This window comes from Mytilus galloprovincialis, chromosome 14, assembly GCF_965363235.1.
Source record: "Mytilus galloprovincialis chromosome 14, xbMytGall1.hap1.1, whole genome shotgun sequence".
NCBI lineage: Eukaryota > Metazoa > Mollusca > Bivalvia > Mytilida > Mytilidae > Mytilus > Mytilus galloprovincialis.
The window spans coordinates 47,895,055-47,967,143 of record NC_134851.1 but is presented as its reverse complement, the minus strand read 5'-3'; the positions used below and the strand labels follow the sequence as shown (position 1 = coordinate 47,967,143).

The following is a 72,089-nucleotide window of genomic DNA, read 5'->3' as shown; positions in this document are numbered from 1 at the left end:
GAAAATAAAAACCTGACACACTCTGGTTAAACAAGAAGGCAGACAAACAGAAAAAAATGAAAATAAAACAATAAACAACAGCACACAAAACACAACATAGAAATCCAAAAACTGACCAATACGAACGAAAACTTGGGATGAACTCAGGTGTTCTGGTACGTGATTAAACATTTATGATTTAATCCAATTTCAACATTGACAATATAAATTGATATTTGATTATCAAAAGCTCATCTATTCTTTTAAATATCTAAAATCCTAACAATTCGTACGTTAATAAAAAAGATAAAAACACAAAGTTCTTATTGTATTAAAACCAATAACGGAATAGGAACATATAATAACAGCACAAGTAAAAGAAAAATGGCAAACAATAGACTACAAAGAATATTCATGTAATTTTCCAAGTAACAAAACACATACCTATGTCACTTGAATTGTATGCGACTATCATACAAGTGAGAGGTTTGGAAAGCTATCAAACCTGGTTTAATCCACCAATTTCTACATAAGAAATAAACGTACAAGGTCAGTATTATTACCGTTGTTTCCCATTCGTTTCATGTGTTTGAGCTTTTAGTTTTGTCATTTGATAACGGGCTTTCCGATTTAATTTTTTTTTTATTTTGGCATGCTTGATATTTTACCATTTTTACCTATAAATTGATATTGGTATTTGAGTTATACGGCAACCATGCATACACATTTGAGGAAAATAAAAACACGAGAACGCTAACCAGAATAACGCATTTGATCATTGTTATAGTAATATTAATATTAGTTGTAACTAACACAACAGTACTACAATAGAATATCGGACTCTTCAAACGAAATAATGCTAACATATTTAATCTTCTATCAATGATAGAACTTTATGATCAAGTGGTTAAGAAGTTCCGGTCGCCATTTATATACATCATGACTTTTAAACGAACATTTCAGAAAGTTTTTGCAAAAGTTATTTTTAGAAAAGAAGATGTGGTATGATTGCCAATGAGACAAATGTTCACAAGAGACCATATGACAAAAAATAAACAATTTAAGGTTACTGTACAGCCTTCAACAATGACCAAAGTCCGTACCGCATAGTCAGCAACAACAGGCTTCGAAATAACAATGTAAAACAACTCAAACAAGAAAACTAATGGCCTAATTTATGTAAAAGAAGGAACAACAAACAAATATGTATCACATAAACAAACGGCAACCCTGACTTGGGACAGGTACTTACATACAGAATGCGGCGGGGTTAGGCATGTTTAGCTTACTGTTGTCTGGTTCGATATCATACCACATCTTCTAATTTTATGTATGAAATTTCACATCTATAAGATTAGTATTCACAAAATCGAATTATCAAGGAACTCAAACCACAATTTGCCCTATAGGTCGCAATGATTTGTCTATCATTGTTATAAATCCGCGTGTCATGAGAATTTATTTTCGAATAGTAGGAAATCTATCGGTTGTTCCTGATGCTTTGGTATAAACGCCACTCAGAAATAATTGAAACTACATAATTCTTCTTATTTTATGCATTTTCATAATTGTATGAATTACGAAATCTACTAGTATAACCATAAAATAGTAAGAACTTTGTTTGACTAATTAATGTTAGATTTTATAATAATTAGATACATTAGGATGTTTCGCAATATTATGCTATTTCCTATTTGCCTCGATGTTGTAATAAAATGAGCAACACGACGGATGTCACATGTGGAGCCGAATATCCTTACCGTTCCGGAGCACCAGTTTCGGTGGGGGTTAGCTTTGCTTAGTCTTTAGTTTTATTTGATAATTGTGTTTGGTGTACTGTGCGTTATCGGTTTATTTTAGACTTGTTAGGTTGAATGCCCTTTGGCATCCTTCACCTCTATTTTAAATTGCCCTATTTTTTTATTTTCCTCTAATTTGTAATAAGCACTCAATTTCATATCAGTCGGATTTGAAATCACATACAGTAAAGGCTCCAACAGTAAAAAAGTAAGTTTAAAGAAATACAGTTATTTCCTTAAAAAAAAAAGGTGCAACAAACTGTGAATATATTATGTAAACATGGTTTTTCGTATGGATTATTCATGAACACAGAAATCTCATTTAATGATTTAAAAGTTTTAAACAACTTTGTATAAAAATATTGTTCCATCTTGATTGCATATGAGTAGTGTTCTTTTCTCTTTGTCATAGTACACATCACGTGGATTAAACAGTCCATCTGATTCTGTCAGTAGAGTCCTACTATTTTTCCCATCATGTTGTATAATTGACAGATTATTTGAACCAAAACCCACAACGTAAACGTTATTGTGATTGTCTACTGCTAAACCTCGAGGTCTACGAATATTTTTACTTCCAAACTGCCAAAACTCTTCTCCATTGTTAAGACTACAGTGCACATTGCCTGTGGCGTAGTCTGTGTAGAATATTCTGTCTCTGCTAGTGGTGATATTGAGTACATTATCAGATGCTAGTTTCAATGTTTCCCATTGACCTCTTAATATATCAAATACTTGAACTGTAGCGTTTCCAGTTACTACATAAAGTCTATCATTATTTTGAGATACGCCCCAGGCGTCATCATGATAACGGATGTTCATTTCGGCTTTGAAAGTATTGCTATTCATTATTTCTACGCAGTTTGCGGTAGCATAAGTCACAACAATACGAGTCAAATCTATCACTTCAACACCAAACGGCAAACCAGAAACTGGAATGTCACAGATATGTTTACCTGCATCGCTATACTTGATTAAATATTTTTCTGCGCAATTTGCGATCAATATATCCCCCTTAGGCAACATGATGCATCCTGTAATATCCATGTCGACATTTTCTTCTTTCATTGATATTCTGAATGTTTTGATTAACTGAAGCTGTGTGTTTGATATGTTTCTAGAATTTGAAGAAATGATCCCAATCTGAGCTTGATCTATTTTGGGATCTCTGAAATATAACTTGGCGGTATTTTCTGTGACCGTAATTTGTCCAAAATCTTGAACTTCTTTTTTCAGTTTTCCTATTAGACTATTGAGATTAACGTTTAATTCATAATCTTTTGAATTTGCGATGGCATCCTTAATGTATTTTATTTCACTAATGACCCCCTTATTACCCTGATACGTTCCAAGAAACACATTTTTATCAGACGAAAACTGTTTAATGTGCAATATTTCTTCTCTAAGTTTGGTTAGCTTTCCCTCTGCTAATTTAAGCTTCCGAAGAATTTTAGTACTTTCTGATTTACAAGAACCAGAAATTGATCCTAGCTCCTGCAGCAATTTTTCTTCTAACTTGTCTAGGTGAGCGTTTATTTCTGTCCGTGTTTGAAGTAGTTTCTTTTTCATTTCTATTTCTTGATTTTCAATCTTCTTCGTAGCGGAATAACGGTTTGTAATGCACTCGTGAAGGTTGTTAAGTGTTCCATTAATTGACTCTACAAGGTCAGACAGAGATGCTGATTGACTGGCATTTTTTGAGGCAATATTCATTGGTATAACATCCGAACATGACTTGTGATTTGATGTGACACAAACCATGCAGAGGACCTTGTCGTGAGTTTTACAGAACCATTCAAGATTTTTGCCATGATGCTCACAAACCTCAGAGATAGAAAGGTATTCAATCTTGTGGTAATCTTCAATCGAAATTACCTTATGGTTTCTCATTTTTTTATTTTTTGTGTGAACCATTTCACAGTCTTCACATAATGCCTCCTCACAATGAGTACACCACCTTCCCGCTTTCTTAGTTACATCATAGCATCCGCATTGACCACAGCAGGGTAACTGATGAACTGTCAATGCCATTTGATTTCCTGAAAGGTTCAATAGTAATTTTTTAAAACATTATCCAAATCGTTGCTTTAGTCATTTTCCTGAAATTTAATTCGCAAATGTTAAAATAAATCTTAAAATAATCAGGAATTGAAAGAATCAGTTTCTGGTGATTATATATATCAGGATTCATTTGACTTGAAACAATAACGTATTTGTTAATACTTGTTTACAATAAGAAACGTTATAAATGAAATTACAAGTTCTTCTATTATCGACTATAATCAAACAGATTAGGCAAACATTCGTTTGTCTTATCTATTGTAACATGAACAAAATAAAAAATTCTTTAGTAGTTTTCAACCACTTGTAAAATGCATTGAATTGTATAATTGTATGTTCCTTTTGCATTCAATCTTGCATGCATAGAACAAATGTACTATCATACTTGCATGTACCTATATTACTCTGCACTGTCACACCACTAATCTCCTATCATTGTGTGTACGCACGACCAAATAATTTATCAGAGACGTCACATTGTGTAACGAAAAGTTATGATATGAGGGCAAGGCTCATTACGCTTTCGTTTACTAAGCCTACCACACTATCGGGGTGTCGGCGTATAGATGTAGTAAAATATCAATTAAATCGCTTTATATCATAACAAAAAACTATGTTATATATTCGCCTTCGTTTTTTTTTCTAACTTTACCTCTACAAATATATATTTTATTTCCTTTTAATAAAAATTGCTGAGGTCATTCTTTACTTTTGAGCAAGATCTCATTTTTAAAATTTAGCTACAATGGCATAACTCGGCTATCGATAACACACAGATATATTATAGAATAAATTTAGCAAGTATTTGTTCTTATCTTATTTATTTCATCTCTACTTGAACATACTGTCCAACTCAAAACTCCAAAATCGCACCCTTCCCTAATGACCCCATCGTTAATTAGCTTACATTTTAATTGAAGATAAAACTCCTTTTGCGATGTTTGTTTTGTTCAGTTTTTCCTGCCGTTTCAATAAGTAAATTTAAATTTTAATTTACATCGCTTGGCGTTATAAGCCCTTTTTCTGGATTTACCCTCAACACATCAAGGAACATATACCTTTAGTGTGAACCCAAGTGTTTTAAAGTAAATTGCCGGATTCTAAATTTCTAATAGTTTCATGTGATTAAACGCAAATTCTTGTTACTGTATGTAAGTAGGCAAAACTAAAGTCTAAAAAAAATTTTGTCCCTAGAAAGTTTGAAGCCCACCTTATGTTTTGTACATTTGATAAAAAGATTAACGATCAGCTGTACCTGAATATTGTTTTTTATTAAATGAACGTCACTTAGAAGTATGCATATGCGATTGATGATTCCTGTGTCTACACACTCAAAACATATAGACTGAACACAGTGCAATTTATCATTATTTGATTACATAAATGAGCATATGTTCTTTTAAACGCAATATAAAATCGTTGCAGTTTCGACTATGTCCATCAGTCCTACAGCTCGTTGAAATTTTACTCCGTTTGAAAGGTATGAACATTATTGAAATTGATGTAAATTGGATTCGAAAATTAGTAAGGTATGTGAACGTATGACGACTGATCGCATGAAACGTATTTCAAAGTGTGGAAAGTTGACTTGACAGCAATGACGAGGATGAACAAAAAAAAAACAAAAAAAAACATGGCGCCTTTTTCTAAGGCGGTTATTGGTAAAAATCAACATGAACAGCGAGGATAGATTGTGTTTTTTTTTGTGACAGGGCTACACCTGAGTGGAAAGTGGGTACCACCTGTACTCGCAAAATCATGTTAAGCTGCAATACATATTATTCGAATTAAGGTGAACACAAATTACACAATGTACCTATTTTCTCTGATAATATACAATCCACAGAGTTTTAATCATACAAGGGTGTGACATTCAAGGACTTTTCCGATAATGTTTTTAGAGTCAATGGAAAATTAACTATGATTGGTTGTGACATAGCATGGTAATTAGTAAAAAGGTGTAAGATAGATGAATGTATGGCTAGGGTTTTCGATGCTGGACAATCAGAGTTAAAAAGAAGCATCAATTATAAAATCTTGTCAACTAGGTCACTTAATAGCTTAATGCCCAAATGACTGTGTTTGTTAAAAGTGCAACAAAAGTGTTCATAAAATAATGGGCTACCGTACTGACTTTGAAAGGGAAAATGTAAATGCGGAAAACATTAATCTTTATATCCTTGAAAATGAAAGTGAAGATGTAAATCTAGTCAAATGTAACTCAGACTGAGGAATGTTATAAGGAACACATATTTTTGAAAACATCTTATGCATTCAGTACTGAAACCATAACAACTACAAACATATCCAACATAAATAATAAAACAAACAGGTTCAGCTTAAAGAATGCAACTACCAAATGTGAGTATCACAGGCCATGTCAAATTACTACAAGCAATTGAAAATTGTCTAAAAGAAATAATCCACAATACTTTTCAATATAAAAATGACAGCGTGTGCTATAAATTTATGGCTTTGGATACTATACGGCATATTTTTTTAAGGTCAACAAAAGAGTTAAACATCTTCCACAGAGGCGAAACTAAACTGACAAAGCCATATCTAAAAAAGACAAACAGACAAACAACAGTGCACAAAGACACATCATAGAAAATTAAAGACTCGTGACACAAACCTATAAAAATAGCACCTGGAGGTGAACTCAGGTGCTGCGGAAGTGTAAGCAGATCATGCTCTAAATGTGACACCCGTCTTGTTGCTGATGTTTGTACAAACCCTTTCGTAAGTATAATTTGGTAGGTCACATTTGGGAAAATAGGACTTGATTGTTGATAAGGAACAAGTGACCAGTATGCTGGAGTTTCTCATTGACAACATATTTGTTGAATTTGGAGGTAGATTTGTTCAGCTAGTTTTTGGTATTCCTATTAAACAAAATGTGCATTTCTCCTTAACGATCTTTTTGTATTTTCACATAAGTCGGGTTTCTTTCAGACTATTTTCAAAAACAAAACAAAAAATCAAAAAAGCATAGTCATCGTTAGATGAGTTTGAACTTTGGATTTCGCTTTTTTATGATTATAAAGATAAGATATAAGAAAAGTTAATATTGTGTTAAAAATAATATTGACATGCATGTATACATTCATTAAACCACAATGATTTGTCGTTATAAAATGTCAGTAGACGTTATTTGAAACAGATAAAAGTTGATATATATATATTTAAAGTCATGTATAATCTGAGCTTACATAAACAGTTGCTTAACAATGATTATTGTATACCAAAAAAAGTAAATCAGCCGTTTAAAAAAATATGGTTCCCCTATGCTATTTCAGAAACATCATATTGCATTGAAAACTTATCGAAAAATTATGGTCATTCATTGACTGTGAACCATAGTAGTTTATAAGACAGCTCCTTCTTTGCTTTGGAAATATATACAGATGCTAATACTACTTCGATAACATTATGAACACGGGCATGGAGTACTATCTTTCTGTTATTAGCCAAATGTAACTTAATTAAAGAGGTAGGGCCAATATGCCGAGGATTTTTTTCACAGAAGGGCCAATTTCAAAAAGTGCCAACAGAGTAAAATTTCCTTTAAAAATCAAAAATAAAAATGCTTTTTGATCAATATCTCGATTTACATATAGTATGATATGTGTGATCAATAGTTAATTTAACCCGAAAAAAGGATGAAAGTCCAATATCCGGATTTTCGGGTGTTTTTATGTGGAAAAAACAGGGAATTCCCCAAGAAGGACATTTCAAACCAAAGAAAAGTTATGCTTTTTATGACTGTTGTTATTCATACTACTTTTTACTTCAAAAATAAAATTGGTTTAGTGTGTCCTTATTACATAAAAAACAACTTTTTAAAGAAAAAATTGTAACATCGATAAATTGTACCAATATAGTTTCTAAATAAGAGTCATAATGATAAGAATCGCCGTAGCTCCACCAGTAGAGCACAGAACTACTAATAAATGACGGTTTTGAAGAAAGGGTTCGAACCTCGCTCAGAACTTTTGCATTTTTTTGTGTTGTTATATTAAATTTTAAAGTTTCTATCATATTTTTTCGGTTGTTTGCTTGATTCATAGAGTCATTTTGGTTCATTTTGACTATTCAGTTAGTGTACTTGTAAATAATTTTACGTGTATCAAAGAAAAAACAATGTATCGCTTATTGTGTGCAATCCTATGACTGTCCATACTCTTGAATTACTTTCTATTCATGTGTTTACGTTATTACATATATCCAAGGGACAACTGCCGTCAAACTGATGTAGGTGCCTGTACATAACCAATAACACGAGAATTAATTCTATAGAAATTAAGCCGTCATGTTGCGGGTGTAATATACACATAACTTAAAATAAGGCCATTGTATACAATTTTCATAACAACAAAACACATTTCGTCGAAACCTTTTTTGAACATGGTATTATATGTAACAAATGCAGTCAACAACAATTTTGTCGCCAAATCACAAACTGTAAAGATACTAGTACTGAAATTTTTACCACCGTCTAAACACGGGTACATAACTCATCAGAAAAATAAAACAACATAACAGAACAAATCAATTACACTACAAATCGTGATTGTAGGTAAAACATCAAGAAGCTGTTGCATCTGTATCACAACGAAGGGCCGATTTGTTAAAATTACAGAAAAGGCAATACAACATGAAGTAGTAACACAGGGCGATCTATGACCAACTGATGTAAGATGTTCTGCGGTTAAAATATATACATGCACATGTATTTTCTTGTCTAATCTTATAGACGATAAAACCTTAAAAGACCAGGACAAATACTGTGTAACAGGTATACATATTCAGAATGAGAAAATCACGATTTGAATTAGTTCGATATCATTTGGCTCCTTGAGAAGTTACATGGTATGGCACCTTGCATAAAGGATGTTAATAATAAAATAAAATCAATATTAAAAAATCAATAGTCATGGCCTTGTTTTTGTAGGAATACCTGTTCAAGGTATGAAAATAAATGATGTGACGTATTTTTATGTACTATAAATAGCATCTATCGGGCTATTTAAAACATTATTTACCTATCTTATCGAATGAAACAAATTGCCGACAAATTGTCCCTACCTCTTTGCCTCAAATTGCATGTAGGGGGTGAAATTACACTGTAAAAAATTTTGGTCCAGAATTTTAAAGGAAAGTAGTGATTTGGTCCAGCTGAAAAAGGTTAACAATTAGCACTTCGGAAGCTGTCAAAAGATTTCAAGACGCTCTAAACATAGAATTGTCCATATTGTGAAAGAGGGACGAAAGATACCAAAGGGAGAGTCAAACTCATAAATCTAAAACAAACTGACAACGTCATGGCTAAAAATGAAAAAGACAAACAGAAAAACAATAGTACACATGACACAACATAGAAAACAAAAGAATAAACAACACGAACCCCACCAAAAACTAGGAGTGATCTCAGGTTCTCCGGAAGGGTAAGCAGATCCTGCTCCACATGTGGCACCCGTCGTGTTGCTTATGTGATTACAAATCCGGTAAATAGTATAATTCGGTAGGTCACATTCATGAAAGGGAAGGGGATTGTAGTTACGACGTAAGGAACATATCCGATATCATTTGTGAAACGGTTATTCCATAACGGTCAACCAACTCGTGATGGCGTCCGTAAAATTTACGAAGGGATGATTTCAACTTCACCATTTGGAACTCTTGGTTTAATAGCTTCCTTGTGAGCAGTAACCCTCTGTCAAGAAAAGCATGATAGGAAATGCAAGCACGGGAATATCGTATCAATTGGGAGATAAATACCCCGTACGCAGGTGCTGCTGGAATGTTGCTACTTAGAAATGGAAAGTTCACAATTGGAAAGCTGAAATCATCTCTTTTGTCGTAAAGTTTTGTTTTCAACCAACCCTCATTGTCAATTTCTAGACGTAAGTCAAGATATGAAGCCGACTTAACTGTATCTGTAGTATCCTTTATCTCCAACTCTATGGGATAGATGCGTTCCACATAGTCACCAAATTTTGAATTGTTTAGTGAAAGAACGTCATCTATATAACGGAAAGTAGAGTTAAAGGATATTGCTTACCTCTTATCTTTCTTCCTAAGAAGTTCCTGTGAGTTAGAGCCAATGAAGTTTTTTATAATTTTGATATAATTTGTCCCAAAAGTAGAACAACGCACTGTAAAAATTTCATTGAGAAAGCGCAGGAGGGATTTTTTTAATTTTCATTTATGTTCTAAAAGCAATGCACTACATAATAATTGTGGTCTCGGACCTAAATTACACCGATTATATGTTGGTTACTCTAACTTGACCGAGTACCAGGATGTCCTATCACACAAAAGGTAATTTGTCGAAAGATTATATAATACGGAGTCAAAGATCGGTAATATTACAATAGTCTATTACATGTACACATGTACAATGTCGAAGACGTTGTATAATCATTTTTGTGCGACATTGGTTTTTCCCATGACATTTTTAGAGTATTAAAATGTTTAAACTACCTTTAAACAAAAAAAAATAATGTAGGATGAGTCATGTAATATTCATTTTGTTCAAAACCGGTAAACGCATGTTTGTGAGGCAGTTATTTCTTACATTGATATAGGAAGATGTGGTGTAAGTGCGAATGAGACAACAACTCTCCATCCAAATAAAAATTATAAAAGTAAACCACTATAGGTCAATGTACGGTCTTCAACAAGGAGCCTTTCCTCACACCGAACAAAAAGCTATAAAGGGCCCCAAAAGAACTAGTGTAAAACCATTCAAACGGGAAAACCAACGGTCTAATTTATACAAAAAACGAGAAACGAGAAACATATATATATGTAAACGAGTTTTAATTGAAAACTACGTTCAAACCTATGATTGCGTTGGATAAAAACCACAATTTTTATACGTGTGCATGTAAAACAAATTTCGTTGTAGAAGGGTCTAAAAACAGCACAAACAACATTTTCCAAAAGACCAAAAAAGTGAAAAAAGTATATTTAAACAAAATGCATTTGACTAAAAGGTCGAACAACTGATATTCTTTAACCCTGCTGACTGCCATTGGCGATTGCCAAATAAAATTGATTACAAGATGTAACAAAATGGATCTAAATATAAATTTAATACTAAACAGAATTTTTTTTTAACTTGTGGCCATGATGTTATGCCACAAACATACGGTGTCAATATTTGTTAAGTACACCAGATCCGGATTTCGACAATAAATGTTTCTTCAGTGATGTTAGGGATCGAAACGGTATATGGAAGGCCATATAAAAAGTACTCCATTTTTAGATAGACTCTTGAATTTTAAGAGTCAATATAGGATGAACGGATCATATAAACCGGAGGGAAAATATAATACAAGCCCAAACGAAAAAAATATAAACGAGTCTTAATTGAGAACTACGTTCAAACCTATGATTGCGTTGGATAGAAACCGCAATTTTTATACGTGTGCATGTAAAGCAAATTTCCTTGTAGAAGGGTCTAAAAACAGCACAAACAACATTTTCCAAAAGACCAAAAAAGTGAAAAAGTATATTTAAACAAAACGCATTTGACTAACAGGTCGAACAACTGATGTTCTTTAACCCTGCTGACTGCCATTGGCGATTGCCAAATAAAATTGATCACAAGATGCAACAAAACGGATCTTAATATAAATTTAATACTAAACAGAAATTGTTTTTAACTTGTGGCCATGATGTTATGCCACAAACATACGGTGTCAATATTTTTTTAGTACACCAGATCCGGATTTCGACAATAAATGTCTCTTCAGTGATGTTAGGGATCGAAACGGTATTTGGAAGGCCATATAAAAAGTATCCTCATTTTTAGAAAAAGTACCCTCATTTTTAGATGGACTTGAATTTTAAGAGTCAATATAGGATGAGCCGATCATATCAACCGGAGGGAAAATATGATATACAAGCCCAAACGAAAAAATATAAACGAGTCTTAATTGAAAACTACGTTCAAACCTATGATTGCGTTGGATAAAAACCGCGATTTTTATACGTGTGCATGTAAAACAAATTTCGTTGTAGAAGGGTCTAAAAACAGCACAAACAACATTTTCCAAAAGACCAAAAAAGTGAAAAACTATATTTAAATAAAACGCATTTGACCAACAGGTCGAACAACTGATGTTCTTTAACCCTGCTGACTGCCATTGGCGATTGCCAAATAAAATTGATCACAAGATGTAACAAAATGGATCTTAATATGAATTTAATACTAAACAGATTTGTTTTTAACTTGTGGCCATGATGTTATGCCACAAACATACGGTGTCAATATTTTTTTAGTACACCAGATCCGGATTTCGACAATAAATGTCTCTTCAGTGATGGTAGGGATCGAAACGGTATATGGAAGGCCATATAAAAAGTACTCCATTTTTAGATAGACTCTTGAATTTTAAGAGTCAATATAGGATGAACGGATCATATAAACCGGAGGGAAAATATAATACAAGCCCAAACGAAAAAATATTAACGAGTCTTAATTGAGAACTACGTTCAAACCTATGATTGCGTTGGATAAAAACTGCAATTTTTATACGTCTGCATGTAAAGCAAATTTCGTTGTAGAAGGGTCTAAAAACAGCACAAACAACATTTTCCAAAAGACCAAAAAAGTGAAAAACTATATTTAAACAAAACGCATTTGACCAACAGGTCGAACAACTGATGTTCTTTAACCCTGCTGACTGCCATTGGCGATTGCCAAATAAAATTGATCACAAGATGTAACAAAATGGATCTTAATATGAATTTAATACTAAACAGAATTTTTTTTTAACTTGAGGCCATGATGTTATGCCACAAACATACGGTGTCAATATTTTTTTGGTACACCAGATCCGGATTTCGACAATAAATGTCTCTTCAGTGATGTTAGGGATCGAAACGGTATTTGGAAGGCCATATAAAAAGTATCCTCATTTTTAGAAAAAAGTACCCTCATTTTTAGATAGACTTGAATTTTAAGAGTCAATATAGGATGAACCGATCATATCAACCGGAGGGAAAATATGATATACAAGCCCAAACGAAAAAATATAAACGAGTCTTAATTGAAAACTACGTTCAAACCTATGATTGCGTTGGATAAAAACCGCAATTTTTATACGTGTGCATGTAAAACAAATTTCGTTGTAGAAGGGTCTAAAAACAGCACAAACAACATTTTCCAAAAGACCAAAAAAGTGAAAAAGTATATTTAAACAAAACGCATTTGACCAACAGGTCGAACAACTGATGTTCTTTAACCCTGCTGACTGCCATTGGCGATTGCCAAATAAAATTGATCACAAGATGTAACAAAATGGATCTTAATATGAATTTAATACTAAACAGATTTTTGTTTAACTTGTGGCCATGATGTTATGCCACAAACATACGGTGTCAATATTTTGTTAGTACACCAGATCCGGATTTCGACAATAAATGTCTCTTCAGTGATGTTAGGGATCGAAACGGTATTTGAAAGGCAATATAAAAAGTACCCTCTTTTTTAGAATAAAGTACCCTCATTTTTAGATAGACTCTTGAATTTTAAGAGTCAATATAGGATGAACGGATCATATAAACCGGAGGGAAAATATAATACAAGCCCAAACGAAAAAATATTAACGAGTCTTAATTGAGAACTACGTTCAAACCTATGATTGCGTTGGATAAAAACTGCAATTTTTATACGTCTGCATGTAAAGCAAATTTCGTTGTAGAAGGGTCTAAAAACAGCACAAACAACATTTTCCAAAAGACCAAAAAAGTGAAAAACTATATTTAAACAAAACGCATTTGACCAACAGGTCGAACAACTGATGTTCTTTAACCCTGCTGACTGCCATTGGCGATTGCCAAATAAAATTGATCACAAGATGTAACAAAATGGATCTTAATATGAATTTAATACTAAACAGAATTTTTTTTTAACTTGAGGCCATGATGTTATGCCACAAACATACGGTGTCAATATTTTTTTGGTACACCAGATCCGGATTTCGACAATAAATGTCTCTTCAGTGATGTTAGGGATCGAAACGGTATTTGGAAGGCCATATAAAAAGTATCCTCATTTTTAGAAAAAAGTATCCTCATTTTTAGATAGACTTGAATTTTAAGAGTCAATATAGGATGAACCGATCATATCAACCGGAGGGAAAATATGATATACAAGCCCAAACGAAAAAATATAAACGAGTCTTAATTGAAAACTACGTTCAAACCTATGATTGCGTTGGATAAAAACCGCAATTTTTATACGTGTGCATGTAAAACAAATTTCGTTGTAGAAGGGTCTAAAAACAGCACAAACAACATTTTCCAAAAGACCAAAAAAGTGAAAAAGTATATTTAAACAAAACGCATTTGACCAACAGGTCGAACAACTGATGTTCTTTAACCCTGCTGACTGCCATTGGCGATTGCCAAATAAAATTGATCACAAGATGTAACAAAATGGATCTTAATATGAATTTAATACTAAACAGATTTTTGTTTAACTTGTGGCCATGATGTTATGCCACAAACATACGGTGTCAATATTTTGTTAGTACACCAGATCCGGATTTCGACAATAAATGTCTCTTCAGTGATGTTAGGGATCGAAACGGTATTTGAAAGGCAATATAAAAAGTACCCTCTTTTTTAGAATAAAGTACCCTCATTTTTAGATAGACTCTTGAATTTTAAGAGTCAATATAGGATGAACGGATCATATAAACCGGAGGGAAAATATGATACAAGCCCAAACGAAATAATATAAACGAGTCTTAATTGAAAACTACGTTCAAACCTATGATTGCGTTGGATAAAAACCGCGATTTTTATACGTGTGCATGTAAAACAAATTTCGTTGTAGAAGGGCCTAAAAACAGCACAAACAACATTTTCCAAAAGACCAAAAAAGTGAAAAAGTATATTTAAACAAAACGCATTTGACTTACAGGTCGAACAATTGATGTTCTTTAACCCTGCTGACTGCCATTGGCGATTGCCAAATAAAATTGATAACAAGATGTAACAAAATGGATCTTAATATAAATTTAATACTAAACAGAAATTTGTTTTAACTTTTGGCCATGATGTTATGCCACAAACATACGGTGTGAATATTTTTTTAGTATTTTTATATAGGGGTTGTGCGTGAATAAGATCCAAATATCATGTACAACATAAGGGCGATGCCCTTTGGAACTAACTGTTAGTTGAAATAAAAAACAAATCACTTTTAAAACTCACAAAGTAAAGTATAAACAAAAATGTAAAAACGATATTGTGGAGATATCCGAAACTACTTACCTTATTGGAAATGTAATCTTCTTCATAAAATAGTCGTTTCAAAGTTGTCAAACAATTACAAAAAGTAATTTAACATGTAAACGTATTAGTTCTATATTAGTAGTTCAATCATTTCTATATTCAAACTCGACTACAGTCTCTCACATAATTATACAAAACACTTTTAAATTTCTATTTAAATTTTCCAATTCAAACAGTATTTTGTTCAACCTTTTTTTTCAGTGAACGGTAAATCTCACTAAATCGATATCGGTAGATCTATTTATCCAAAATTAAATGGTTTATACACAATGTTACATGCAATGAATTAAATTATTTGTTACTGGGTACGCCGTACTACATAAAAATAGACATGGAGATAAATAACGTCACACTTGTTTAACCTATTATCGATTGAAAATTTGTATTTATTATAATATATTATATAGTTAAGTCAACGAAATCGAATTACCCTTTGAACGTTCTACCGTTATTATGACAAATATCAACTTATATACACCTTAGGTTAATAGTGCTACATACTATAGATATGTAGTTTTATGGAAATAAATATTTGTATTGAATTGCATTAATTGTTAATGGTATCCAAAGTGAAGAAAACAAAATTAAGAGTTGTAGAGTAGGTTAAACGTAATAAGTGTTCCATTACCCTTTTACAAGAAACACATCTAAATGAAGACGCCAAGGTAAGTTTTGTTAAGGACACTGGTTTCATTATCTACTCTAGTAATGGACAACAGATAGTAGGATGTATGCTTAGAAATCCACTTGCAATATATGATAAGAAGTATTAATATGAAAAGAAATTTGACAAGGGTTTAAAACTGACTGTAAACCAACTAGTCGTTTGAGTCATAAAATGCTATAATTCATAAAAGGTTTGCATACATAAAATGCCTTTAACTTTCATATGATATATTGATTATTTTTGGTGTTTAACCTCACTTTCATCATTCTAAGGTTTATCGTGGCGAGCAATTTTATTGACGAAAATCGCCGGATTCCATAGAAATAATTCATGCATGCCATATCCTATGCTCATTTTACCATGAGTAAGCATTACATTTATCTTTGTATCGATCGTTAGCGAGATCTAAAATGTAGACAAATATGATAGATATAGGAAGATGTGGTATGAGTGCCAACCAGACAACACTCCATCCAAATAATCATTTATAAAAGTAAACCATTAAAGGTCAATGTACGGCCTTCAACACGGAGCATTGACTCACACCGAACAACAAGCTATAAAGGTCCCCAAAATTAATAGTGTAAAACCATTCAAACGGGAAAACAAACTATCTAATCTATATAAAAAACGAGAAACGAGTAAAACACGTATAAATTACATAAACTACTGTACATCAGATTCCTGACCTAGGACAGGTGCAAACATTTGCAGCGGGATTTAATGTTTTAATGGTACCAAACCTTCTCCTTTTTCTGAAACAATAGTATAACATAACAACATAGATAAACACACCAAAAAATATCAATTGGAAGGCTTAACTCAATCTAAAAACGTAAATTAACACACTATGAACGAATAAATTTGATCTGCAATACCTGAATGCAAATACATAATAGTTAATAAAACTATTCGGGACAAACATTCACGGCCAAATGCAAACAAACAAGTCCAGACAAAGCCATGGCAAGACACCACCGCAAAATATTTAATAACCCTCAGAAAATCATCACTTTTGATATACAGGTAAATGAAAAATAACTTTGTCGTTTTAGGGATACTACTTCTATGTATATAAAATTACCAAGAAAGTTCTGTTATATAAATTAACCTTATTTAACACTTGATACATTTGGGGTGAATCAGGAGCCTGTAATTAAGTGGTTGTCGTTTGTTTATGTGTTACATATTTGTTTTTCGTTCATTATTTATTTATATATAAATATATATATAAGGCCGTTCGAGTTCTCGTTTGAATTGTTTTTATATTTTCATATCGGAGCCTTTTATAACTGACTATGCGGTATGGGCTTTGCTCATTGCTGAAGGCGTACGGTGACCTATAGTTATTAATGTCTGTGTCATTTTGGTCTCTTGTGGACAGTTGTCTCATTGACAATCATACCACATCTTCTTTTTTATATGAATATCAACAATAAAACTATACAATTATTGCTAGATCATACTTCCTGTACAGTTTTGAGGAGAATGATAGAATGCATATCAATGTTGGATCTATTGCAATAAGAACATGGCTTTGTTTCCAATGCGAAAAAGGAAACGTCATATTAGAATTATGAGATCTGGATATCCTAAAGTTAAGCATGCTAAGTTAATACAGAACAGAAATTTAAATTAAGTTATTAAAAAATACAGAGCACCAAGTGGTACGTATACAATAGCAGTTAGTAGAGAAACAGTAAGAACAGTGTGTCATATTTACCACAAAGGGACGGTTCGATATGAATAGACGAATAAGGAATTATATTTGTATGCCTCAAGCACCATTTGCCGACTCAAATAGTATAGGCAAAACTCTATTAACCTTAGCTAATGGCAAAACTCTATTAACCTTAGCTAATGTTTACCAATCGATAAATTCGGAACTAAAAGATGTTGATTACGTCATAACAAGTTCTTTTTCTTCAATCAAAATGAGTTGTTAACTAGTTTAAAGTACAATTCAATAACTGAATAGTTGTAGTAAGAAATTTAAAAAAAACTAAAAAACTAACAATGAGTCGGACATGGTCGTACGTGAAAATTTACCTTTTAATTGTAAAGAACTATTTGTCTAGACATATATTCAGGTTTGGTATCGTATATAGTTCGTAGTCATGGGTACACATGAAACAGTGACTCGATAAGTAAAAGATTTTTAAAAGCACGATGTGTTTCAATCATTTCAATTATGTCACTGAACACAAACAATGCATGAGGATCTTGATGGGGGTATAAAAAATAATGACCAAATAATATAATGAATAAAAAATAATGACCAAATAATATAATGAATAAAAAACAATGAGCAAAAGGTATAAAGAATAGAGAATAGAGAAAATTACTATTAAAATAATTATAACAGAAATGAATGATGTTATTGCAGAAAAAAATAATGGTAAAATTATTTCATGAGAACTAAACTGAATAAGAGTGATTTTAAAGATAAATAAAAGTCCCTTATAACTTTTTTTTATAAAGGACCCCGCGCCCATAAGACTCTCATGTAATGTAACTATATTAAATTATTATTGGAATTGTTTGATGCTGGTATATGTTGTATATTTATTATTGTCGACAGACTGCCACAAGTCTTCCGCATATAAACTATAAAAGCTTTAGGGAGGGAACTTTATATTTAACCATCTGATATATTTACGACAAATTATCTTTCAAGTGATGTATAACATGCATAAGGCCTAAAACAAACTACTTAAGCTTGAAATAGACTACAAGAATCCAAAAAAAACGTAGAAGCAAACGCAATAAGAAGGCTTATGTGTTTCACGCTATTAACAAATCAATGTACCTAATGATTTACCAGATTTAAGTGAATTTAAGTATATTTAGGGTTGAACATCGTTCAAGTCAGATAACAAAAGTAGCAAAAAAAAAAAAAAAAAAACAAGCCTTATAGTATTTCTGCAAGAGTAGTCAAGCCAGGTCCCCCGCTTTCGCCTCAGACATTTAGCTGTCTACACGTGCAGAAACACTATACGGTCACGGTCATTTGAGGCTCGTTGTTTTATTGTTACTTTTGTTCTGTATCTGGTATATGGACATTTGAAGAACAATCGATATCACGGCAACAATATGGGATTTAGATTGTGTAAATGAGTGGACAGTATCAAATCAAATTCAGTTGTCTCTTTGTTTACCATCTTCAACAGACTTTGAACATAGGAATCACACAATTCATGTAGGATTTAATTGTTTCTGACACATTTTCTGCATTTAACTTGCATTGATCAAGTTCATGCCATGCCTTAATACATTTCCAGGAACACATGTTTTTGTTTCTTTCTGCGCTGGGATCAAATCTACAATCTATCGCACTAGCGTCCAGCACGCTACCACCAAACAACAGAATCGGTAAGGGATGGATAGAGGAGCGTTGAGCATATGAGATTTCACAATAAATTTGGAAACCTTTTTTTTTTTAGCTTACATGTAACTGGCGAGTTCCAACGTATTATTAACATGCAAAAAATACTGTTTATATGTGTTGATGTGATTGCGACAAGACAATTTACAATTATTGTATTTTAGACATTGAATGGCTAGTATAACTTCAATGTATTTTACATAGTATATATTTTTTTATTTGTACCTTAATCAATATTAATGTTTTATTTCATAATCACTCTGTATGACTCTTAAAGTTTAATTTCGTTTCAGAAGCTAAAAAGAAACAGAAGGCTAAATTCAAAGGACTTTCTCCCACAGCAGGACCATTTATATTATTTAAGAGTATCAAAGCTTAATGCGGGTCTTGATCTAATGATTTCTTTATTTCTTTATTGATTGTTTGATTGATTGTTTAGCGTCTTGCAACAAATATTCTATGCATCATCAGGATGACAGGATGAATCCAAAAGATGGGTTTTTCAAAAGTTAAAGAAACTGCCAGTGAACAATGAGGGAATGTTTCAAATGGACAGAAATCATTTCATATCAACGATATTATTATAGATTATTTCTAAACAAATGATTTAACTATAAATGCGTAAATAAATCCAAAAATTGCTTGTTTCATAATGTTTAGCAAAAATGTAGCATTGACAAAAAATCATTTACTAGGAATATTTTACAATTTCCAACATCATATAGGAGGCAAAAGATCAACATAAATATCAGGTTGATAATTTATTACGCCAAAAGCATGTTTCATCTAACTAGGACTCAATACTCAAATATAGTATATATCACTGTATCAAAATATATTTCAACAACAATCATGAGTAGCGCTATTCTTCTGTCAACAATTCATATACTGTGGATTCATTATTATTCGTTGGATACCAATTTTCGTGGGTTTTGTGGGTACAGGGGAACCACAAATTCAAATGTTCAACGAAAAACATATTTTCAATAGGCTTTTTATACAAACTCACGAAATCAAATAACCACGAATATGCAAGTTTTCAGCATTCCACGAAAATTGATACCTACGAAAATAAATGAATCCACAGTATACGAAACCTGACGTTCCTACATTCCGTTGTCGTCAGCATTGTCGTCAACATTTGAGATTTAGTCTGTGGTACATTTTCTTAATCTTCAATAACTTTATAAAAGCTTTGTGGGATTTTATGTTATTTGAATAGAAGCTTTTTCCATGATCAAGTGACAGCATTTAGAGCTTAATGTTGAAAATAGATATTTTCCAAGATAACATTTAGACACAGTCTTAGTACCATTGTTTTAAACATTAAAATGTATGTCAAACCTTCGTGAAATTTATAAATCTAAGAAAGAGGCTTTTTCATGATCTAGAGATAGCATCTAAAGCAATAAGGTTTTGTTTCCCTCCGGGTTATGAATTTTGACTTTTCCTTGTAATCTTCCGCATATTTTTTATACAAAATATTAATAGTTTAATATAAGTACATGAGGTAATCCCTTTCTTAAAAAGTGCGTAAGAATTTAAAAGTAATTTCAATCAAAATTTTATTAAATGGAAGTACAAATGTCATAATGTTCTCCAACTAAAACTCCCCTCACGTAATAAGAAAACCAGTTTTAAAATCAAAGGAATCACAATATGTACAAATTTTTACCAAAGAACTTAAAACGATGCGCCAAACACTAAACGGTAACTGAAAGCAAGTTCGAACTATGTGTTGCTTCAGACAAAATTTTTAACTAATTTTTGCACACAAAATAAGTCGTTTGGAATATTGTTCTACCAATAAAATCCCAGACACTGCTTGTACACATGTATATGACACTATCCTAATCACATACTATTTCTGCATCAAAACAAGATGGATCTTTTGATATCAAAATATCCGATATATCTTAATTAGACATGATATATCAAATTTTCTTCAACGTACGAACCTTATGCTATTTGAAGTAAAACGTTTGAATCCAATCTGTACAAAGCAGCCGTTCCTCCTTTATTGCATATGAGTAAAGTTCTTTTCTCATTGTTATAGTACAACGCCTGTGGCCTATTCAGTCCATCCGATTCTTTCAGTAATGTCTTACTCTCTTTTCCGTTATGTTGTATTATTGTTAGATTATGTGCAGTAGAACTTACGACGTAGACGTTATCGCTATTGTCTACTGTCGCATTGAAAGGATATATGATGTTTTTACTTTCAAACTGCCACAACTCATCCCCATTCATAAGGCAACAATGTACTTTGTTACTATTGCAGTTTGTGTAGAATATCATGTTTTTGCTAGAAGTGAGGTTGATTACTCTATTAGATGCTATTTTCAATGTTTCCAGTTGTCTCCCTGATAGATCCAGGACTTGTATTGTAGCGATTCCACTCACTACATAAAGTCTCCCATTCTGGTGAGATACTCCCCAACAACTTTTTGGAAAACTGATTTTCTTTTCGACTTGGAAGGTATCGTTATTCATTATTTCTAAGAAGCTTGCAGAACCGTACGTCACAACAATACGACAAGAATCTATCACTGCAATACTACACGGAAACTGTGAGACCGGAATATCATTAATATGTTCACCTGTGTTGCTGTACTCGATTAAAGATTTACTTGCGCTGTTCGCCATTAATAAATGACCATTAGACAACATGACGCAGCCTGTTATATTCATTTCGACATTTTTTTCTTTCATTGATATTCTAAATGTTTTAATTAACTGAAGCTGTATGTTGGATATGTTTCCTGATGTAGGGACTGTGATACTTATTTGAGCTTGTTCGATTTTGGTGTCTCTGAAATCTAGATTAGGGGTATTTTCTGTGACCTTGATTTGGCCAAAAGCTTGAACTTCTTTTGACAGTTTTGTGATTCGTCTATTGATATCTACTTTTAATTCATAATCTTTAGAAGAATCTATGGAATCCGTGATGGATTTGGTCTCGCTAACGATCGATCTAATACCCTGATACATTCCAAGAAACACCTGTATATCAGAAGAATATTGTTTGATGTGCAATGTTTGTTCCCTAAGTTTAGTAAGCTTTTCCTCTGCTGATTTTAGTTTCTGAACGATTTTTGCATATTCTGATTTACAAGAACGAGAAATTGATCCTAGTTCCAGGAGCAATTTTACTTCTAACTCGTCTAAGTGAGTGTTTACTTTTTTTCGCATTTCATGTATCATCTTTTTTATTTCTAACTCTTGTTTTTCAATTTCCTTTGTAGCGCAGTCACGGTTTGTTATGCACTTTTCAATGCTGCTAAGCGTTCTGTCAATTGACTCTACAAGATCAGACAATGCTGTTGATTGTCTGGCATTTTTTGATGCAACACTTATTGATATAACATCAGCACAAGACTTGTGATTTGTCGGGACACAAACCATACATAGTGCTTTGTCGTGATTTTTACAGAACCACTCTAAGTTTTCTCCATGATGTTCACAGACCTGAGAGATCGAAACGTGTTCAATCTTGCGGTAATCTGCTATCGAAATGAACTTATGATTTCTTGTTATTTTGTTTTTTCTGTGAGCATTTTCGCAGTCTTCACATAACCCTTCTTCACAATTAGAACACCAACTTCTCGCCCCCTTTGTGATGTCATCATACCCACATGGACTACACAGTATACGTAATTGAACTGATGAAGACATCGGAATTTACTGAAAGTTCAAAATAATATCTTATTATCATTATTTATATTTTTGTTTATGATATGTAAATGTTTTACCTTTAAAATATTTCCGGAAAAATATCGTACTCCAAGACAATGAAGAAAGGGGTAGTCTATAAAAAGTGATAGAATCAAACGTATCAACAGACGGAACGAGTGGAAAACAACTGTCAAAGTCATGACTTTATACAAGATATTTTCCCAATAAAATGGTAGATTAAACCATGACCCATAGGTAAAAACCGACAACCACATGGGTGAAGCAAATATGTGAGGGATGCAGTATTTTTTCTGCTTTCTTTCTATCACGGCCTTACGTTTGAAATTTATCCTGGATATTTGATCTTTCTCATGACTTTTAATTTTTTTTCATAAGGTCTATTTAAATCTTTACCATATAACTAGCTAGAGCTTCTCTTTGTATGACAGTTGTGTATATTTCCGTTATGTTGACAAAAGTGGGTAAGAAAACCAAATTGACATACAAGGTTAATGTCATTACAACTGGAATTCTGTCGCAAAATCGTACATTTTAATAGAAATAACCGAACCAGATTCTGATCATAATTAAATGCTCTATATGACAAATGCAATTGTTGACGTTTTTACCTTTTATGCCTGTTTGTTTTGCTCTCACATTGATGTCAATATAAGGGAATTCTAGGTGACTGTAAAACAAGTGAGAGGTTAAGCTAGCTATAAAATCAGGTTTCTACATAAGCAAATGCCTGTGCAAAGATAGTAATATGACAGTTGTTTTCCATTCGTTAGTTGTGTTTAAGCTTTTAATTTTGACATATTATAAAGGAATTTTCGTTTTGAATTTCCCTTGTAGTTCGGTATTTTTATTACTTTACCTTTTAACTAGACTTGAATTTCGTAGATGAAAGTGTTTCATTAAGGGAAATTGTGCAAATTACTGAAACTGAACTTTGAAAGTCTTCGTTATTTTTTTTTTTAAATTACAAAATAAATTAAAGAAAGTAACTATGAGAATGTACAATTAAAGTTTACCTGTTATGTATTTGTAACCTGTTATTTGTAGAGAAACACCCTCTTAATAATGTTCATTATCACAGTACAAAGTTGTACAGGTAAAGTTACTTGATTAGATTTGACTTTTAAACCAAGATATCTTACATCGTTTAAGAAGTGTCAAAACACGGACAATGATAATGTAATGACTTTAATTCATTATTGAAGTTTTCGGTTTTCCTGTGTGGGTATATTTTAAAATGCAATCTGTTGACAGTGGTTTTCCTCCATATTGCAAATGTAAAATCCTAACTGATAAACAGTGTTGATTTATATATTTTCAATTATAATCTCTTTTGTGATACTCGATGCTGAAGCGTTTTCAAATTCCGAAACATGAAACTAACGACGGAGGTTTGTAGAAATCGTATAGGACCCATAACACAAGCTAATCATACAACGAGACGAGAGGCATGTATGATAAAGATGATCCTTGATCGTCCAAAAGAATTCTCTAATTGTGTTACTGCAAAATTTCATACCTCCATATGAGTCAAGTGAAGTTATGAAGCTATATGGGGAAGTTAAATTCGACACCTCGTGTTGGGAATATAACACGCTTACTTTTTAGGCAAATAGTCCATCCTTATTCAATATTCTCTGATTTTCCAGTAAAAAGTAAAATCACAAAAATACAGAACTCCGAGGAAAATTCAAAACAGAAAGTCCCTAATCAAATGGCAAAACCAAAAGCTCAAATACATGTCAAACGAATGGATAACAACCGTCCTACTCCTGACTTGGTACAGATATTTTATGATGTAGAAAATGGTGGATTAAACCTGGTTTTATAGCTAGCTAAACCTCTCCCCTTTTCAAACAGTCGCATAAAATTCAATTATATTGACAACGATGTGTGAACAAAACAGACAGACACAATAGGTAAAAATGTAAAAAATTGGGGTACAGCAGTCAACATTGTGTTATAATCTTAATTACTATAAAACAAACAAATATGTAACAAAGAAACACAAAAAGTCATATAGACAAAGCTTATTAGCAAAAATGAAAGACAAGAATACACAAATTTTACCATAGCACAATAGCACAATGACGGGATGAATAAGTACAGAGCCACGTCATGTGTAACAAAGAAACACAAAAAGGCGTATAGACAAAGCACATTAGCAAAAATGAAAGACAAGAATATTTTTTTTACCATAGCGCAATAACACTATGACGGGATGTATAAGTACAGAGCCACGTCAAATGGATATCACAAAAAATAAAATAAACATTAAAAGTAATATCAAAAAGACCTTCGTGTATTATTTGTGAAGTTGATACGGAATATTTATCAACAAGGTCTTGATATATTCCGATGAACCTTTTTAGAGATGTTCATTGACATACCCCTGGTTCATCAACTTTCTGCTCAGCAACTGGTGACATTTCTATCTAAATCTATCAAACAGATCGAATCACTTTGCACGGCCTTCCTTAAAGATTTATAGTCAAATTATTCCCGTCCATAATATGCATGATATATTTACCACTGGGAGTTAGTAAGTAACAACATTTTGCCAATCAATAAATGTCATGCAAGCGCCAATTTACTATTGTACTGTGTTGTTAATATCTATATATTTTATAGCTAAGATAAATAATTAACGTTTAAATCATTTCACCAAATAAAAAGTTAATCCTTTTAAAAGAGGGGCGAAAGATACCTGAGGGACGTTCAAACTCATACATCGAAAATAAACTGACAATGCCATGGCTAAAAAAGAAAGACGCACAGACAAACAATAGTACACAAAACAAAACATAGACTAAGCAACACGAATCCCACTTGTAAGATGGGACAAATGAAAAGTATGTATAAAAAACGAGCTTATTGTCATTTTTGGCCTCTATGAAAATTATAAACTGAATTTTATTAAAAATAGAGTTATCTTACTGACAAAGTACTTCATTTACAGATGTAAGATGCAAGATATAAAACATCATATAAAAGGTCTTCAAAATTACATAAAAGAAAACTTGATTTTAGAGAAACATATTTCTTCAAAATATTTAAGTGTGGAAGGACACACCTTGTACTGGAACCCCTGGGCTAAGGTCATTAATCAACTTTAAATGAGGTAAATGTATATACATGTGTGTGTATGAGTATTTGAAATTATTTGTATACTGTTATACCATACCATATGTATGCTCATATATTTCTTGCACTACTATTACTATTATTACTATATTAATGAAAATGTTATTACTATACTTAATCCATAGATTTCTAAGTGTTAGTTCATAGAATGTTTATTATGCTTATTTGTTTCACTTGCTTGATTATTGTGCCACAAGATAAATATAAATTATGTTGATACCTGTAAATTCATGAAGAAAAAAATAAATTAAAAAAAAAACACGAGCTTACATCCCAACTCCTTTGTTTTAACACAGATCACCCTACCAAATGACCCTACCTTGGGTTTCTTTGTGCTGCATGCTTTCTTTTGTACTGAAACATTTTGGCCCGAATGACAAACACACAATTTAAAAAAAAACTTTTTAAATATTTATGTGGAATAAAGACTACCTTTCAAAATTTATGCAGAAAAAATCCACTAATTTTCCAGTGTTTATGCGGGGAATCGAACTCAAGACCTTAAGCATATGAAGCCGCGATTCATACTTCTACACCAGGACGACTGGATACAAACTCACTGTTAATTTAACATATTTAAACATTGATCTGGGCTCATAAAGGGTATATGCTATATTTTAATATATAAAGTATATCATATTTATTGTATGGCATTCTGAACTAGATGTTATGAAGCGTAAATGTTTTCTCATATAGTTTAGAAGAGTTGGGATGCGAAATGGTTATCCAACTCGGACTTGGTGTGTCAGTGTAAATCACCCTCTGGCCTCCGGCAAACGGGGTGATCTTACACTAACACACTGCTTCCTCATAGGATAACTAACACAGACATATGCATGTTTTAAAGATTCTCTGATTATATGAAATCCTCCTGATGGTAAATGGCTATTTTATAAATATAATTCTTGATTTCTCTCTCTCTCTCTCTCTCTCTCTCTCTCTCTCTCTCTCTCTCTCTCTCTTTCTTCTTACAAGTTTGCAAGTTGCGAATACATAAACAGGTTAAAAAGACCTGTCTTAGATTATTGATTGATTGTTTTGTTATAGCTAATGAAATTAATTTATTGCTGTTAGGACATATTTTGTATATTTTGTGCAAGCATAAAATCAGATCGTTAAAAAACAATGTCCAGAAAATAAATTCGTGAATTTATTCATTTGTGCTCTGTAAAACTGTAAATTCGGATTAAATTTTTTAATGTTTTATGCAAAATATTTTACAAATGAGGTTTTTTAAAATACCGTGAGCTATAAGCATCATAAAAATTTTAGAATAGTCGGATGTTTTTCTTTCATTTAAAAAAAAATAACCAATATAATTGCATCGTTTTGTACACCTTTAATCTTTTATATGACATTTAAAAGGCAGGTATTTTAGTTGAATGTAAAATTTAAGGCTTTTATCACGAGGTTTAGATAACAGGTGTCATTACTTAAACTTTTATCCATGAAGTGTTTGTTTACATATTTTACTAAATTTAACCGAGATTGTTTTGATATATCGAATACTTACGGTGGGTATGGTTGTCCTGCGAGACAACGTTCTGTGCTGGTGATTCGGTCCTGACGGGTGCTGGTGATCAATGAAAAAATGTAAACAAAGACGAAAATGATGATTGTGACGTTTTCACTAAAAAAATGGAAGAAAACAGTTGAGACTTTTCAATTTTGTTTCTTATGGGTTCATATGTAAACCATTAAAAAGTTGACCCTCTAAACTGTTTCAGTAAGCGTAACACAAAAATGCTCATTTTCAGAAAATCTAGAACTGAAAAAATAAAACAAAAATGCTCATAGAGTCCGCTTTATATACCGCAATCCACACGACAAAACTATTTTGTGAAAAAAAACATTGCAATTTATTAAAATTTAGCATTTTCTCAATTTATTCATGTCCTGATACTGTGCTGGTGGGTCCTGTCATTGTGTTGGTGGATACGGTGCTGGTGATTTTGGATAAGAAGTTGGTCATATTTGAAACAAATATTACAAAATCAATAAAAAAAAAAAAAAAAAAAAAAAAAAAAAAAAAAAAAATTGGGCAGATAATTGTTGTCAATAGGATCTATGACTCCTATTTTAGCTCTTGTGCATCCATTTGGCTGTTTAATATGTGTTTTCAAATGATCGTAACTTGTATTACATAATTACATAAAAGGGCAACATCTTTCGTCCAATATCAGATAACAATATATAGTATCTAAAATAAGAATAGTTTTATTAAGATATTAAATGCCCCTTACATTGATGCTACAATAATGATCAAAGCATATGCCGCATAGACATGTTTGTTAGCGCTCTGCATATATTTATAGAAGAGCTGTAAATTCTAAAAAAAAAATTTTGTTGTCGTAGATGGTTAAAATGAATCCTCAACAAAATCTCAATAACTTTGTTGGAACGAATAAAGGCTTTAAATCAAATTTTCGTGGACTTTTTAGCTTCCACCCTGACGAGGTATGTTAGCTGTTCGTATGCTGTTGTACCTGACACACGGAAACTTTCACATTTCCATCTTCTTTTCTGAAATATTTTTCCCAGCTCATACTTGACAGGATTGTTATGCTAGTAAAAGGTGTAACCAATGAATTAAACACAAGTTAAAAATTCCACAATACTATATAATTCATTTTATGTGTCAATTTGTTCGAAAAAAGTCGAAAAGAAGAGAGTTTTTTTAATGTCATGATTATCTGTCGCTTTCTAGATCTATGCTTAGCATTTATTTCAGATGACATGGACTCCTCACCCTGGTGACCCTGCTGCCTTTCATAGCTTAATCCGTATACATATATTAATAGATAAACAAAAGGCTGCAACTGGTATTTTTGTATTTAAAATGATTCGTTGTAACGAAATATTTGAGGTGAATGGAAACTGTGAGGGTCAAAATCTTAAATTGCTTTTAAATGTTGATGGACCCAGTTTCGTTATCTGGTCTGAATTTTCTGAAATGTGCAAGGTCGATAGACATTGGCCTTTTCTTTTGATTTTTGTTACTCGGTAGGTTTTGCCCTAATTGCTTGAACTTTTGCAATATTAAAGCCGATTTCAATGAGTGTGTAGACAAAGGGAATATCTTTTGTTATCTTGCTTGCTGAACAGAAAAGTCATTGTTAGGTTATGTAAACTTTACGAGTAGACTAGTCCGACAAAGGACACATCTTTCTGTATGTAGGACCAGGCTACTTCGAACGGAGGGTAGTATACCTTACCTAACAATGAATTCACGGTTTAGATAACAAGCAAGCTAACCAAAGATATTACCTTTGCCTACATACTCAATTGAATCGGCTGTAACTAAAAACTCGAATACATTTTAACAGACAGTGGTCATATTTGTTGATGAATATTGTTTTTCCTAGATTCACTCTTGAAAAATCATTTGGTAACATTTGGTCAAGTAATTTCAGAAAAGATCTTTTTGTAATTGCGGACGCCAAGACAATACATGAACCTCACACGACCCCTCGACACAGGTGAGCTTATATATGATATAGAGCGATTCGGGTTGATAACCATTTGAAAGTAAGCCAGTTTTTTGTGTGTAGATTTGTATTGTTTTAAACTGTTATGACCTTTTAAAGTTGAATGTAGGTGTTTAATCTAAGAATTTCTTTTTTTTAAACTTATATACTTGTTTTATACTCAATTGGTAGTATGAAGCTACGAGATATTTGAAATATTTGAAATTGAAGGCACAATTAACAAAGCAAACGGTAGTTTCAAATACTTTTAAATAGATCTTTATATGTACCCTTGTGTTGATCCCATGCTCAACATAACAAAAATCTCTGTACAAAGGTTATCTCGTCTTCATTCTCTGACATATTCTAGTCTGCCCTTTCATAAAAAAGTGTTTTTTTTTTAGTGTTCTATCGAACTTTCGAAAAAAAATACCTGATAACCGTTCAGACAAAAAAATTATGTTGAAAAAATCTTACAGATACAGCAAGTGATTCTTAATAGCTATAAGATACATTTTTCTTTTAAAATACAACTTTTAAATCTTACGAGAAACTATTCCAAGCTTAAAACTTTCACTGTAACCTCGCTATAACTTATCCCCCATCCCCTCCAAAAAAAAACACAAACAAACAAACCCGCAATACTATTGTCATTCTTATAGTCAGCACTAAATTGTTCACAAACAAATGTGTTTTAAGCTGATAAAGACATATGATTCAAACGCTCAGAAAGTCCTTTATATTTTTGCTCTCCATTTTTATGCAAAACCTTTTACATTTTTATTTTATGGGTTATTGTTGAAGGTCGTACGATGACGTATGGTTGTTAACACATACTTCCTTTGGTTTATTATGGAAATTTGTCCATTGACAACAAACATACCACATCATCTACTTTATATAAGTATTGTATAAATTACAACGTATTTTGGTGATCTTGCAAAATGATCGTAATCCCGAAAATCGTAAACATATTTTCTTATCTTAAAAGGGGGCAAGAAGGGTTCCATTAACAGGCCAATAAATAAGATACAGTTAATTTAAAAAAAAATAAAAAAAGGGCTATTTTTTCTCTCATAATAACAGTAAAAAGATTCACAACAATGTCAATTTCAAGAAAGCAGACAACAGTTAATTAGTCAATAACAGTATCAATGATCTTGAATATTTGTCATTTTTAACTAAAATATAAAGGCACAGAACCAGGACATAGGAGCACAGAACCAGGACCGTTTTTCTTATCACCAGCACAACGTCAGGACAATTCCGTTTAAGGAACTTGCACGACTTTTGCAATATAATATTGTTGTAATATACTTTGCATGGTACTTATGACGAATCAGAGAAAAATTAAGCAACAAAACAGTCGTTTTATTGCCGTCCTGATACAATGTAAACAAACCCACCAGCACAGAATCAGGACCCACCAGCACATGACAGGACCAAATCACCAGCACAGAACGTTCTCTCGCAGGACAACCATACCCACCGTGTACTTATTGACAGCATTCCTGCTATTCATCAAACAATAATTTGACTGAATGACTAAAACAATGTAGCGAATACTTTTTACAATTTATTGTATGACCAATACTGGCGATCAACACTACATTTTTCATGTTAACAAGACTTTCACCATGAATCATATTGTTCTTTATAAGGGGACGACCATTTGATATTCTGGGGGGGGGGGGGGGGGGGGGGGCGCAGGAGGATTTTAAAAATAAATAACTCAGCCTTGATAATCACAAAAATGAATGGATTGTTCTGTGGTAATTTGAAAATAAATAACCTGACTTACAATGTATTGAAAATAAATAATTCGGCAGGTCTTTTAAGCCATTTTATAAATGCTATTCGAAAGTATGATATGGCACCAGATTCTTCATAAAATTCATCTTTTTTTTCAAGAAGAATTTCTGGAACCACTTTCCAAATCTTTTAATAATAAAAGTATAAATATTATTGAACATGTTTAAATATATTTGAAATGTCTGAAAATGGGTTTCTTTTAACTTGAGGTATATTGTCTCAGGAACACTACTCTCACTTTTATTACTGGGCCGTAAATACATTAAGGCAAATACCTCATGTAGGACATTTCAAAACTAAAAGCTTGTCTTCATATCAAATTGTGTTCATGGCGAGTGTTGCAAGAAGCAAGTGCTGTTCTCTCTCGGACATAGTCCCTGTTTTTCGGGTTCCATGTTTCTTATTTATTTTTAGTTTTCAGTGTTATTTGCCTTATTGTTTGTCGTTTTGTGTTTTATCTTCTCCGGGTTTGTCTTTTGTTCATTGATTGCCCTTCTGTATTCTCTTAGTGTTGCTTTCTTTTGTAATTTAGTAATTTTGTTTTAAACTTGATCATGTGAGTTTTTTTTTTTTTATTTTAAGGAATTTTTAGCTAATTTTACAACTTAACTACTTCATGTACTTTAAATTGTATCCCATTTAGGAGCTACATCAAGTTGTAATTAAAAGATAGGAAAAATTACAGTTATAAAGTCTTTAGCATTGCCAAATCCCTCTTTTGAAAATTTTAAGAAAATTGAAATTATTTTTTTTCAGTTTCTATGAAATGTTTAACCAGATAAAGTTAAAAGAAATATTCTAATTGGATCATATGATACTGGTGGACTAAAGATGCCACATATTGAATCCTTCTGTTACATGTATGCACTGAAAATGACATGGATCTATAAATTATTAGACCCTTACAATCTTCCTTGGAAAATTCTTTTCAATGATGAATATAGAACATATATTAAAAAAACTAGTTGATACATTACATTCAGATTGCAATTATGAGCTTCTGATATCAAAACAAAACATCCTCTTGGGATCAGATATTATAGATATCTCTGGATGAAGTACTATATTAATTCTTGCATATTGAGCTCACTGTTACCTTTTGTTAAGATTGCACTAAAGTAATTGAAAAATTATCATATTATTGAAAAACTATATTCCACCTTTCACAGTTCTCCTGCAATAGTTGAAAAAATAGAAAAAAATGTGAACCATTTCAACAATTAATTTTATGATACAAGAAATATAACTCATACTTAACTAAAAATAAATGTGTAACACAACTGGATGCACATCACAATTGGACAGTAGTTAGTGTGCATCCTATAGATATTATATATATGTATGTAAGAATTAAATGTGTGTTACAATGTTATGATGATAGGAGTTAAAATATTGTTTTTTATATGATTTCCAGATATTGTCAGGAAGAGAAATTAACAACAGAAAATGTATGTCACTATATATATATAATTTTCTTTATAAGTACATGTACAAATAGAAAACCTATGTTGAATCAATAATAATAATAATTTATTAATATCAATTAAATCGTATATGAATATAAGATAATTGTTTTTTTTTTTTGTTTTTTTTTGTATTTTTTTTTGTTGTTTTGTTTTGTTTTGTTTTGTTTTGTTTTTTGTTTTGTTTTGTTTTGTTTGTTTTGGATGGCTTTTTTTTGTATGAGGAGGGGGATGTTAATATAAGCGCTGACACTGACAGGTCAAAATGAATAAATATGTATTGTATTCTTCTTTGATAGAAAAATGCATAATATGTGTATGAGATGAAGAAATACAAAATAAAGAATTATAAAAAAAAGTTGTATCCCTGATAATCAACCCCCTCTTAACTTAATATGAAAAAAAAAAAAAACACAAAATTTACAGGTATAAAAGATTAAGATTCTGCAAGCCGAACACCAAAATAAAAAATAAAACAACAAAAAAAACAGCAGCTACATACTTAACTATGTGAATTACATTTTTGCCTTTTACATCATACATATTGGTCTTTTGATGTTGTCCCTAAAAACATAAGTCTTACACTGAATCTATACATTTTCTTTGAGACTAAAATATTGTCAAAAAATGATTAACAGAACTTGCGTTTTCAGATTAAGAAAGGGTCTAGGAAATACCAGAAAGAACGATTTTGCATCATTTGTTCTATAGCTGATTGGGGTCTTCATCTGATCCCAAACCCTTCGTTAATTTTATCAGCCTCGCTCCGCTCGGTCAAAAAATGTTTGGCAATACTTTTAAAAGAGGCTATTTACAGCCCAACTTTAATACCGTGTATGTATGCAATACATGTATATGCAGTTTGGAATTCAGAAGATTCATTTCGGCAGAGGATGATGATTAATTCTGATTAAATGGTACATAATGACTTGACTATACATGTATTATTTTATTTTATTTAAGAATGAAAAAATAAATTTTAAAATTGTATGTTTTCAAATATTATGAATATAGTTGCGAAAAAAAACAATCAGTCTCTTGTTTTAATGAAATGAAATATCATGCTTCAACAGTGCAGAAAATATATAATCTGTCCTTTTAGTCTACAAAAATAAATAACCGATCCAAAAAAAATCCTCCTGACACCCCCCCCCCCCCCCAGAATATTAAATGGTCGTCCCCTAACACGAAATAAGTCAGATCCTTTCAGATGGTTGGATTCGACAAGTTAAACAAATGTACAAATTATCCATAAACAACTATCCCTCTACGTAACTTTCCAAAAAGCACATTTTTATATCTAACTGTTCTTATTTGAATTTAGTGTGAATACCTCTAACAATACGGAAATCAGTATTTTGTTAAACATATATAAAGTGAAACAGAATGTTTTCACGCGAGACATTGTAGAACGCACGCGTTGATCATTAATGAATATTCCAAAATGATATTAACTCAAAGATATGCAAAGTATCATTCCTTTTAACTAACACGATTAAGGTGTGAAATCACGTTTTTTACTCAACTGCACGATCATGTCCTTGAGAATGCTATAAATAGAAACTATTTGTTTGTTACAATCTCTATGTTAGCCTGTTCTAAAAAGAATACGGAAAGCTTTAATTTACAGTCAATCAAATTAGGCTTTTTGAATAGCATCACTAATACATGCCCAAGGTTTGGCTAGCCATAAAACCAGGTTCAACCCACTTCAAAAATGTCATTAACTCAAAGAAATTAAAAGTATAAAAATAAGTACTTATCATTCCAACTTGCACGATTAAGGCCTGACATCAACTAATTTACTATTGACCCGATTGCCCGATCATATCAAGATATAGCATATGAGTCATACTTGTTTTCTTTTGCTTGGCCAAAATGGTTGATGATTGCTTGCTCCCATTATTCAGAACGTAATGGATTAAAATATACAATGTTTGTTTTCCAATCGCAAATGGGTTAATATCACGTTATAGCTGTAAAACTGTAGGACGAGTTAGCCAAACAAATTATATACCCTTTCTGCATAATTTATTATACTAAACAAAGTTGAACATCCTGTCATTCGTGAGAAATAAAAATGATCTCACTAATCTGTAAGTATATGTACTAGCAGCCATCATACTATCAAAATTATAGATCGAAAACTATAGGAGTGAGTCGGGACAAACTATGTACTTCATGCATATTTTTTTCAAAAACAAAACTGAGGTCAACTTTTTTACTTTTGATGGGCCAAAATGGTTGATGATTGCTTGCTCCCTTTATTCAGAACGTAATGGCTTAAAATAGACAATGTTTGTTTTCCAATCACAAAGATTTGTACAAATCTTCCGAAAAAGATAAAAACAAAAATGACTTCATGCAAACCTGGACTGTTATGTACTCCCATGCATAATATCACCCACAAAAATGACACCATTCAATAGTCTGTCTTGGTTGGAAATTAAAAGAGAATACAAATCCTTATATGTACATCTGTTGTATATTTACTTACACTATATATATAAAACTTTTAGCTTGAAAACGGAAGGAGCTACTTGGACAAATCATACCAAAAATGTGACGGAAGAAAAAGACAGATGGAAAAACATATACACGGCCAGACAGATGGACGAACATATATCATCTTGTATGGAGTATATACATGCATCTGTATTTGATGAAGACTGTATGCCCTCTACATGTCGGTCGGTTGTTGTTAAACTGACGAATGTTCCATATCTCAATTTGTTCGTATTAAAACCACATACCGATTACAATTATAAGCTAATTCGGGATATTGTTAACGTAAACGAAAGGCTTGATAAATTTTAGATCGTGCTCGTTACTTAAAGAACATCATAATGGATTCCGGTCAAGATCCAACCTATCGATAATCTCCAATCTTCAATCCCAAATCTACATATTTTGCATTCGTATTAGTTATTTTAACATCTACACGATTGGCTACAAGGTCAAGGGAAATATCATGACTAAGTCCTTGCTTTATTGCAGTTGCCTTTGGAAGTATTCAAATTTCCTTTTCTGGAAAAAAAGTACAACAAGCATATGATTTTTTTTTAATTTTAAAAATATAAACCTTGTAATAAAAGATTTTTTTACCAAAAAACTTATTCTCTCGTTTAAAGATTTTTTCAAGCAATTTTTTTTCGCAATGTTTATGTTTGTCAAGTACAATCATGGACAATAGTGTTTGACAAAAAAAGATCAATCATATAAATGACACGTTATTTTAATAAAAACACATCACGACAAATTGTTCAATATTTCATTTCTAAAAAAATCATCAGTGAAATAAAGATGAAACCCATCAAAATTGCTTTAAGTTCTTGTTTTTTTGCTAAAAAAAGAAAACAAAACAAAACTATCTTCAGAATGAAATGACATGTATATATAATTTATTACTTTTAGGGTTAATCTTCTTTCCAATTACCAACTAATTTCTGTCTGTCAATAACATGCATAAAGTTTGGTTGAAGAATTTCGTCTTTGACACTTTGTGCCGTTAAATTATCCGTAACATGTACAAATTCCATTTTACGGTGATAAGAGATAGCAACCCACATCATGACAATTACTCCTACGACGCTGTCCACTTCTTTGACACTCGAGGAAGCACCGCGTTCATTCAGGTCCCAGTAGACACGAGTTCTTCCATACTTTTCTTAAACATAAAACGGGACACATCATTGAACCGAATTCTGCGCCAGTTGCAGGATAATTAGCCCCTCAATCTGTTGCACCATGCTGTGACAACACTATGTTGTGACATGTGTACTATTGTTTGTCTGTTTGTCTTTTTCATTTTTTGCCATGGCGTTGTCAGTTTATTTTAGATTTATGAGTTTGATTGTCCCTTTGGTATCTTTTGTCCCTCTGTTAGCAATATGTATATTTAGTGATGTTTTAAATTTTCATAACAAAAAATCATAGTTAGCTATAATGCCAATAAAAACAATACTTAAATATTGTATTACTGTGCTACATTTATTACCAAGTTTCACTGAAAGTATCATTAAAAGATTTACATGCGTTATTCGCTATTAATAAATTACCATTAGGCAAGATAATGCAGCCTGTTATACATGGTACATGTATTTTTGACGACATTCTGTTTTTCATTGATTTTCTAAATGAAGTTAGTGTAGATGTTGTGATTAACTGAAGCTGTATGTTGGATACATTTCTTGATGTAGGGACTGAGATACCTATCTGAGCTTGTTGAATTTTGTGGTGTCTGAAATGTAACTTAGAAGAATTGTCGGATATCTTAATTTGGCCAAATTCTTGAACTTCTGCTGACAGTTTTGTGATTTGACTGTTGAGATCTACTCTCAATTCATAATCTTTACAAGTATCTATGGCATCCTTGATGGATTTGGTCTCGCTAACGAGCGACTTATTACCCTGATACGTTCCAAGAAAAACCTGGATATCGGAAGAAAATTGTTTGATGTGCAATGTTTGTTCCCTAAGTTTGGTAATCTTTTCCTCTCTTGATTTTAACCTTCGAAGGATTTTTGCATATTCTGATTTACAAGAACGAGAAATTGATTCTAGTTCCAATACCAATTTTTCTTCAATCTTGTCTAAATGGGAGTTAACTTTTTTCCGTATTTGAATAATCATCTCTTTAATTTCTAAGTGTTCCATCTATTGACCCTACAAAGTCAGACAATACTGCTGATTCACTGGCATTTCTTAAGGCAATATTTATTGATATAACATCGGAACATTACTTGTGATTTGATGTGACACAAACCATGCAGAGAGATTTGTCGTGAGTTTTACAGAACCACTCAAGATTTTCTCCGTGATTCACACAAACCTCAGAGATAGAAACATTTTCAATTTTGCGGTAATCTTCAATCGAGATAATCTTATGGTTTCTCGATATTTTGTTTTTTATGTGAGCCTTTTCACAGTCTCCACACAATCCTTCATAACAATTAGTACACCATCTTCTCGCTTCCTTAGTTGCGTCATCATACCCACATGGACCACAGCAGAGTAATTGAATCCCCGATGCCATAGTAGTTCCTGTAAGGTAAATCAAAATGTGTATCATTTTTTTTCGTTCAGTGTATTTTCATTTGTGTTGCTACGTCTTTTGATTGATTTAAGCCATACCAATTGATATTTTATGGTTTGTATTTCTATGTTGTGATGTTACACTATTGTTTCAGATAAGGGTGAAGGTTTGGTACCATTAAACCACCTGCAATTGTTTGCACTTGTACTAAGTTAAAATTCTGATGTTCAGTAGTTGTCATTTGTTGATGTGGTTCATAAGTGTCTATGTTTCTCTTTTTCATATAGATTAGACAGTTGGTTTTCCCGTTTGAATGGTGTTACACTAGTATTTGTTGGAGCCCTTTATAGCCTGCTGTTAGTTGTGAGCCAAGGCTCCGTGTTGAAGGCCGGACATTGACCTATAATGGTTTACTTTTATAAATTATGACTTGGATGGAAAGTTGTCTCATTGGCACTCACACCACATATCTATTTAACATCATTATTCATTTGACCAATCCTTCATCCGGTTCATAATTTATAAATGTTAAGTTATACCTTTAAATAATCAAGATCTGAATAAATTTTGTCGAACAAGTGTCTGGAGATGAATAAATGTGAAGATACATTAGGCTGGGAGTAATTTCAACAATTCAAAAAAAAAAAAAAAATCCGTGAGAATGTTAAAAAATATGATACAATTTATTAGTACTGATATAATATAACACAACAGTATGATGAATGGATATTAACAGTTCTAGTATCATTGCTTTTAAGAAATAAAAAGTAGTTTTTGTTATAGTGTCACACAAATAACTCACGTTTTTCTTAGAAGTTTTCATCTATATATAAAATACATTTAATTAATTCACTGTATTTTCCTTTTTATTTGATCTTTCTTGTTAATAGAATTTAGTGTATATTTCATATCGTGCTACTCGCTTGAGATAGAAAATTATCGTTAGAAACAAAGGGCACCCGTGCCGTTGACATTGTTAATATCATCAACGTCATAGACAAAAGAACAGATAATCAATGGTCTTTTTACATTTGATATTTGACATTTTATACATTTTAACATTAGTTAAACACATTGTAAGTTTGTATTTTATTTTGTATTTTCAGCTTTTTGACATTTGTTAGATTGACTGTTGATTAAAGTAGCAGCACCTGTTAAGTCTGTTATTTTTTAGCCCAATCGTCGGTGATACTAAATGGTCAGGCCATTACAACATATATAACCCTTATTTATCAGATATGTCACACTATGTGAGGAGAAGTTATCAGCAACAAAGCAATGTGATAGTTTCTCTTACCAAGCTTACATTTGTAAGGACAGCCAAGCGTAAAATTTAATAAAGGGTAGAACAAAGCAGAAATATGAAGATAAACATATTACGAGGTTTTCTCCGTATAAATAGTAAAATATCAGTCGCTCGACATAATTTGTTGGTTTTATTTCGTGCAGTGCGCTCTTGTCTATTTGGGCAGCACATTCAAATTTGTTTCAATATAACAGAACTATGAACAACTGTCATATAAGGTAAGGGAGCTTTAAAATAAGGTTTAGCCTTCCATTGTCTTCGGAACATTGTCTGTACATACTGTGGAATACGGCAGCTGTTTTCAATTGTCTTTCGGTTAATTGCGTTTGATTTTGTCAGTTTTTATGGATTTCCACTTTTACATTCTGCCTTTGAAATCGGTATTTTCTTTACTATTTGCACACACCAAAGATTCATATTCTGACTTGTGACTATTTTAATAAGTTTCCGTATTATCAAATATAACAAAAGTATGTCGTTATTAATAATTGATTTTTCAAGAAAAAAACAAGTTTCCGTATTATCAAATATAACAAAATTATTTCGTTATTAATAATTGATTTTTCAAGGAAGAAACAAGTTTCCGTATTATCAAATATAACAAAAGTATGTCGTTATTGATAATTGATTTTTCAAGGAAAACACACGGAAATATTTTCCATTTTTTTCCAGGTATTGTTATGACTATATGTTTTAAGCATTGTGAAATGGGGAGTAACTTGTATTCTATGCTGTCACTGTAGACGTCAGTATATATCTAATCTGTGTTTCCTAAACAAGGAAGTCGTTTTGTATGCCACATGCACCTTTTAATAAACCTACCAATATATACAAATGAATAGAATATGAAAACAATGATAAGCCTTGAATTAAGCATGGATCGGGCACACCTTTTTAGCATTAAAAAGTAAAATTACAACACTACTGAACTCAAAGGAAAACTAAAAACGGAAAGGTCCGCATCAAATGGCAAAGTCAAACGTTCCCACTCATCAAACGAATGGAAAACAACTAACTGTCACATTCCTGAATTGGTACAGACAGTGCCGTATGTAGACAGTGGCGAACTTAACCTGGTATTACAGCTAGATCAACCTCTTCTGCGCTTCCTACACGCTATACTCCGGATAACACTTTTATATCCAAATTAAAGTACCAGAAAACATATTCATAGTCATATTCATCAAAGTAGGAAGAGAAATACTTGATTACAAGAAAAGAAACACACAACTTTCTTTAATTTTTCAATAAATTATGAACTCACAATGTTTGAAGTAAATTTTAATTGATGATAAAGTTATAGAATTTTAGAAAAGAACAGTAACGATGTGAGAAAGTTTACCTGATAATTGTTAAACTTTTTGTCCAGACACATATTCTAAGCGATGTTCAGTTTCATAAATAGTTAGGAGACCCGCCTCCATCTACTTGACCAGAATAAGACTTTAAAGCGCGCTATGATAAAAGATTATCAATTTCCGTCCTTTTATATATTTTAGTCAAGAACTGTTGACAGTTTTAATAAACTGAGTTCAACCCATAGAAAGATGAGAAGTTTATACTTGATGATGATATACATTGAAATTTCACAATTTTGATAAACCTTTTTGATTAATTAGATATTAGATATTATGCCATCCTTGTTGAATTTACGTGCTTTAATATGCGTGATAGTCAAACTGATACAGTTTCAATAACTCGACTAAATTAGTGAAAATAAAATTCTATGCATAACTTATAAAGTCTTCGCAAAACCGGTTTTTACAGAATCATAATAGACCATAATATATATTTAATTTACTTAACTACTCTAGTAGGGTTTTTTCAAAACGAAAGCATATGACTATCTTATTTCCTATTATAAATATTGTTGGTCAAGAGAGATTGTAAATCTACACACGTTTTCAGAATACATTTTGAACAAAAATATTGATTAGAATATCTGTATTTACATTACATTGAAAATAAATCTTATTTCCTTTTTTCGGAGATTTTATGATAAAAATCTTAGTTTTCGACCAAGAATATTATTTGGTCATGAAATTTTGTCAGTTTCCTTTCAAAATGATGATCGAGGTGTTTTAAATAAAGTTAACCTTGAAAAAACTTCCGGTTTCCTTTTTTTTTTAGTTTTTTCCATTAAAATCTTAAGTTACCTCAAGAACCTAATTTCCGGTCATAATTTAGTCAGTTTCCTTTTATCATCATCATTTGATCAAATATATGATGTTCCAAAACTTAGCTGAACTAGCAATATAATGCTTAATTGAGAACATAAAAACTTTTATTTCCCAATTTTAATTGATTTGTCTCTGCCGGTGTATTTGATATTAAGGAATTCCATGTGGATGGGAAATATGTCTACAAATAACTCGTTTCACGAGTAACAAATTAGGCGAAATGAAAATGGTTGTATTTTTAAACCAAAAAAAAAAAATAGCACCTTAGAGATACAAATATATTTTCTTTAGATCAAAATTCGAATTCAACTGACAGGCGATTGCAAAAAAGAACTGTCAGTGTATCCGTCTGATTTTCAGTCCATCTGTCCGTCATAAAATTGTCTAAAACAACAACTGCATTCGTATTTGGGTTGATTTACAAAATGATAAGTTATAGTAAGAAATTTGTATAAATAAACTGATTTAATGATAAAGAAAAGTTTTCAAACTTTTCTACTCTCTAAGTCTGATTGATATTTGTTGCCTGTGGTATAAATAAATTGAGATCAAACATATCTTCGAAATGATAGCCAATGACAAAACCGTTAAGAATGTTTTTCTAAAATGGGTTTAGTTCCGGGTTAACAATTACGAATACAGCTTTGGGTTTTGATCAATTTACAAAAAAACCCAAAGAATCATGATTCATTTGATTGAATTTCTTTAAAACAAACACTGCTTTCACATATGTATTTCGACCTTGGCTAGGAAGCTACCTCTAACATGCAAATACCTGAAAATGGAAAATCAAGTGGTTGCCTCCTATTTTACAGGTTGGTTGTTGTGTTATCTTTTGGAAATTATTACTTTAAAAGTGTATGCCGAACACTGAACAGCATTCTCATTAATAATCCATGGCATTTACATCATATATAAAACATATGAGAAAACATCATCGTCGGATTGTATATTAATATTTATCTGATCTTTCAAACCAAAGAGGCATGTAGGTTCAGGGTTTTATTTCTTGTTGCAACTTCTTTAATTATTGTTCATTTATAAAAAAAAAATATCTGATGTTATATTCAAACTCGGTTTTTTGTATCCCGGTGCTTATTGAAGCTTATTGATGCTTATTGAAGCGGCAAAGAAAATCAATATTCACTCATGAATCATAAACACATGTATAATGTGTTAAAGGTTTATGGATTTTTGAATTTTTGTTATCTGAGCAGGATCAAGAGCAATCCCGGATCCAGAAAACAACGGCCATTCGTTTTGTGTGAATGATATTTTTTTTCAAAACCAATTACTTGATTCAAAATTTCTGAAAAAAAACATTATACTTTAACACGTGTTTCACCATCAGATTGATTAATTGTTTTCTCAACATACTGTACAATCAGTACAATATCATATTCACAATACATCTCATTTTATTGATAGTCACCCTTCCTTCCCATGTCATGATATTCCTAAGGTGTTGAAGAATAAGTTTAAATCTCATGATATTTTCGATAGTACAAATACGATGGGGTTAATCTTCTGCAAATCTTCACCTAAAATATACCTTAAAAAATGTAAGACGTGTTCCATTGTGTTTTCATGGTAGAATGGTGTATAAAACAAAACGAGGAAGATATAATAGGGCATTCAAAACTTAAAAATCGCACATGATGTGTGCATAATACTACTATCTCAATCACTTAAATTATATGTTGGGTATATATCATATGGATAACTGATTATAACGTTAAACTTACAAAAGCACCTCGGACATAAGACCTAAATATTGCATATTAATAAAAAAAGACACTTCGTCCGATGATTATAAAAGGTTCCAATGATTTAGTAAATACCCGTTTGACGTCCTAGTAGTTATTTTTATTTGTTTTTACAATAGTTTTCGGTTGTTGTCTCAATAACGTACACTCCTCATAATTCCTTGATAATCAAGCCTTATTTTGATACATTATTAATCCATTGTGCATGACACAACCAGCATGCAATGGGGTTATGATATTCAAATGTTTATCTGAAATTTGTATACACGAGAGCGTTGTCGTTATTTTCGAAAACTCTTATGAATTTACTTACTTTTCCGGATCAGATTTACATACAAACAAACTTTAAATGTGTAATGAGGAACCAACCACCGTTATTTGTATTAATACAAAATCAAAAACATATTCGGAATTTAGTATTTGATTTTAAATCATTTCAGCATAATAATACGTCAAATATTCATTCATTCTATGGATCATGAGAAGCACGATATTTGTGCAGTAAAGTGTACTTCTTTATTTCTATTATTTAAACGCATTACATTATTCTGGTCAAAATCTCAAATGAAGATATTATTTGAAAGAAGTCCATTTCTTTTATTTTTATTTTTTGAAAATATGTTAGTAAGCTGTAGCGGCATCAAAGTGTGTTTGCAAAATTAAAGTGTTCTGATTATAGTTGCTTTGTTGAATAAACGTCTTTAATGGATAACCAATTTTTATATTGGATCGTCTTTTAACAGGTTTTAGCAAAATTATACAATAATAATACAGTAAATCAGCAGATTGGAATGTAGCAAATAACGTTTAGCATATTTTACATGCTTTTCTGGCTTAGTTACACGTTTACAACGAAATCCTTAAGTTTATACATTATTGTCAAAGAGAGATGAAAGATACCAAAGGAATCAGTAGACGAAAAAATGATAATGACATGGAAAAAGTATTGAAATTGGTATAGTTAAATAAAGGCAACAGTAGTATACCGATGTTCAAAACTCATAAATCGATAGAAAAAAAACAAATCCGGGTCACAAACCAAAACAGAGGGAAATGCATTAAATAGAAGAGGAGAATGACGAGACAACATTAAAATCTAACACACACAGAAACGAACTAAGCATTAGACAAAATCCGATGAGAATAACAAATATAACATCAAAACTAAATTCATAAAATTGGGATAGAAAAGTACCGTGATACGTCTTATAATTATGTGAATTCACACTCAAATATAAGAGGAAATAAACGACAAAAAAGAATTAAACACAACGTTAAAATGTAACACACACAGAAACGAATAATAATATAACAATGACCATATTCCTGACTTGGTACCGGACATTTTTTAAAAGAAAAAAATGGTTGGTTGAACCTGGTTTTGTGGCATGCCAAACCTCGCGCTTTAATGACCATTTTAAATATAAAATTATAATGACAACACAACATTACAGGACTACAATACAAATAAATAGGAGAACATTTTTGACAAAGAATCACACGAATAATAGCTAACAAAAGGCACCAGGTTCAAAATTTAACACGCGAGAAGTGCGTTTCGACCACACAAGACCAACTAGTGACGCCCAGATACCAAAGTTTGAAAGCCAAAAGTACAAGAATGAACAGCATCGAGGACCGAAAGTTCAAAAAAGTTGTGCCAAAAACGGCTAGGGTTTTCTATTTAGGTCAAGAACATCCCTATTATTTAGAATAATTTATACTTTTACAAACAGTAAATTTTATAAAATGACTACTAGTATATAAAAGATATGCATGATAAAACTGAAGTATGAACGTTGTTTAGAGTGCAAAAAAATATAAGATTTTTTTTTCAAAATCGCGTCCCTAAACCCCTTTGGGTAATTTGCTCTGTAAGACCGCAAAAGCTAGAATTAAAGATAAGAAATTTGTATATCAAAATGTTTAATAAATGTTTTACTCATCTGATATCATGTTGGATCGCACTTAATGTCAGCTTTATTTACTATCATTACTTACTATATAAAATATGCAAAATGGGAATAATATTACTGGTGGTTCTCTTATTTTATTTTTCAAAATAAACAATATAAAGTTACATCGCTTCATACACTATAAAATTTATCCTTGCGATGACCTGTACGTATTATTTGTCCATGGATTTATGAGTTTTTTATCCATGGATTTTTGAGTTTTGAACAGCGGTATACTACTGTTGCCTTTATTTATCGTTTAAAGTTAAAATATTGGGCACTTTCCACATAATGTTCATTATACCTTTTTGGCAACTATAGCCGTATTTACACCATCAGTTTCTCTCCGGGCACAGACAAACATGTGAACCTTTGAAGTTGTGAGGCATGGTTGGACCTAGAGAAATAATTTAAGTTTCACAATATTAAAAAACTGGAGTATTGTTCTTTATTACCACAGGTGCCAAAAATAAAGTAACTTTATCAAAAGTAAAATCACAAAGACACTGAACTCAGAGAAAATTCCATACGGATAGTCCCTAAGCAAAAGATTAAACACATAAACTAGCTTGAGAAGCTCCCCTTATATAATAAATGTAGTGAACTGTATTGGTTTTACGTGGATAAACGAGAGACAAGTAATTAATCAACAGGTAAAAGCTGCCATAAAAGCTTGTCTGACGATATGGAAAAGAAATTATTGAATTAGACCAAACACAATATATATATTAAAACAAATTTTGCTTAAAGTGTATTCAAATCATCGTATGACCTTCAGATTTATGTGATCTGATGGGAAGCACAAATATACAAAAATGATGTGGTATGATTGCCAATGAGACTACTCTGCACAAGAGACCAAAATGACACAGAAATTATCAACTATACGTCACCATACGGCCTTCAGCAATGAGCAAAGCCCATACCGTACAGTCAGCTATAAAAGGCTCCGAAATAACAAAGTAAAACAATTCAAATGAGAAATTTAACGGTGTTATGTTGATATTGGGTCTTGAAAACTATCCCCTATGTCACTCATGCGAGATAAGAACATCTTGATATCTCATTTTTGAATATGTTTTGAATATGTTTTTCATTACCCAGTATTGGCGTTTATACGAGATCAGCACTTAATTACGCCAAATGAAAGATATAGCAATATACATAACTCCAAAGTAAATTTTGAATGAGGCAGCCATAAAAACTAACGAAATCAAACGTTATACTTTATCAACCAATGAATAGACACCAAACTGTCTTGATACTATCTTTGTGCACGAGTTTTTCGACAGATATGATAGTTTAATACAAGTTGTATATGAAAGTTGGTTTAAAACATATTAAAATATCTTTAAAATTAAGAGGGACAAAAGATACCAGATGGAGATTTAAAATTATGGATCGAAAATAAATTGACATCGCCATGGCTAAAAATGAAAAAGACAAATAGACAAATTATAGTACACAAGACATAACATAGTAAAAAAGTAGATTAAAAATTTTATTTTTTTTCCAAAAGAGAGACAAACGTAGCCACCTAGCAAATTTAATCTGGTTTTAAATGGTTTTTTTTTTAAACAGAAATAAAAAGTCTTCAAAATAAAAAAAAAGATTAACAACAAATCAAAAACGACCCAATAATTATCCGAGATACACTTTACTATTACAATTATTGAAGAAACTTTCACCTTAAAATATCATTATATAAGCGATATCAAATTCGTAGCAACTTTGGTAATTCTTTGATCAAATACGATATAAGATAATAAATACCTTCAATTTCAAATGTACTTCATGTAATATATATTCAAAAACTATGTATATTGCAGATGTTGTGAGTAAGACGTTTGTTATAGCGGGGAAAATAATGCAAAGAAAAGCGATGGATTCCTGTGAGTTATACGATAGCCAAATGTCTACAAAAAGTAGAAAGTGTAAATACAAGAAAGTAAACGCAAAAGGCGAAACACCTTTACATTTAGCAGCCAAAAGTATAAATCTTGGTGGTGAAGATTCAATCAAAAACCAATTGGCAAAGGGAGTAGACATCAACGCTCGTAATAAATGGGGTCAAACGCCACTCCAATATGCTGCCATATCTGGATGTTTACAAAAAATTGAGACCTTGACAAGGTCTCCTGGTATTGATATTAATAGCAGAGATATAAATGGTTACAATGCCCTTCAGAGTCTCATTGCTGCAAAAGATGTTGAAAGTGCAGATTCGGATGATGATATGGAGGACGATTTCTTTACAATGGAAAAATATCTTGAACGTGTACAGTTATTAGATTACATGGTTGATGTTGAAATGCCTGAAAAGAAATCGAGTGTCGAACTGAGAAAGTCTTTGCTCGTTCTTGTCAACGCCGGAATTGATGTGAACAATCAGACTGTATTTGGAGACACTATCCTTCATCTAATTGCATTAAGGGAGGAAAACCAACCATTATTGAAGGGCTTTTTTTCGATTTTTTCTGACATTAATCTAAATATAATAAACAAAAAGAATGAAAACTTTTTGCATGTTTATGTTTCCCATGAACGCTTGGAAGATATTGTGGAATTGTTTGTTTGGATTGCAGACAAGTACTCTGGGTCTAGTTTGAAGGCATTGTTATCCAGTCGAGATATCCGTGGGAAAACGCCGTGGAGTTTAATGATCGGCAATACAGGTGAAGCAGCAAATTTTCAAACAATTCTTGAATATGCCATTTTGCCTTATGCTAATGATAACCTTGGGAACACACTTTTGCATCAAACTTGTGGTATTTTATATGGACGGTCGCACGCAGCGTTTCTGGAACATATACTCGAAGGTGGTGCTGACTTAAACGCACAAAATATGTATGGAGAACCTGTTCTTTCGCTCACGTTAGATGAAGAAGTTTTCGAGATTTTTGAGAAGTTCAATCCTGATTCTGAAGTTAAAGATAGATGGGGAAGAAGTGCGTTGAGTTCTGTCATGAAATATCGACCTCTTCCGGATTTCCTGAAAGTTTTGATGAAAACAGGTACTGTTAATGTTAACACTAGAGATATATACGGCTCGACACCCCTACAATTTTGCAGCGTATCTCAATCATCAGGAACAAATAAAGCTTTTGTTGGAATATGGTGCAGATTTAAATGCCTGCGATAGTCTCCAAGAAACACCTCTGGACACAACAAAGCGACACAGAAGTGTGTGTAGCATTGTACTATTAAAAGCGGCCGACATATTAAAACAAGAACATACCATTGTATACACTCGAACAACAAAGCTGCGAGATAGAACGTTCGAAGAGATTATTTGTGGACTTCCAGATGCGATAATATCGTCATGTATCAAATCACCACAAGATATTCAGTCACTGCTACAATTACCTTTGAATTTAAAAGACTTCATGAACTATCTTCATGAATCATATCATACAACAAGTCCGAACTACTGCTCTGAAGTAGATTCTGTTAAATTCGATGTTAACAATCTTGTCACGTCGCTTTGCAAGCAAATTCAAAAATACGATTCTAGATTTGAAATGTCAGTTTTTTCCATCTGAAAGCGTTGCTGAAGATACAAAAATTGGCCGTCCAGATGAATTTGATTTTATCTTATGTCTTGATAAGTTAAATGATATCACTGACATTGTTATGGCAGACAATTCTATAAAGACGTCCCTGAAATTTAAAGATATACCAGCTGTTGACGATTACTTGCCGTTCACTGATGCTGATGGCTTTTTCTTGCCAATTTTATTTTTGAGGTTATTTTATGAATATTTGCAAAGAGCACTAAATGAACCTCATTTGTGGAAGGAGGGAAATTTATACTTTAATGTTGAAAATAAAGTAGGGACAATATTCCCCAAACCGGTGTTGAATTTTGATGTATATTGGTTCGGCTCTGTATACAAACAATTGAAAATAAGTATAGATCTCGTTCCAGCAGTTTACAAAACAGGATGGTGGCCAGTAAATATTGATGCTGATAAAATACCTCTTATTAATTCAGATATCAAAGCAGCTGGTTGTTTTCTAACTCTGCAAACCAAAGTACTCAAAATGTCTGTCAACAACTCTCACTGTATAAGCCGAACATGTAACACTGAAGACAATGACGAAGAACGAACAAAGAAGAGAATGTTACGTATTTCAGCTGCTCCTGCAGAAATTTGCCTTATGAAGTCATTGCCAAATAAATTTCGACAAGCGTATGTCCTTGCAAAAGTTTTAAAAAACGTATGTCCTGAAATTGATGTTGAAACCAAACAATACGGTCTGGAGAAAATGGACATGGAATATGCAAGACCACGTCGCACAAAACCATCAGAACTGCTTAAAAGCTATATGTTAAAAAATAGCGTGTTTTATGTACTGGACGAACTAAAAATGAAAAACCAATTAGATGATGGACTTGACGTTTCACAGATAACTATAAAGATGTACAATTTTCTTCTTCGATTTGTTGATGGTGGGAAAATGCACATGCGTCCGTACTTTCTGTCAAATGACATCAATGTCTTTGAGAAATCAAAGGAGCTTTCTTTAAACAAAACATTTATTTTTCATTTACAAAAAGAGTTTAGCATGAAGCTTGTGCTAGGTATGCTGAATGCTCAATTCCCGAGGGAATGTTTGGCTGCTAAAATATTTAAATCTAGAAATTAAATCAGCAACATTCTTTATTATATCTGATTGCACTGGAATCTCTTATTTTGATACCATGTACAATGACATCCGCGTACGCATACGTCATCAAATACACCTGTTTTGATTGGTAGCGAATAAGTTACCAAGACACTCAATAAAGCACCGGACATCTGGATATATATTGTTCATTGAAAATAAACTGTTTGCACGGACACCTCGTTATCAGATTAAGAGTTCAATAGGAAAATATACCAACGTTTGATAAATATAAACGATGCAATGAGCTATATGTTATTCGCCATTCTACAGTATATTTTTAAAAGCGTAAACAAACACGTTGTGATAGACTTACAACGTCCGTTAGCATTTTTGTAAACATTGGACAGGTGTGATCTCATTTACTTTTCATTTTGACCGACGGAGCAATGATACTACAACTTCAATTTAGGCGCTTAGGCACGTGTACATAACAGTACCATTTTACATCGCAGATATAAATTTCGACAATTAATGACACTTCAGTGATGCTCGAGATAACATGCACTGTTTGAAAATTTCAAATCTATAGTTAGTATTCGCGGATCGTTTAGGTGCTGCTTAAACCAAAAGGACATAAGATATGACCAAATCAGGAAACAGTATTTAAAAAAAATAAACCATGTTCCTATCGTTGTTCCCTTCGAGTATTATTGATTAATTTGGTAAATAATCGGAATTAAAGTCAGCTCAGATTCTTACACATAAGGATATCTTACATCATCCAAAGATTAAAGGTTATACAGTTCAACCTGTCCGACAAAATACGGGACCAGAGAATTGTGACGGATTGTATAGGGTGTCGGAAAACTTAGGTATGCATAACAATATCAGTGATAACTACTAGTATGTGTTTTTTTGCCCTAGTACAATTTTCCTGTTGAGTTTTAATTTGCGAAAATGAATGTAAATGATACATTTTACCTGCTACTGTTATCTTTTTTTCGTATAAAATCAAGTTAGTTATTTGTATTAATTTTAATTCTATTAATGATCAAAATTGCTCTTATATTAAACTTGAAAAGGAAAAAACCGGGATATTTGTACTAGTTGATCAGATTTCTCTTTTTTTTTACTAATTAATTTTTGCTTTAATTAATATTTTGAGAATATGTTTTTTGGCTCTTGATTATTTATTTTTTTTATTAGGTAAAGGGTTCGTTTTCTGTTGTTGTTTTTTTTTAAATTTTGGCGGTAGACCAGGATTAATCGATATTAAAAACTAGGACTAATATTTATTTTTGTTATAGTCCCAGTTGAAAGTCTGTTTAATAATGAAATGGAACTTCAGTAGACAATAAAGTTTGAACAATTAAAGTATTGTAAGACTTTTCAATGTTATTGTAAATTGGATGTAAATATTTTGTTGGGTTTCTGTCTCATTATCAAACATAATACTCCTAACAATGAATGATCTACCAAACTTTTATAAGTAAAGGACGTTCTCGCGTTTCTCGATCGAATATAATTTGTAATTTATATTTGAACTTGTTATCAGAGAGGTGTTTGTTTACATATTGATACTTAGATTAGATTTGACACGTCAGGTAAATTCCAATATCCGAATGGAAGATGTTCAAAGTCACAGGCGACACACATAGTTAGTAAGTGGAACACGGCTTTTATTCAATAATTAAAAACATCCTTTTTCATAATACTTATTAACTATTGCTTCCTCAAACGGAAGAGAGTTATAAATCCTGCATGTGATATAATTAAACAACAAGTTTTACGCTTTCCCAAAAAGCTTGCCTGACGTTGTGAATAAACCATTATTAAATTAATTAAATCTTTAAAAACTTGTCGCGATTGCTTTACAAAAATATTTTCCAAACAAATCAAGACCTATACTGTGATGTCAAAGACGCCATTTTTTCCCTCCAAGAACCATCTATTATTTACAAGAAATACCTATAAGATTCATCTGCAGGTTATTGTGATTTGATGAGTACACATATTGGCTATAACACTTATCTCCTGTGTAAATTCCGCGAGATAAACTTGTTTGATATTTCTCATACGTATTTGAAAAAAATATATTCTCTCTAATGAGTCATTGTAGAACCATTTTAAATTATGATTTTGAATAAGGAAAAACATGTTTATAATAGAACTCGGAGGATTTTGTCTATTCCTGGTATTAGGAGTTCCTGATTTTGTATTTCCAACCTTCTAAATATTTGGCACAATTTGTGGAACTTTGGATCCTCAATGCTCTTCAACTTTTTGCTTGTTTTGCTTAATAAATATTTTGATATGAGCGTCATTGATGAGTCTTATGTATACGAAACGCGATATTAACAAAAACGAAACCATTGTCTGAATGAAATTTCGCCAAAAAAATGATTCTAGTAATACCAATAGCACCCCCCCCCCCCCAAACAGTGTAATAAAACTTTAGGTTATCATGATTATTATAACTGCCGAGATGTTCTTTTTCAAATATTTTTTTAATCAATTAACACACGTTTCTGAACTTACCTTAAACATTATTAATGAAAACAACTAAAGATTTTGACCTTTTTATTATACAACTTTATTGAAAAGCACTTTACACCCATATGGGCCAATGGCTTAAAACATTATACATAATATACAGTTTACATAATATAAAACTATGAAAATAAACACTGCAGATGTAGAGATATTATCTTAAACAGCTGCCATGTCGTATTGTACCAGTACTTAGGACTATATATCGTGGTCAAAGGTATACGCATGTTGGAAACTGCAAAACAAAATTCTAAGGTCACAGTGCATTTGAATATTTATCAGCTTTGATCAGTCCCTGAAATAAAGCTGGTATCAAACAGATATTTTCAAATTTTGATAAAAACACAGCTAGCAAATTTGAATAACGAGTACTGACTGTAAAACCATATCAGAATTATTTCTTGTACTCTATAAAATAGAATCGTAGTAGTCTCAGTCTATGCATTGAAATATTTGTCAGCTGTCCCTGAAATAATGCGAATATCAAAACAGACCTTTTCAAACCTTGATCAAACACAGTGTCTGTTTGACTGACAACAGGTTTACAGCAATCAAATTGTAATAATGAGTGCAGACTATAAAAACATGTCAGAATAATTAAACCCTTGCTTGTACTAATTAAATTTAATCCTTTCGGTGGTCTCGGGGTATTGTGCTGGTACCTAATGAGTGAGTTAGTGTGTTTAATCCCCATGCAGTCCTACTAATCACTTGGTATCACAGAGTAACTTTCAGGACTTGGTTTCGACATAATGGTGTAGGATATAAGTCATGGTCTTATGGACACAATTGGTGATTTAATGGTAGCAAATTAAGTTTACTGGCGATGCGTTATTGAAGACAGTAAACGGGTATTGGCGACCATCAAATCACCAACTGATGCCATCGAAGCGTAAATCACAATATTGCTACGTCCATTTCAATGACACTGACAGAAAATAACGTCAAATCATACATTCGAAATATGGTATACGTCGTCTGCGCTTGCGCGTTTGTTTTATTGCATCAATTGTAAATTGAAGACATGAAAATTGATCACGTTATCTAATAAAAATGAACATTACAAACGATGTTGCATTAGAATGCAAATTTAAATCTAAAAAAAAACACCACTCTCAACGCTGATCATGATTGCAAGACGACCTTATAGTTAGCATGGATCAACTTATTTTTCATTTGCAAAGAGAATTTAGCATGAAGCTTGTGCTAGGTATAATGAATGCCCAATTTCCGAAATTTTGGCTATTAACGGTTGAAACAGCAGCATTCTAGCATTCAAAGCACTTATTTTGATACAATTTCCATACAATGAGATCCGCATACGCCTCCTTCATCAAATAAACCTGTTGTAGTTGGTAGCAGAAAAGTTACAAAGACACTTAACCAAGTTCCGAACATCTGCAATATACTTATATACAATATGCACGGACACATAGTTATCAGATGAAATGGTCAATTATATGAAACTGTACCACCATTGCAATGCTCTTCAACTTCGAACTTTAGTTGGACTTTTTATTATATTTTGATTGGTAAGTTTCTTGTAGACGAAACGTGCGTCAGGCGCAAATATAAATATTCTGGTATCTATGATGAGTTTATTGATACACATATAAAGGATGCAATGATGAATGAGTTATTCGCAATTTCAAAATGTAATACATTCTGTAATACAATTCCCATTTTCTACGTACATGACGTAAGACATGTAGGAGTAATGATACTACACTTACATTCTAGGGACGAAACGTCCAGCAGCAGTGGCATCGGTCAGTGGTGTAAATAGCTATCAAAGGTACCAGGATTATAATTTAATACTTCAGACGCGCGTTTCGTCTTCATAAAACTCATCAGTGACGCTCAGATCAAAAGAGTTATTAAGCCAAACAAGTACAAACTTGAAGAGCACCTAATATTCCAAAAAGTTGTGACAAACATGGCTAAGATATTCTATCCCTTGGATAAGGAAATCCTTAGTTTATCGAAAAATTCAAAGTTTTGTAACAGGAAATTAATAAGAATTACCATATAATTGATTTTCATGTCAACAACGAAGTGCTGACTTCTGGGCTAGCGATACCCTTGGGGACGAAACGACCAGCAGCAGTGGAATCGACACAGTGGTGTAAAATCGTTTCTATCATTCTATATCTTTTGGTTTTTACCATTTGACTCTTTTCTTTATCCTTTGATCTCTATTATAAGTGACATGCATGAAATATTTGCCACTATAAAGCAACCAAAAAACAATCGACGTACTCTATATATTTCATCATTTCTTTATTATGTTATCTATAGGGTTGGTCCCATCCCCATGACTCGTGCATAACATCATGTCTAACCGATATTGATAAATATAGAATGCATTAATATAAAAATGTGAGCTGTTAGACGAAACGCGCGTCTGGCGTACTAAATTATAATCCTGGTACCTTTGATAACTATTATAAACATTTTTATGGTATGACTGCTTTAGTAGGACATCACTGTAGGACGATGAGCTGGATAAATATAAGAACTACATGAACAATAACAGTTAAGGGACAATTATTTGATAGTCTAGGGAAGGGATGTTGGTTGATTGGTCTTTAACACTTATTTCAACACTATTGGGATATTCCGTGGTGATCCGTTTAAATTTATAGATGACGGATGGGGACAGAAAAAGAGGGCATTATTATTCATTTTAATCTGTCGTTAATCATGCCTATTTTTCAGCTCTTATCAAGCAACCATATTCATAAATGAAATCCTTCTGTCACCCACCTCAACAAATAAATAAAAATCAAATTGGTTTCCTCTTATTTAACGCAAGTTTAAATTGATGGATAGTTTGTTGCTCATTTTTAACGCCCAGTGACAAATATTTCATGCTTGTTCAGGAAAATACGAGTTTATAAGTCAGGAGTCAGTATCACAAACAAACCTTACCACTTAGTATACTTATATGAAATCGACTCCATTATAGACAAACGTGAGGCCTTCAACAATGACAAAAAACTGATACTGTAGAGTCGTCTATAAAAGGCCCGACATGAAAAAGTGTGAACATTTCAAACGAAAAAGAAAAACAATCTATTTAAAATTGAATCTCCGCACTCGTTCATTTTTTATGCTTGGTCGCTTCGTGGGAAGAATATAAAACTACTTTCAGAAGAAGAGAGCAATAATACATGTATGCTATCATATTTCAGCAATGCTTATTTTCTATCAACGATTTAAAAGGAGAAATGAAATAAATGTATTTAATTTAGACAGCAACCCAATAAAACAAGAAGCAAAACAATTAATTTCTTAAGTTCAACCAATAGTCTTCTGTAATGGACATGTCATTACACTATTTATTTTTAAAGTTTTTTAATCTTCCCATTAGATATATCTTTAAAAAATGTCTGATTAGCAAAAAAAATTATCATTAATACATTTCTTAAAACAATGAGCAGGATTAAGAAAAACTTTTAAGAGTTAATTTGAGGTTTATTGACTATTTATACAATTTGAATGCCAAATTAGAGAAAGCGAAATAAAATAAAATTCCTAATTCAAAGACGAACTTTAAGATACTCTTGACATTTTAAAAGATAGATTTGGACTGTATAATTTATACAAGAATTGAAATAAGTATAAACATACAGAGACTATGATCGCAAAACATAAACTATTACATATGACTGGCTTCTCCCGAAAAATAATATCAATTCAGTTAAACTTTGAAGGATAAGTACGATAAGGACTTTTTTTGACATCCAACATTAATAGTACAGAGTAAAAAGATGTGAAGACATGTACAAGTAAAACAATAACAAACAAGAATGTACCCCCAGTACACGGATGCCCCACTCGCACAATCATTTTCTATTTTCAGTGGACCGTGAAATTGGGGCCAAAACTTTAATTTGGAATTTATATTAGAAAGATCATATCATGGGGAACATGTGTACTGATTTTCAAGTTGATTGGACTTCAATTTCTACAAAAACTACCTTGACCAAAAACTTTAACCTGAAGCGAACGGACTCACGGACGCACGAACGAACTGACGGACGAACGAACAGAGGCACATAATAGAAAACATAATGTCCCTATTCTAACGTAGATGGGGCATAATGATACATTATCAAACGGTATAATGTCTGATAACGTGTTTGACATCTAAAATAGCACTGTACAGAACTTATCACCTTCTTTCTAACCGATGACTCATCATAATTTGAAAAAAAGATGTTAAAAACCGTTGGAAATATATTACTTGTGTTCCTATATCCTGTATGTTAAAATTTTACTATATTTCAATCTAGTACACATGAATGCCTATTATGAACAAAAAAATTCAGACGAAATTAAGCGCCACCTTTTTCTAGCACAAAGAAGTAAACAAACAACCAAAACAACATATCTGTTTAAAAAAAAAGATAAAAAGATACAAACGATTAAGACACGAGTTATGCCATCACCCCTAGCATTACCCCCAAACACAAGTAAAATTATATTAGCCTTTTATAGTTTTGCAAACACTTTCCAATTTCATCAGCTAAGAGACGACTAGCTTTTGAGAAAAGCTATTACTTGTTACTAAATTTAAATTTGACACGTCAGGTAAATTCCAATATGGAAGATGCTCAAATCACAGGCGACACACACAGTAGAGTAAGTGCAACACGGCTTTTATTCAATAATTAAAAACGTCCTTTTTCATAATAACTTATTACCTATTGCTTCCTCAAACGGATTTGAGTCATAAACTCTGTATGTGATTTGAATATGTGAATTCTTTTTGAAATAGTAGCGTTCCAAAAAGCTTGCTTGACGTCGTAAAGACCATTATTAAATCAGATCGATTACTCATTTATCCACTTCATGACATATAAATTCAACAGTAGTATTTACCGCTGTATGAAATTCATAAAAATAAATTTAAAGAAATTAAAACCGGGCTACAAACTAAAATCGATGAAAACACATCAACTGTTGATTTGATATAAAATATTTAGTTTTTTAGTTTTGTAAACTAAAAAACTATATATTTTATATCAAATCAAATGTAGCTATACATGTATAAAAATGTTTTCAAATGACAGTGCTTCGTAAGCCTATAAGGTTGGCTAAAAATAACAATACATGTTCATTACTCAAATCATGTATTATATAATGGCAAGGGGCCTTCAAATATAGTTTAATGATGTTTTTCTGGCTTCTTTATACTTTTACAGTGCAGCCATTGTAAAATTGATTGTTTTGTTTAAAATAATGGACAAAATTGTACTTTCAAAATTTCCATTTGGGAGCCTCCATGGGGGAAATACCCTGCAAATTGTGACAGTTGGCAGGTATGCTTTAATAAATTATTTATTCATTCATTTATTCATATAAGAGGTAAACAACCGGAACAACAGAAACACAAACATACATAGAAACGAACTTTTTGATAACAACCGCCTGTTCCTGACTTGGTACGTACGGGACATTTAAAGACAAATGGTGGATTAAACCAGGTTTTTTTTTCGCTATTCAGGCCACCATTAAAAAAAAATTGGTTTGCCCAAACCCTACCCAAAGGTTGAGACAGTGTGTAGGTAGGTAGGCATTTTCTTTTTTTTTTTCTCAAAAACGAAATTAAAGTATCAGATGTTTATTAGTCTTCATGCCTATTTGATTAAAAAAAAATCAGGACAATAACAGAATTTGAGTAGGCAGCTTTTTTAGCTTACCTGGCCCGAAGGGCCAAGTGAGCTTATGCCATCACTTGGCGTCCGTCGTCGTCCGTCGTTTGTCGTCGTCTGTCGTCGTCTGTCGTCGTAAACTATTTCAAGAATCTTTTTCTCTGAAACTACTAAGCCAAATACTTCAAAACTGTAACTGAATGTTCCTTAGGGTATCTAGTTTATAAATTGTATCCGAAGTTTTGATCTATCAACAAACATGGTCGTCATTGCTAAAAATAGAACAGAGGGGTCAAATGCAGTTTTTTGCTAATATCTCAAAAACGAAAGCATTTAGAGCAAATCTGACTGGGGTAAAAATGTTCATTAGGTCAATATCTATCAGCCCTGAAATTTTCAGATGAATCAAACAACCCATTGTTGGGTTGCTGCCACTTAATTGGTAATTTTAAGGAAATTTTGCAGTTTTTGGTCATTATCTTGAATATTATTATAGATAAAGATAAACTGTAAACAGCAAAAAATGATCAGCAAAGTAAGATCTACAAATAAGTTAATATGACCAAAATTGTCAATTGACCGCTTAAGGGGTTATTGTCTTTTAATGACAATTTTTCACAATTTGTTCATCATATTTGCTAACTTTAAAAAATCTTCTCCTCTAAAACTACTCAATTAAATTCAACCAAACTTCAACTGAATGATCAGTAGGGTATATAAAATAAAGTTTGTGTTTTATTTTCTATTTCGTCAAAAAACATGGCCGTCATGGCTAAAAATAGAACACAGGGTAAAATGCAGTTTTTGGCTTATATCTCAGAAACTCCAGCATTTAGAGCAAATAAGACAAGAAGTTAAAGTATTTATTAGGTCAAGGTCTACCTGTCCTGAAATTTTCAGCCGAATTGGGTAACTGGTTATTAAGGTATAATGCCCCTGAATTGATGATTTTAAAGAAATTTTGCAGTTTTTGGTTATTATCTTGAATATTATTATAGATACAGATAAACTGTTTATAGCAAAAATGTTAAGCAAAGTAAGATCTACAAATAAGTCAATTTGACCAAAATTGTCAATTGACCCCTTAAGGAGTTATTGCCCTTTAAAGACTTTTTCACAATTTGTTCATCATGTTGACTTACTTTAAAAAAATCTTCTCCTTTGAAACTGCTGTATCAATTTCAGCCAAACTTAGGCTAAATGAGTTTCAGGGTATCTAGTATAAATTTTATATTTTATTTCCTTGTATGTCAAGAAACATAGCTCCTATGGCTAAAATAGAACATGGGAGAAAATGATTTTTTTTTTTGCTTGTCAAGAAACATAGCTCCTATGGCTAAAATAGAACATGGGAGAAAATGATTTTTTTTTTTTTTTGCTTTTGAAGAAAATAGGACGATTCAAAGAACATTTAAATAAATTGAAAAGCCAAAATAATCATTGATGAGAGATTTAACCAAAAAAATTAAGGTGAGCGATTCAGGCTCTTGAGAGCCTCTTGTTTCTGGGTAGGTAGCATTTTGGCAAACAAATCTATTATTTATTATGGCCTCAAACCCCCATGCAGTTAAATTGCAATGTAAATAATATCGCAAAATGACAACACTACATGAAAGAAATACAGCACAAACAAACACAAGAACAGAAAAACGCACAAATTAATTATAAAATGCTCTTTAAATGACTTGTTCAATGCAAATCACTGGAGTTCACAGCCAGCTGTTTTATTCATCCAAGAACTATATCTATTGTTTATGTGAACCATCGTGTTTTTGACCTCAAAACACAGCCATACAATTATTCAGGTAAATGTGAGTTGATGAGTAAAACAAATGTACATCTTGCCTTTTTGTACTTATCCATTACGTACATTACACGTGATCAACCGTTTTTAATATCTCACTATTGTATTGATTTTAAGCTCACCTGTCCAAGTGAACTTTTCTTTTCACTTGGGGTCCGTCGTCCGTCGTCGTTAACTTTTACAAAAATCTTCTCCTCTGAAACTAATGGGCCAAATTTAACCTAACTTGGCCACAAACATCGTTGGGGGGTACCTTGTTTTAAAAATGTGTCCGGTGACCCAGCCAACTAAACAAGATGACCGCCATGGCTGAAAAATAGAACATAGTGGTAAAATGTAGATTTTGGCTTATATCTCTGAAACCAAAGTATTTAGAGCAAATCTGACGGAGTAAAAGTGTGTATCAAGTAAAGATATATCTGCCCTGAAATTTTCAGATGGATAGTAGAACCTGTTGTTGGGTTGCTGTCCCTAAATTGGTAATTTTAGGGAAATTTTGCTGTTTTTGGTTATTATCTTCAATATTACTGAAGATAGAGATAAAGTGTAAGCAGCAATAATATTCAGCAAAATAAAATCTACAAATAGGTTAATATGACAAAAATGGTCAGTTGACCCTTAAGGAGTTATTGTCCTTTATAGTCAATTTTAAACAATTTTGTGTAAATTTTTGTTATCTTTAACAAAAATCTGCTCCTCTGAAACTGCTTAGGCAAATTTAAACAAACTTGTCCACAATCATCATTAGGGTATCTTGTTTAAAAAATGTGTCCGATGACCCTGTCCTCGAACCAAGATGGCTGACATGGCTAAAAATAGTACATAGGATAAAATGCAGTTTTTGGCTCACATCTCTGAAACCAAAGCATTGAGGTCAAAATCTATCTGCCCTGAAATTTTCAGACCAATCAGGCAACTTGTTGTTGGGCTGCTGCCCCTGAATTGATATTTTTAAAAAAATTTGCAGCTTTTGGTTATTATCTTGAATATTATTATAGATAGAGATGAACTATGAACTATGAACAGCAATAGTGTATATCAAAGTAAGACCTACAAATAAGTGGTCAATTGAACCCGTAAGGAGTTATTGCCCTTTATAGTCAATTTTTAACAAATTTTATAAATTCTGTAAATATTTGTAAATTTTTACAAAATGTTTTCCACTGTTACTTCTGGGCCAAGTTCATTATTAATAGAGATAAGTGTAAGCAGCAAGATTGTTCAGTAAAGTTCATCTTCAAACACATCACCAACACCAAAACACAATTTGTCACGAATCCAACTGTGTCCTTTGTTTAATATGAACATAGAGCAAGGTGAGCGATACAAGCTCTTTAGTGCCTCTAGTTTTTAAAAATATCTGAAAGCTTGTTTTTGTTTCTCGTTTTTTATATAGTTTTCCCGTTTGAATGGTTATACACTTGTCATTTTTTGGGCCCTTTATAGGCTTAGCTTGCTGTTCGGTGTAGCCAATGCTCCGAGTTTAAGACCGAACTTTGACCTATAATTGTTCTTCTTAATATACTGTGACTTGGATGGAGTGTATGTTGTCTCATTGGCACTCATTCCACATCTTCTTATATCTATAAACCTTAAAAATCGTTACTGCATATATAGTTGTTAGAGCCCTTGGATGAATCATTAGATACATGTACATAGCATCACTATTTTCCTACTAAATATAAAAAAGAAGATGTGGTATGATTTCCAATGAGACAACTATCCACAAAAGACCAAAATGACACAAACATTAACAACTATAGGTCACCGTACGGCCTTCGCCAATGAGCAAAGCCCATACCGCATAGTCAGCTATAAAAGGTGATCTAGTTTCTCCTATTTGTCTTTGTTAAGTTTGCACCAAAAAAATGTGCAGATTTTATCTTTCTTTCAAATAAAGAAATACTTGTCATGAGTAAGTTTTATCCTTGAACTATAGACAAAATTTCCCATGACATGTGATTGCATATGATATAAGAAATAACCATCACTTGAAGATTACCTATACCGTTTTACCCATTTGCTCCTTTGTACAAGCTTCAGTAACCAGGAAATCTCAGGTTTACAAAATATTCCACAGAAACACCAAATAAAAACGAAATAATTAAAATACTTGAAAAACGCCGAGATATATGTTTATGAATCAGAAATTCATTTTTGTCGAGCCTGCGACTTTTATCACAGAAAGATCAACACAGAGATAGTGATCCCTCAGCTTTAGCTAACTTCTGAAAAACTTTATACATTTTGAAAAGAGGAAGACCTCGATGCGTCATACTTTATATATATATAAATGTCTTATGTTACGAAGTTTCCGTCTGGCACATGTCCATTGAGTTAATATATATTTTTTTCGTTTTTATAGGAAAATAATGTTAATTCGTCTTAGATTTTATGCATAAAAAAATCCAATTGGGATAAAAAAAAATCCGAATTGGATGTTGAAGGGGCCCATTTAAAAACACCTGAAATCATCCCTGCCATTGTCCTTGGCCTCATTTTAATGGTCCAGTGACTACTTGAAAATAAAGTTAAGTTTGTTTGTAATGTTGATTTCTCACGTTTCGGTGGTTAAGTCCATATTGCAGATACTAGAAGCAATAAGTCTAGTTTATTCGGTGTATGGAAGGACTGTCAGGTATAAATGTCCAACTGGTAGGTGTCATCTGACCTTGACTTCATTTTGATGGCTCAGTGGTAACAGATGAGTTTTTGTGTTTTGGTCTGTTTTTTCTTACACTGTATACAATAGATCTACTATATTTGGTGGACGGAATGATTGTAAGCTTTACATGTCTAGCTGACAGGTGTCTTCTGACCTCGACCTTATTTTCATGATTCAGTGGTCGATGTTGATTTTTTTAGCTTTGGTCTTTTTCTCTAATTCTATTTGTAATAGGTCAGCTATATTTGGTGTAAGGAAATGTTTAATGATGTACATGCCAGCCTTGCAGATTTTAATTGACCATGGCTTTTTTTTCACGGCTCCTTGCTCAGTGTTAAGTTTTTGTGTTTTGGTCAGTTTTTCTAATACTATTAGTAATAGGTCAACTATAATTGTTGTATGGAAAGATTGCAAGCTGTGCTTGTCTGCCTTGCATGGTTCATATGACTTTGACTTCATTTTTATGGTTCATTGGTGAATGTTTAGTTTTCCTGGTTAAGTATGTCTCTAAGAACTAATAAGCAATAGGTCAACTACATTTAGTGTATTGAAGATTGTTAGGTTTACATGTATTTCTTGTTTGCTTTATATGACCTTGAACTTATTTTCTTGAATCATGTTAAGTTTATGTTATAGTTGTAGTAAAGCTTTATATTAAGGACTATCAACATATTATCAATGATTCGTTTAAAATGCGAGACATTTAAGCGTGTGCAGTGAAATGAAGGATTGAATTTCTACAACTGTCAAATTCAAGGGAATATTTTTTCATACTTTTTTCGTATGCAATGGCGAACTATGATTTGATGGTATTTCACTTCAATAGCAAATTACTTCGCAGTTCGGTTATTTAAGAGAAGTATATTCAAAACCATTGTCATCAGAGTCAGGGTATGTTGTTGATATTTTATCTATCTGTTAGAAACTATGAACAAACGTCTATATTGTGTGACACAGAAATGAAAATGATATCTTAAAACAACAACCTTAGGGCCTAAAGGCTAAAAGATGACGTCGATACGATCTAATACTAACCAGATATCAACTTTTTCACAAAAAAATGTCAATCTATTGATAAAGCACATATATTATTGTGCATATTCGTTAAATATGGTAAAGTAGGATTTCATCATACATGGTAAAATAGGATTTAAAAATTGCAAATAATTATCTTCAAAATCTTTTTTATTTTGCAGATATTGTGAGCAAGACATTCTATTCTGCCTGCCAATGATTTATTGATACTTGTATTAAAATCAAGTTCCAACAATGAAGTCAACTGTTAATATGCAATATAGGGAATAGATAATTGAGTGGGGAAGTGAAACATTTCTATGGACTTTTCAACTGCTGCAGATAATACCTTTTTGTGAGGTATCTTACGTGCGAAATGGCTACAAAAAGTGAATGTTGCAAATACAACGAAGTAAACACAAAAGGCGAAACACCTCTACATTTAGCAGCAAAAAATGGAAACCTTGACGGGAAAATTGACATTGAGAACTTACTGACAAAAGGCGTCGACATCAACGCCCGTAATAAGTGGGGTCAAACGCCACTACAATATGCTGCCATTGCTGATTGTTTACAAAATATTGAGATTATGACAAAGTATTCTGGTATTGATATCAATAGCAGGGATATAAACGGATATAATGCCCTTCAGAGTCTCATTGCTGCAAATGATGGCGAAAGTATCAATTTAGATGACAATTTGCCTGTGATGAGTACTTCAGACATACTTTCATCCGATGACGCTGACATAATCAAAATGATACAGCGTTTACACGGGCCTAAGAAAAAAACATTTAGTATCGATCTAAGAAAGTCCTTGCAAGTTCTCGTCAATGCCGGAATCGATGTGAACCATCAGACTACATTCGGAGACGGTATCCTTCATCTCATTTCTAAGAGGGTGGAAAACACGCCATTATTAAAGTTTTTTATTTCGAAGTTTCCAGACACAAATTTAAATTTAATTAACAAAAAGAATGAAAACTTTTTGCATGTTTATGTTACCCATGAACTTTTAAAAGATATTATGGAATTTTTTAAATGCATTGCAGATTATGATCTATCTAGTTTGAGGTCATTGTTATCCAGTCGAGATGTTTTGGGAAGAACGCCATGGAATTTAATGATTGGCGGAGTAGGTTACACTACATCTGCCGAAAATCTTAAAACGATCCTTAGCTATGGTGTTTCTCCTGAAGTCAGGGATACACTTGGAAATACAGTATTGCATACAATTTGTGGCGTTTCACATGGAGAGGCGTATGGAGATGTTTTGAAATATCTCCTGGACATTGGTGCTGACGTAAACGCACAAAACATGTACGGGGAATCTGTTTTATCACTGACGTTAAGTGATCATATTTTCAATATATTTTGTGAGTTCAATGCAGATTGTAAAATTTACGATAGATGGGGACGAAGTGCGTTGGTTTCTATCATGAAATGTAGACCTTTGCCAGATTTATTCATAACTTTCCTTGAACATGGGACAGTTAATTTGAATACCAGTGACATGTATGGATCAACGCCACTGCACATTGCAGCTTATCACAATTATGAGGAACAAATAGAGCTGTTGTTATCATTTGGGGCAGATATAAATGTTCGCGACAATCTTCAAGAGAGACCACTGGACACAGCAAAGAGACACAATAGTTTCCGTTGCATTGCCCTATTGAAAGCAGCAGACAGAACTGCTGTAGAACACACACCCTTTCGAAGATCATTGGTTAGAGAAAAGACGTTTGAAGAAATTCTTCATGGACTACCGGAGACGATAATATCGTCTTGTATCAAATCACCACAAGATATTCAGACACTTCTACATCTACCCTTGAATTTAAAAGACTACATGAACTACCTTCTCGAATCGTTTTATACCAAAAGTCCAAAATATTCCTCTGAAGTAGAATCTGTCATATCGGATGTTAATAATCTAGTCACGTCGCTTTGCACACAAATTCAGAAATACGATTCTAAATTTGAAATGTCAGTTTTTCCATCTGGAAGCATGGCTGAAGGAACAAAAATTGGCCAGCCAGATGAATTTGATTTTATTTTATGTCTTGATAAGTTAAATGATATTACTGACATTGTAATGACAGACAGTCATTTGGAGACAGGATTCGCTTCTTTGAAATTTAAAACTACACAAGTTTTTGACGAGTTTCTACCATTTACTGATGCTGACGGCTATTTCTTGCCTATTTTGTTTCTGAGGTTATTCTACGATTATTTGGAAAGAGCACTGAATGAATCTCATCTATGGAAGGAGGGAAATTTCTACTATAATGTTGAAAATAGCATGGTTAAACTTTACGCCAAACCCGTGTTTACTTTTGATGTATATTGGCTGGGTTCGGTTTATAAGCAATTGAGAATCAGTATAGATCTTGTTCCTGCAGTTTACAAAAGAGGATGGTGGCCAATAAATACTGATGTTGACAAAATACCTCTCGTTAGTCCAGACATTAAAGCAGCCGGCTGTTTCCTGACGCTGCAAACAAAAGCGCACAAAATTCTTCTTCACGACAACGACTGTATTAGCCGAACCTGTAACACTGAAGACCCTGAAGAAGAACAATCAAAGAAGAGGTTATTGCGCATTTCAGCTGCTCCTGCAGAGATATGCCTTATGAAGTCATTGCCAGATGGTTTTCGGCGAGCTTACGTACTGGCAAAAGTTTTGAAGAACGTATGTCCTGATATTAATGTTGAAACAAAACAATACAAGCTGGAGAAAGCAGACTTCGAATATGAAAAACCACGTCGCACAAGACCATCTGCATTAATTAAAAGCTATATGGTAAAAAATAGCGTCTTTTATGTACTGGACGACCTGAAAATGAAGAACCAATTAGACGATGAACTTGAAGTTTCTGAGATAACTATAATGATGTTCAATTTTCTTCTGCGATTCGTTGATGGGGGACATATGCACATGCGTCCGTACTTTCTGTCAAATGATATTAATGTCTTCGAGACATCAAGTGAGCTATCCATTAACAAACAATTTATTTTTCATTTACAAAGAGAATTAAGTATAAAGCTTATGCTAGGTATACTAAATGCTAAATTTCCAAAAGAATGTTTGGCTGCCTATTTATTAAATTTTAGCAATTAAATCACTAGCATTCTTTGTTAGTCATGTTATCAAACACGAAAACTTGTTGATTTCATTCAAAGCACCTCCTTCGATAAGATTTGCTTACAATGGCATCTGTTCACGCTTAAGTCAACTATTAAACGTGGTTAAACTTGAAGCAGAAAAGTTACCAAGACACTTCATAAAACATCGGACATCTGCATATATAATGTTTATATAAATATACAACAGATGTAGAGTTGTCACTGACTCAGACGTACTTATAAATATAATTATTTTCTGTGACTGTATCTTACATTAATTTGTAGAATCCTTTACTATAGATAATTGAGCTGATCTGTAACAATAACATCTCCATGCCTTATATATCATGTACTGTAGTAGGCCGCTAGATTAAAAACTGACGAGGAAAGGTAACACACGGCCACTGAAAGCTTTATTATTGTAGAGCCCAGGTGGTCGAGTGGTCTAGCGGGACGGCTGTAGTGCAGGCGATTTGATGTCACGATATCACAGTAGCATGAGTTCGAATCCCGGCGAGGGAGGAACAAAAAGTTTGCGAAAGCAAATTTACAGATCTAACATTGTTGGGTTGATGTTTAGACGAGTTGTATATATATATATATATATATATATATATATACAGTGAAACTTGACTAAACCGAATCATGTATAAACCGAAAACCTGTATAAACCAAACATGTTTGTGAGAACCGTCATATCAAATTATGTGCGTTGTGTACCTGATAAAAGCGAACCTCGGCCAAAACCATATATATATATACAGTGAAACTTGACTAAACCGAATCATGTATAAACCGAAAACCTGTATAAACCAAACATGTTTGTGAGAACCGTCATATCAAATTATGTGCGTTGTGTACCTGATAAAAGCGAACCTCGGCCAAAACCGAAAAAATCTTAAGTCCCAAAGAGGTTCGGTGAAAATAAACTTTTTAAACGTGCATACAGAGGTAATGGTCAATTATTGAAATATAGACCAACATTTCATACACATACTGTGGATTCATTCATATTCATATTCGTTGGATAATAATTTTCGTGGGTACAGGGGAACATGAATTTAAGTGTTCGACAAATGACAAATTTTCAATAAAAGGAATGTATGGAGACTTTTCCAAAACAACAAAATTAAATATCCTCGAAAATGCAAGTTTAACTCTATCCACGAAAATAAGTATCTCCGAAAAGAAATAAATCCACAGTATATGATGCAATGAGCTATACCGTATTCGCCATTTCAAAATCAAATGCATTCTAGGATATAGCTTACACAAAAACGTTGTAATTGGTTAACAACGTCTATGTAAAATTTATTCAATCAATGATATGATCTTATTTTTCATCCCGGCCGTACGTAGGACCAAACATAATACAAATACAGTTTAAACGCTTAAGAGGTTAATGGTAAAAATTGTACTGCCCCAAATGGACATTTGGACAATTAATGCCACTGCAGGGATGCACAAGATCATAATATTTGAAAATATTTAACCTATTTTTAGTGTCCTTGGGGTTGTGATCTAACCAAACGAACATAAAGGAGGGGTGTAAGATATCAGAGAGACAGTCAAACTCACAGATTGAAAATAAACGGACAACGCCAGGGCTAAAAAAGAAAAAGACAAACAGACAAATAATAGTACTCAAAACACAACATAAAAACAATTGACTAAACAGCACCAACCATAACAAAAACTGGGATGATATCAGATGCTCCGACTTGGTAATCAGATCCTGTTCTACATACATGTGACCTACTTTGTGTTGGTCATGTTATTACAAACCCGGTAAATAGTCTAATTCGGTAGGTCCCATTCGTGAAAAGGGAAGGGGATTGTGGTTACGACATAGTGAAAATATCCTATATCAACTGTAAAACGGATATGATTAAAGATATAAGACATCACATATGACCAAATCAGGAGTCCAACAATTGAACAGAAATAAACATTGTTTCTACCGTTGGTCTTTGTGTGTTTTTGGATTAATATGTTAATAATCGGAATTAAACGCAGATCAGATGGACCCGAAAGATTAACCAAATTAAAACTGTCTTGCAGTTTAAATGTATACCAGCCTAATCCGACAAAATACGGGACCAGATAATTGTGTCGGATTGTATAGGTTGTAGGAATACTCACGCTTCACCTTTGAACAAGGTTAAACAAGCAGGGCGAAAGATACCAGAGGGACAGTCATACCCATAGATCGAAAATAAACTGACAATGCGATAGCCAAAAAAAAGAAAAAGACAAACAGGCAAATAATAGACCATAAAACACAACATAGAAAACTAAAGACTAAGCAACACGAACCCCACCAAAATCAGGGATTAATCTCAATTATGCAGAACAATATCAGTAAATAACTGTTTGTGTTTTATGTTAACATGTGTAAACCATTTGAACAACTGATCATTTGATTCTCGATATTTCGACGAAATTGTAAATCTTTTTGTTTTTCTATCAGAATTATTGAAGTATTGCTGGTTATGACATTCTTTCTTATCAAAATTACTGACACTATATTGTACGTGCAATTTGATACAAGTTGGTTTAGTAGATGATCTTACCCTGAGACAAAAAGTCAAAGTTGAATAATATAACTATTTTTTTTTTATCGCAGCTCTTCTAGACTATATGAAAAAACATTCAAGCTTCATAACAACCAATGATCACTAATTCAGAATCCCATATGATAATTAGTATAACATACTGTATATACTACTAATAGTATATATCCTTTATGAACCCCGGATCGCTGTGTAAGTATGTCAAATTAACAATTGTATCAAGTCGTCCTGGTGTAAGAATATGAATAGTATCTTCATATGCTAGAGGTTTAGAGATCGATTCCCCGCATAGACATTGGAAAGTTTAAAACGGGATAAGGTATGAGATGTTAACACTATCCTCTTCGGTGGCTGTTTTGCGTTTTTTTTTTTCATTTTTATTACCGATTTTGGTTAATCCTCGTTCTGTCTAACTTTCATATACATACTCAAAACAAATGTGATCAAATTTAATTCTGACGTTTCGTTCAAACTTTCATGTATTAAAATAATGGGTTTATTTTATCCAGGCATGCGTGAATATATGGCGTTAGTTGGATTAAGTACGACGTTTGCAACAGCCTTTGAATTTATTTAACATCGGGGTCATTTTAGACAAGTCTTTTAATCTTTATTTAAATTCGTAGTATCACAGGCAAGTGCGGCTTTCATTAGCCTTATATACACAGATTGTCAAATTATAACCACCGAAAGATAGTACAAAACTGCAAATTGGAGTGACTTTTGATTCTTTTTAGTATTCATTCAAAAAATGATCACCGTGGCCAACATTGTTGGAAGTAAGGCTTAACAATATGCTCATAATGTTATTGTGGTTAGTATTGTCCTATATATAATATGCAACTCAACATAAAATTTGAAATTTTGTATCAAAATCCTTCAACAGCAATATGACGCATAACAGTATGATTTTCAAGCCTATAATTGAAATATACAGGGGAAAGTGACCCTAATACCTTGGATTTTTAAACCATTCATTCCTGAAAGTGTTTGGTGTTTCGTTAGTTTTGGACCAGTGAATATCATACAAATTCAGAAAATCGGTACACCGAAGTACGGCAAACGACTTATTCAATAAGATATTAAGTTCAATACTTTTTACCTGTTACTAACAGTTAATTTTGATCACTTCTAGTTAGTAATTTGTACTATATTTATCAAAATTATATTCAATATGTTAAACTTGTAACGGACATAAAACGTGGTATATGTACTCGTTGGTCAAATTTCACGTTTTCTACTAATATTTTTTGCTTTTATTAAGATTTTAGGAATATGAACTTTGGTTCTTAATTGATTTTTATCATATGTAAGTTTTTGGATTTTTTGTCATCTGAGACATGTGAGAGTTAGAGTGAAATCAATTTACTGAAAGCTAGAACTAATATATATTCGGGTAATAGTCCTAGATGAAAATATGTATGATCATAAAATTGAACTTCAGTAGACTTAGGGTCTAAACAAGGAAAGAAGTGGGACTCTTCAAAATTATTGTTGATTGAGTGTAATTATTAAGTTGGGTTTCTGTTTCATTATTGAACATAAATGATACGCCAAACGATTCATTGACTAACAAAGGGCGTTCTCATTAGATACTCTGATACAATTTATAACTGAACATGTTATCAGTGAAGTGTTTGTTTACATATTGTTACTAAATTTAGTTTTGACACGTCAGGTAAATTCCAATATGGAAGATGCTCAAAGTCACAGGCGACAGTTCAACACGGTAGTAAGTGCAACACGGCTTGAATTCAATAATTAAAAACATTCTTTTTATAATACTCATTTTGAAATATTGCTTCTTGAAACGGAATTGAGTCATAAATTCTGCATGTTATGTGAGTAAATGACTTTTTATTCAAATAGTAGCTTTAAAAAAACTTGCTTGACGTCGTAAAAACCATTATTAAATCAGATCGATTAATCATTTATCAACTTCATGACATTTAAAGCAAACAGTAGTATACCTTTGTACAAAATTAAAAAATCAATTGAAAGAATCCAAAACCGGATTACAAACTAAAACCGATGGATCACATCAACTATAAGAGGAGAACAACTGAACAACAGAAACACTGCAGTTCAACAACAAAAACCACATCAACATACATAGAAACGAACTATTTGATAACAACCGCCATATTCCTAACCTGGTAGAAAAATTGTGGATTAAACCAGGTTTTATAGCTATCCAACTCCCCCCCCCCCCCCCCAGTGTAAATAATATCGCAAAAACGACAACACTCCGTGACAGAAATACAGCATAAACAAACGTAAGAACAGAAAAACGCACAAATAAGTTATAAAATGCTAGTACGCGTTTACTGCTTTTAAACTGGGGTTCAAAGCCAGCTGTTTTATTCATCCAAGAACCATTGTGTTGTTGACCTCAAAACACAGCTATACGATTATTCAGGTTAATGTGATTTGATGAGTAGAACAAATGCACATCGTGCCTTTTTGTACTCATCCATTACGTAAATTCAACGAGATAAACATGTTTAAATATCTCACTTTTGTATTTGAATTTCTTTTTAATCTCTAAGAGGTTTTTTGTTTCTTGTTTTTCATATCAATTAGACCGTTAGTTTTCCCGTTCCAATGGTTATACACTAGTCATTTTGGGGCCCTTCATAGCTTGCTGTTAGGTGTTAGCCAATGCTCCGTGTTTAAGACCGTAATTTGACCTATAATTGTTTTTCTTTTACATACTGTGACTTGGATGGAGTTTTGTTTCATTGGAACTCATACCACATCTTCTTATATCTATCAACCTTAAAAACCTATACTGCATATATAGTTATTAGGGCCCCTGGATGAATCATTATATACATGTACATGGAATAAATATTTTCCTACTAAAGGTGTTAGACCACAAATGAGTTTCCACTTTGTTAGTCTTTGTTAAGTTTGCACTTTTAAAAAAATTTGCAGATTTTATCTTTGTTTCAAATAAAGAATTACTTGGAAAGTTTTATCCTGGAACTATAGACAAAAATTTCACATTAAATATCATTGCATATAAGAAAGATTTACTGCACTTTTCAATATG

At 32.4% G+C, this 72,089-nt stretch overlaps 3 long non-coding RNA genes across 3 annotated transcripts; 1 reads left to right on the top strand and 2 right to left on the bottom strand.

Annotated features, from left to right (window-relative positions):
- Nucleotides 1-2,086: 2,086 nt before the first annotated feature.
- LOC143058658 (uncharacterized) lies at nt 2,087-15,342 on the bottom strand. The gene is made up of 2 exons (XR_012973176.1): nt 15,135-15,342; nt 2,087-3,817 (listed from the first exon to the last, which is right to left on the bottom strand). It is a non-coding gene; the product is annotated as an uncharacterized LOC143058658 (long non-coding RNA).
- Nucleotides 15,343-20,755: 5,413 nt separating this feature from the next.
- Nucleotides 20,756-23,985, bottom strand: LOC143058702 (uncharacterized). Its single transcript, XR_012973195.1, has 2 exons — nt 23,917-23,985; nt 20,756-22,891 (listed from the first exon to the last, which is right to left on the bottom strand). It is a non-coding gene; the product is annotated as an uncharacterized LOC143058702 (long non-coding RNA).
- Nucleotides 23,986-56,793: 32,808 nt separating this feature from the next.
- On the top strand, nt 56,794-66,498 carry LOC143058864 (uncharacterized). The gene is made up of 2 exons (XR_012973262.1): nt 56,794-56,836; nt 63,515-66,498. It is a non-coding gene; the product is annotated as an uncharacterized LOC143058864 (long non-coding RNA).
- The last annotated feature ends 5,591 nt before the right edge of the window (nt 66,499-72,089 follow it).